The sequence below is a fragment of the Emiliania huxleyi genome (genome assembly GCF_000372725.1).
Source record: "Emiliania huxleyi CCMP1516 unplaced genomic scaffold EMIHUscaffold_83, whole genome shotgun sequence".
Lineage (NCBI taxonomy): Eukaryota > Haptophyta > Isochrysidales > Noelaerhabdaceae > Emiliania > Emiliania huxleyi.
In genome coordinates this window covers 460,628-525,355 of record NW_005195801.1, presented here as the reverse complement: position 1 = coordinate 525,355, position 64,728 = coordinate 460,628, and the positions used below count along the sequence as shown (strand labels likewise).

Genomic DNA, 64,728 nt, shown 5'->3' with positions numbered 1-64,728 from the left:
CGAGCGCGCCGAAGCGAGGTGTGCTCGTGTTGCAAGTGTCGCCGCCGCCGCAAGGCGGACGGCGCCCACCGCCCAGCCAACAGTGGCTAGGGCGGGGGAAGGGTGGATTCGAGCCGCCCGCACGCTCGTGTGGTAGGGAGGCTCGTGTAGAGCACGCCGTGCGCAAGCACAGGTGCGCGTTTGAAGCATTCGAGTCGCAGCAGCGGAGGCTGCTGCTTACTGGTTCGTGGCACGCCACGCGTCTGGCGCGGTGAGTGCTGAGAGACGCCCCGAGCACGATCGCCGGGGCGGCTGCATGACTAGAACGACCCGCGCCGTGGCACAGGTCGAGTAGAGAGGGCCGCACACGCGTCCTTGCGGGCGGCCCGTTGTGAAGGGTCGAGCGCGCCGAAGCGAGGTGTGCTCGTGTTGCAAGTGTCGCCGCCGCCGCAAGGCGGACGGCGCCCGCAGCCCAGCCAACAGTGGCTAGGGCGGGGGAAGGGTGGATTCGAGCCGCCCGCACGCTCGTGTGGCCGGGAGGCTCGTGTAGAGCACGCCGTGCGCAAGCACAGGTGCGCGTTTGAAGCATTCGAGTCGCAGCAGCGAAGGCTGCTGCTTACTGGTTTGTGGCACGCCACGCGTCTGGCGCCGTGAGTGCTGAGATACGCCCCGAGCACGATCGCCGGGGCGGCTGCATGACTAGAACGACCCGTGCCGTGGCACAGGTCGAGTAGAGAGGGCCGCACACGCGTCCTTGCGGGCGGCCCGTTGTGAAGGGTCGAGCGCGCCGAAGCGAGGTGTGCTCGTGTTGCAAGTGTCGCCGCCGCCGCAAGGCGGACGGCGCCCACCGCCCAGCCAACAGTGGCTAGGGCGGGGAAAAGGTGGATTCGAGCCGCCCGCACGCTCGTGTGGCCGGGAGGCTCGTGTAGAGCACGCCGTGCGCAAGCACAGGTGCGCGTTTGAAGCATTCGAGTCGCAGCAGCGGAGGCTGCTGCTTACTGGTTTGTGTGGCACGCCACGCGTCTCGCGCGGTGAGTGCTGAGATACGCCCCGAGCACGATCGCCGGGGCGGCTGCATGACTAGAACGACCCGCGCCGTGGCACAGGTCGAGTAGAGAGGGCCGCACACGCGTCCTTGCGGGCGGCCCGTTGTGAAGGGTCGAGCGCGCCGAAGCGAGGTGTGCTCGTGTTGCAAGTGTCGCCGCCGCCGCAAGGCGGACGGCGCCCACCGCCCAGCCAACAGTGGCTAGGGCGGGGAAAGGTGGATTCGAGCCGCCCGCACGCTCGTGCGGTCGGGAGGCTCGTGTAGAGCACGCCGTGCGCAAGCACAGGTGCGCGTTTGAAGCATTCGAGTCGCAGCAGCGGAGGCTGCTGCTTACTGGTTTGTGGCACGCCACGCGTCTCGCGCGGTGAGTGCTGAGATACGCCCCGAGCACGATCGCCGGGGCGGCTGCATGACTAGAACGACCCGTGCCGTGGCACAGGTCGAGTAGAGAGGGCCGCACACGCGTCGTTGCGGGCGGCCCGTTGTGAAGGGTCGAGCGCGCCGAAGCGAGGTGTGCTCGTGTTGCAAGTGTCGCCGCCGCCGCAAGGCGGACGGCGCCCACCGCCCAGCCAACAGTCGGTAGGGCGGGGGAAGGTGAATTCGAGCCGCCCGCACGCTCGTGCGGTAGGGAGGCTCGTGTAGAGCACGCCGTGCGCAAGCACAGGTGCGCGTTTGAAGCATTCGAGTCGCAGCAGCGAAGGCTGCTGTTTACTGGTTTGTGTGGCACGCCACGCGTCTCGCGCGGTGAGTGCTGAGATACGCCCCGAGCACGATCGCCGGGGCGGCTGCATGACTAGAACGACCCGTGCCGTGGCACAGGTCGAGTAGAGAGGGCCGCACACGCGTCGTTGCGGGCGGCCCGTTGTGAAGGGTCGAGCGCGCCGAAGCGAGGTGTGCTCGTGTTGCAAGTGCCGCCGCCGCCGCAAGGCGGACGGCGCCCACCGCCCAGCCAACAGTCGGTAGGGCGGGGAAAGGTGAATTCGAGCCGCCCGCACGCTCGTGCGGTAGGGAGGCTCGTGTAGAGCACGCCGTGCGCAAGCACAGGTGCGCGTTTGAAGCATTCGAGTCGCAGTAGCGAAGGCTGCTGTTTACTGGTTTGTGTGGCACGCCACGCGTCTCGCGCGGTGAGTGCTGAGATACGCCCCGAGCACGATCGCCGGGGCGGCTGCATGACTAGAACGACCCGTGCCGTGGCACAGGTCGAGTAGAGAGGGCCGCACACGCGTCGTTGCGGGCGGCCCGTTGTGAAGGGTCGAGCGCGCCGAAGCGAGGTGTGCTCGTGTTGCAAGTGCCGCCGCCGCCGCAAGGCGGACGGCGCCCACCGCCCAGCCAACAGTCGGTAGGGCGGGGAAAGGTGAATTCGAGCCGCCCGCACGCTCGTGTGGTCGGGAGGCTCGTGTAGAGCACGCCGTGCGCAAGCACAGGTGCGCGTTTGAAGCATTCGAGTCGCAGCAGCGAAGGCTGCTGTTTACTGGTTTGTGGCACGCCACGCGTCTCGCGCGGTGAGTGCTGAGATACGCCCCCAGCACGATCGCCGGGGCGGCTGCATGACTAGAACGACCCGCGCCGTGGCACAGGTCGAGTAGAGAGGGCCGCACACGCGTCGTTGCGGGCGGCCCGTTGTGAAGGGTCGAGCGCGCCGAAGCGAGGTGTGCTCGTGTTGCAAGTGCCGCCGCCGCCGCAAGGCGGACGGCGCCCACCGCCCAGCCAACAGTGGCTAGGGCGGGGAAAGGTGGATTCGAGCCGCCCGCACGCTCGTGCGGTAGGGAGGCTCGTGTAGAGCACGCCGTGCGCAAGCACAGGTGCGCGTTTGAAGCATTCGAGTCGCAGCAGCGGAGGCTGCTGCTTACTGGTTTGTGGCACGCCACGCATCTCGCGCGGTGAGTGCTGAGATACGCCCCGAGCACGATCGCCGGGGCGGCTGCATGACTAGAACGACCCGTGCCGTGGCACAGGCCGAGTAGAGAGGGCCGCACACGCGTCCTTGCGGGCGGCCCGTTGTGAAGGGTCGAGCGCGCCGAAGCGAGGTGTGCTCGTGTTGCAAGTGTCGCCGCCGCCGCAAGGCGGACGGCGCCCACCGCCCAGCCAACAGTCGGTAGGGCGGGGGAAGGTGAATTCGAGCCGCCCGCACGCTCGTGCGGTAGGGAGGCTCGTGTAGAGCACGCCGTGCGCAAGCACAGGTGCGCGTTTGAAGCATTCGAGTCGCAGCAGCGAAGGCTGCTGCTTACTGGTTTGTGTGGCACGCCACGCGTCTCGCGCGGTGAGTGCTGAGATACGCCCCGAGCACGATCGCCGGGGCGGCTGCATGACTAGAACGACCCGTGCCGTGGCACAGGTAGAGTAGAGAGGGCCGCACACGCGTCCTTGCGGGCGGCCCGTTGTGAAGGATCGAGCGCGCCGAAGCGAGGTGTGCTCGTGTTGCAAGTGTCGCCGCCACCGCTGCGCGCGGGCTGGGCTATCGCCTGCAGGATGAGGCTAAAAGAGGCGTAGTTCCCCGCGTAGAGCACATAGCAAAAGGACTCCCAATCCAAGCAAAGCCAGTTGCTCCATCCGGATGACGCATCAGAACTGAGAAATTTCCGTTGACAGAGAGCTGCTCGTGTGACGACGTGTGGTGTCCATCCCAAATGCGCCGCTGGCGCACCGTGGGGCGGGGGGGAGGTCAAAGCGAGTCGCCCAGGCTCCCTGCTGGGCGGCTCGCGTCGTGTTTGTAACGGTTCGAAGAAGCTCTTTGTTCACGGTTCCACCGTGAACAGGAGATTGGTCGAGGCTATGCACAAGCGATGCGCGTAGACTCCGTGTGGCTCTGGGCTGCAGCCTTTTAGAGAGCCGAGTCGCTTTAATAGCACGGCCGGGCACGGTCGTACCTCGCGTGCCCTCTGTGCGAATTAAAACTCCTGGGCTCTCAATGCCTAGCCCGCCGTTCTGTCAGCCGCGGCCCGCATGTCCAGACAGTGCGGGCCTCGACGCCACACTAGGTCCATTGGGTTGAACCCTGGCTTGTCTCGAAGGTGAGGTATAGAGGGTCACATGGGGAATGCGAACTCGTCATGATGCGCGGCGACGGCGGCGTCGATATCTATCGACGCCGCCGCCCCACTTGTCTTCCTTCTCGGAAAGTTCGCGACCGAGTCTTGTTAGACTCGCTCGCGCGGCGCGCATTGACATATATATTGACTGAGCGCATCCCCATGTCGAGCGCAGCTCGAAGTGCCGGCTGGCCTCTTCTTGAGTGCCCTGACGATTTGTGGTCATCCCGACTACGGAATAACACGTGTTCTGTCGCCCCGTTCCGGAGGAATGCCGACAGGAGTGATTTGTTACTTGTGCAATCCGTGCAGGCACACACCCTCACAGACTGCACTACGCCGCGAGGGTTCTTGCTGACCTCACGCCGTTAAGATAGCTGCGTGCGCTGGCACTCAGACAAGACACAACCAGGACACCCCTCTCCCGGGGGGCCGCTGGCGTCCGGGTCCCCAAACAGCCCGAGGGCCGTGTTGGTGCTTCCACTAGTGCAGTTCGAGTGCAGTGCGCCTCACAGGCTGACACCGCACACCGTCTCGAACTGTCCTCGACGCCGCCAGTGGCGGGCCGACGGCAGGGTAGGGGCCGCAGGCCGTGCTTCGAGGCGCAGGCTCTACTGCTCATTCATGGCTCCGCACTCCGCTCCGCGCGGCGTGTTGAGTATGGCTCACACCAGCAGCCAGACGGCTGCTGGTGGATGCTCGCGCTCCCCTCGCGCCGTCCTTGGCACGAGAGGGCGGGTTGATTTGCGAGTGCACCACGCAATGCCAGCTGGCCCTGCGGGTGCACTTCGCCCATGGCCGTGTGCTCATCTGGCGGCACTGCTTGCTGCATGGCCATGTAAAGACGCCATTTTTGCACGGTGCTTTGCGCAAAGCATTACGTATGGGGCCACCTGCGGCTGGGGCGGTCCTCGCATTCCAGCTGGCGTGGACGACTGCTGTCCTCCTGTTGGCTGCTGGCTCCTCGTTCGAAGCTGAGCAGGCTGGTCCTCGCTGCAAAGCCTGCGGTTTGCATGTATTGGACTGGCGGCGCGGTGCTGCACGCACTGCGGCGCGGATCCGTTTGGCCCATTGCGCCCGTCCGTAGGACGGGCGCGGTCGGTCGTGGCCTGGCGGCGGCACTCGCCTCCGGCCTGGCCAGCGTCAAAGCGAGTCGCCCAGGCTCCCTGCTGGGCGGCTCGCGTCGTGTTTGTAACGGTTCGAAGAAGCTCTTTGTTGACGGTTGCACCGTGAACAGGAGATTGGTCGAGGCTATGCACAAGCGATGCGCGTAGACTCCGTGTGGCTCTGGGCTGCAGCCTGTTAGAGAGCCGAGTCGCTTTAATAGCACGGCCGGGCACGGTCGTACCTCGCGTGCCCTCTGTGCGAACTACTTATGTTTTCGTAAACGTAGTCGTGGCCCCCCGCTACGTCGCACGAGTGCATCAACTGGGTAGCGGGGGGCTATAACAGTCAACTCAAACGAGATGGACAGTGTCGACAGATTACTCCAGACGGCATACAGGCCGACGTCGCGACGTCTGCACCGTGCACGCGGCCGGCCGGGCGCGAGCGCGCGAGAGGCTTGACACGATCCGACCCTGCGACCCTGACGCTGCTGCTCCTCTACAGACATGCACTGCTGCCACAATGTGCGACCTGTGCTGGCCCACTTCGCGGCCTTCCCGGTCAGTGGTGAGGCGCAGTGTCAGAGCTGTCCATGGCGCGATGCCGCACTGCGGCACTGGTCCCACATTGGTGACACGAGACCACCACGTTTGCTGGTCCAAGAGGAGAGGCACTGGCGCTCTCCTGAGAAGGTGCATGCTCCCTCTTGACTGCCCATGTGCGCGAGGCTGTGTATAGCGGCGAGAGTGCCAGCAGCCAATCCGAGGCAGTTGTGACGGGCATTGCGTCACCCGTCAGAAGTGTGCACGCGCCGGAAGGACACCTTCCTACTGGCCGTACGATCAGGTCACCGCTGTGCACTGAATACTGAAGAGAGACTAAGGCCGCGAGCTATGCAGGTGATCAATTTGTGCAGCAGGGCACGGTCAGTAGCGCTGTCGCAAGGCGTGATAGAGCATGGCCGCAAGTATAGGGATCCCCTATTGTAACATCACAGGTGGGTTAAGCGGGAGATTTGCGCGAGCTGCGGGACCGCCGGGACGCGGCGGGCGGGTGATTGCAACTTGACGCCACTTCGTTCGGACCTTTGGGGATCCTCCCTTTCGTACGCCGAATTCCCATGAAAACAAGTAAAAATCGCCCGAAAAAAACAAAAACGGCGCTTGCGGCGGGCCGGGTACCCCATCTCCCCCCCCGCATGGGTACGCCCGTAGGGCCCTAGGGGGGGGCCCGTACATCGGCCCACAGAGCCCCAGCGTTGTGTGTGTGTGTGCGTGTACGTCTCTGTTCTCGCTCGAGCGCACGTACATCGAATGCGAATTTTACAACCCATCTCTACCTTGTTGATGTAGTTTATCAGTGTTTAGCTGCAAACTGGACTCTACGGCGCTCTAGTTACTTGACCTGTTATCTAGTTACTTGACCTACTCTACCCGTTCGGACTGACTGTTCACGTGCCCACAAGCTCCTACGATCTTCGTCGACTCGTTTCCTCCAAAAGTCGACAAAGACCTTCTCCCGCTGCGGGCGCGCCTCCCGGAAGCGCCAGGCGAGCAGCAAGGGGAAGCGCACGTAGTCCTCGTACTCCGCCTCGGATGCGTACACCATGTCGGCGCCTACGGCTAGGGCAATGGCGGCTCAGAGCAGCCTTTCGCGAGCTCTCGGGTTGCCTCCAGACGAGGGTGCCGTGGCCGAGCAGCGGGCGGAGCGTCTCGGGGCAGTTGCAGACGGGCACCACGCCCAAGCCTACCGCCTGTGGGGTATGTCGTGGTTTGTGAGTCGTGGACGTGTCTCGACCCGGACGGGGCGCGACGCGCGGCATCGGCCGCCTCCCAGTGGCGGAAGCAGTCTGGGCGGTCGCCTTCGGGTGAGATGACAAAGCGGGCGCGCGCAAGCCGCTCGCAGTAGTAGCTGTAGTTCTCGATGCGCCGGGCGCCGTTCTTGCCGGTGAAGGCACGCATCGCGTTTCTGTACTCTGAGAGGTTCAGCAGCACTTCTCTCACCTTGGAGGTGTTGCGCAGCGGCGAGAGGAAGAGGGTATCCTTCTTGGGCACGTTGCCAAAGTCGCGCAGGCACTTGCGGTACTGCTCCGCCTTCGTGTAGTCGATCCCGTACGGCAGGCCGCGATATTTGTCTTGGTACGTCTTTGGGACGGCAAACATGTTTTGCGAATACCACCGCACAATCCTGTCGCTGCGGAGGGTCGCCTCGACGTCGCCCGAGGTGACGAACCCGAGCCGGTTCTGGTGGCTATCGGGTAGCTTCGTACGGCCGGGCGCGAGCAGTTCGAGCGCCGGCTTGAGCCATTGCCCCGTGAGGAGAATCACCTTCGTCCTCAGCAGCGGGAGCAGCTCGGTCACGAACAGCCGGAACAGATTCACCTACGGTGCGCCACGCCAGGGATCCATCACGTCCGCTCGGGGCCTCTCCTGTCGCGCGTGGCGCGCCTGCACGTGCAGCACCGACCCGACCGGTAGCATCCGCACGGCGCTTTTGGCCTCCGCGAGCTGGTCGGTCGTTAGGTGCGACGTGTTTCTGCTGCGGAGGCAGAGCTCGTGGTGCAGCTCCTGGGATGTGATGGACGCCTGAGCGACGGATGGGCGAAGGTGGATGGGACTGCGGGCGGCTGCAGCACCGCAACGCGTGTGGCCGGGAGGGGGCGTCGCGCCTCCTCGTCAAACACAACAAGCGGCCTCGCCTTGACGCCGCGCAGCTTGTTGCAGGCAACCTGCCGCGTGCGCGGAGATGTCCCAGAGGGAGCCACTTCAAGCGGGTGCACGTGCGTCCCGTGGACACCCACCGGCAGAAGCGCTTTCCGTGTGCCCGTGTGCGTGGCAGGCTGCAGGGCAGCTGGCACACCTCCCAGCCGAGGTAGTGAGTGGCGATGTAGTACGGCATCATCGGCGTCACAATCTTGGTGCACACCGAGTGGCCGATCCGCCGCGAGCTGTTGCGATTTGTATCGCCATCCCTGCTGCAGTCGCCGTAGTTACCCCCATCACTGCTTCCTCCGCTGCCGCTGCTGCAGCTTGCGTCGGCTCGCAACGGACGTACTGGAGGTAAGCGAGCGAGAGCGGCGGCCCTGCGGAGGTAGGCCTGGCGGATCTCAGTCGAGCTGATCCATCGTGAGCTTAGCGAAAAGATCCACACCAAGCACAGCACCGGCATTGGCTCTGCTCCAAAGCAAGATCGGGAGGGAGGAGCCAGCGGGCGAAAGATTCGCCCAGTATTCGCCCGCTGGCAAGGTAAAATATCCGAAAGGATTACCGACGCGCTAACTTTCTGTTTTAGGCGAACGACGGGCACATCGGCCCAACCCAGGCTTTACTTGTTGTGAGATCCCTGCCAAAAAATAAACCCCGAGTCGGTCCTTACTGCTGCTCGGCCCCTGTCTCTTTCCGCATCATCCGCCGTAGCGTAAGGTACGGTAAGGTAAACTTCTCCACACACACGAGGTGGTGGGGCAAGGGGGGGCGACCCTCGCGTCTCCACGTCTAACGTACCTACGGCCCGGTAGCGTGTACGCCGTAGGTCGTAGGTGGCGCGTGCGTCACTGCGTCAAGGCGCCGGCCGCCGCCGCGGGTGCCCGGCCCAGCGGCCCTCGAGCCCGACAAATCCGTCGTACTCGGCGGGCGGTGGCGGACACCACGCCGAGGACGCCAAATGCGGCGCGGGCCGCTGCACACCGCTGACGGCCTCGTAATCTCTGTCGTGTGTGTAGCTGATGCACTCGGCGTCGGGGGGCGAGCCCTCGCGAGCAAAGGAGCGTGCCCGGAACTCGGGCGAGGCGCGGAACTCCTTGTTGTAGTTCCACTGCGCGGGCACGCCGGGGCTGGGGCTGAGCAGGGCTGCGAGGGCGCAGCATCTTGGAGGCATTCTACGATGAAGGGGGGGCGGCGGTGGCAAGAGGCGGGCTGGGCGTAGTTTCGGCGGTCGCGGCGAGGGCAGCGGCGGGCGGTGACCATGATGAGGTTGAGGCGGTGACCCTTGGTGATGTCGTCCGCGCCGTGCCGCCGCCTCCCCAAGTGCATCACCTACAGTACGAAAGTGGAGGGCTGCTACACACAATGCCGCGGCGTGGCACGCCCTCTCGAGCGCTAGATCTAGTTGGAGGGCAGCGGTCTCTGGTCCGCATCTGGGCGGCATCACCGCGCGGCCGAGCCGGTGGGCGTACTTGTACGAGCGCAGCCGGTGGTCTGCCGACCCCTACGCGTCGCTCTCAGGCGCTCAGACAGGCCGCGCGAGGGGGGCGCCGCGCGACTCGCCGTCCGGACCATGTCGCCGCAGAAGGTGAGCCCGCTCGCCTCGAACGAGTCAGAGCCGAGGCAGACGTTGAGCGTGACGTCCGAGTCGTCCTAATTTGCGGACGCGTCTCGAAGGGCTGCGGTGGGGTCGGTGTGTGGAGCTGGACCCGGAGCACGCCGTGTGCATGTCCAGGCCGCGATCCTCAGTGGGCTTGTACGACACGACAAAGCTGTGGTGGTCGTCAAGAGAGCGGCCCTCGGCGGGGAACACGGCGCGTGCCAGCGGCGCGATGGCAGCCTGCAACCTGCTCAGCGACGCGCGCAGCCCAATCTCGTTGAGAATGAGGCCGTAGTTGTTCATCGAGTTTGGCCGACGGGCAGGCAGTCCTGACAACTGGAAGTGCTCGACCTCCTCGACCAGCATGCGGCAGGCCTGCGGGCTGAGCAGCGGGAACGAGTAGATTTCTCGCGCCTCTGTCGCAACGCTGCGCAGGGCGACGGACGAGGGGTCGGTGTCCGTCAGGTCGGCGAGCTCCACGTCTTGCAGCAACGCGAGAGCGGCAGGGTCGAGCCACGAGCTAACCACCTCTGAAGGCTCAAACAGGCGCGGGTGCAGACGCTGCGGCTCGTAGCGCGCAGCGACGTCGGAGGAGAGGCCCCTAGCACCGGCGCGAAGGCGCAGCACGAGGTGGCAGCGCGAGCAAGCAGCAGTCGCACGGCTCGAGTGGACGAGTGCGGCCATCGTGAGAGTGTGTGTGTAGTTTCCGGGTACCTAGGTACCCGGGTACCGTTTGTTTTGCTCTCGTGAGGCTGTGAAAGCACGCCCAACCTGGCGTACTTGCCCCCGAAGGCAAGTGCGTCTGTTCACAGCTCACGAGAGTACGTTGATTTTTTTGTGTATGAGCTTCCTCTTGTCATCACTTGTCATGTGAGAGAGTGCGTTGTGTTCTTGTTTTGTATCTTTCTCTTTTGAGCTGGCGAGCGCGCTGGTCTAGTTGTGAGAGACTATTCACGTCATGACGGTTAAAACGGCTGTCTGTTAACGGTCGCGACGTGGTCAATATGTCGTGACAGCGGCTGCGAAACGACAGCAGCAACGACAGCAGCAACGACAGCTGGCGACAGCTGGGACAGCTGGTGACAGCTGGTGACAGCACAGCCAGTTAGCTGCCAGGGAGGAGTGAAAGGCACCCAGGAACAGTGACAGCCATAGTGACAGTGACAGTGAAGCCAGTGAACGCCAGCGACAGGCGGTGACAATGTCAGCGCGGGACCCTGCGAGTGACAGCGCAGTGAAGCCAGTGAACGCCAGCGACAGGCGGTGACAATGTCAGCGCGGGACCCTGCGAGTGACAGCGACAGCGACAGCGACAGCGACAGCGACAGCGACAGCGACAGCGAGGCAGCGCCACAGTGAGGCAGCCATAGCCCTAGTGACAGGCACCAGCAAAGGGGCCCAACCGCCCACCCACCCATCTGTGCATTACACCCCATGGACTAAAATAAGACACCGGTGCGCGTGGATGTAGCTCTCAGCGCTTGACGCACAGCAGCGTTTGTACCGTCTCACACATTTTCTAACAAAACAATCTCTCTCTCACATTTTGCAAAACTCCTGCTCCTCTATCTCAGAATTTCTCTGTGTAGGGCGAGCCTGCTTTCTTGTAGCAGAGCCGAGCTCTCTACATGAGAGTTCCTGATCAACGCCTTGTGTTGTGGCTCGGCAATGGCCAAGAGGTTCAATACCCGAGGTGTGTTGCTCAATGCTCTGCGCGTTTGCTTGCGACGTGGATTTCAAGGTCCCAATCCTCGCGGTTGATGATTGACGCCGTTCGCGAGCGGCAGATGAACCAGCGCTGGAGCCCATCACGGCACATGCTGGAGGAAGGAGGGCAAGGGTTGTGCAGATTCTGTGACTCACGCCCGCTGCTGCTGACGGTGCGTGGCTACTGTTGAGAGGGTTTCTCATGTGGCGTCGGGCGTGCGAGTGAGCGGTCGCGCGCGCGTGCGTGTATATCTTGAGTGTCCTGCCTCTCTCGTGAGTGGCACCGCATCCCATTGTGACACTGTCCTACGGGGTGCTCATGAGAGCAGCAATGACAGCAGCAATGACAGCAGCAACGACAGCGACAGCAGCAATGACAGCAGGAATGACAGCCGCGCAATTACAGCAGCAGTCACAGTTGGACCAGTCGGGGGATGGTTACGACAGCAGCAACGACACCAGCAATGACAAAGCAACGACAGCAGCAACGACAGCTGGTGACAAGCCCGTCAAGCGTGGCAGTATTTTAAAGAAAAGAAAGCGCGGCGGACAGCCCGAATCTCTGGCGGCGCCGCCAAGCGTGTTACCCCCTGTGCTCGTGCCAAAGAGGCTGACGGCATTGTATGTCGCAATCCGACGACTCCGCTCGACCCACTGCGGTCTTTGTGGGCCTGGGCGCGATGGGCGCCGCCATGGCCGAACGAATCGGTACGAGCGGCGGGGCGATCTTCTCCGACCTGGTCCTGTACAACCGCACGCCGGCCAAGGCGGAATATGTTGCGGCTCGCGTTTCCGAGCAGGCATCTGGCGACAAGACCTTGCGCACGACGGTCGCCGCCACGGTGGATGAGGTTGCCGCTGCGGCGCTCCGAAACCCGAGTGGCGTCGTCATAGTCGCGATGCTCTTTGGCGATGACTCCACCGAGGGCTTCTTCACCGCGTGCCTCAAGCTTCTTCACCGCGACCAGACGGCGGCAGCCCCACCCTTCCTCCTCGCCAACTGCGCCACCATCTCTGCCCCGGTCGCGCGCAAGCTGGCGCGTCTGGTCCACGAGGCCGGCGGCGCCTTTGTCAACGCGCCCGTCACAGGCCGGCCGCCGCACGCCGCTGCCGGCCAGTTATGCAGCTGGGTGGCAGCAGCCGGCGAGGCTCCGGGGGTTGCTGCGGGCGCGGACGCCGCTCTATTCTCTTCGCACCCGGCGCGCGTGTTCGCGGAGCGCGTCGCGCCGCTCTGGAGCAAGCACGCGCGCGTGCTGTCGGAGAGCGACGCGGGCGCGTCTGCGCTGTACAAGCTGTGCACCAACCTCATGGTGTACGGCTTCGGGCAGGTGCTCGGCGAGGCGCTCCTCCTCCTCGACGCGGCGGGGCTGCCACGCGACTCTTTGCGCGACTGGACCTCTCACGTGCTGCCGGCGCCCAACCTGGTGGACCTGTACTGCGACAAGATGGTGAGCAGGAGCTTCGGCGGCGACGGTCGGCCGGTGGGGGCGGCGCTCGAGGTGGCGCAGAAAGACCTGCGGCTGATGCGAGGGCTGGTCGACGAGGCGGGCGGCTCTTCCTCCAACTCCTCGCCCGATCCGCCTCGCCCGGGGGCTCCGCTTCCGGTGCTGGACGGCGTGCTGGGGGAGGCGAGCTGGGGTGGCAGCTCGCTCCACGCTGCTAGGGTGCTGGAGAGGCTGACCTACCCCGACCCCTTTGCACGACTAGGTGAGCGGGCTGCTCGATGCGCGTGCCGCCCGCGGGGAGGAGGCGCCGATGGACTGGAGCGCCTTCCTGCTGGAGCTCGAGGCGCGGGCGACGAGCTGATCGCCCCCGGCGTTGCGCTCGCCAATTCTCGCAGCAACCTTTTTTCGACCGCGGCCGGGTTTGTGTTTCTGTCGGGTGTACAGGTTCTTCGTGTAAAATTCGGTGTAGCTGTAGGTGTACTTATGTCTTGTCACTTGTGTTGTTCCAGTGCGCGCCAGAAAGAAAGAAAACAGAGCGTTAGAGATAAAGGCGGAGGACGGCCGCCACCACACAGGGATTTTGCACGACACTGGGCCGGCAGCCTTGGAACAAAACAAAGATGGATGGACCTTCGCGCGGCCGTCTGGTGTGTGGTGACTGGTGTCCGGCGCGCGGCGGGAGCAAGCAGGGCATGAGGAGCAGGCTCTCTAGAGCGGTCACCACGTCAGCCGGTCTTAGGACTTAGCCTCGCCGCGCGTCTCCCGCAGAGATCCTGCAAGTAAGTACATGAATGTGGGAAGAAGGAGGTGGACACCAACGCGGTATGGGGTGGACGCGAGACAGGCAGGGGGATTCTCCTTCTTTGTCTCGAGCGGGGGCGGAGGCTCCCCTCCCCTCCTGGGGCCCAAACCCATGCCAAGCGCGCGCTGGCGGCTAGGATGACGGCCGACAACAACACGGCCGAGGACACTGCCGACGCTGTCCTGGACGCCGCCATGCGCGGCGACGCTGAAGCGCTCGCAGCCCTGCTCGCCGGCGGCGCCGACCCAAACGCACGCGACGGTCGCCACGCCATGCCGGCGCTGCACTGGGCGTGTGCCTCCGACGAGGCGAAGTGTGTCGATGCTCTGCTGTGCGATGGGCGGACAGACGTCAGTGCGAAGAGCGCACATGGCATGAGCGCGCTCCACGTGGCCGCGTCGTCGAATGCACTGACGTCCCTCTTGCGTTTGCTCGCAGCCGGCCTCAGCGTGGACCAGCGCAACGAGTGGGAAGAGACACCACTGCACGTGGCCGTGGCGGGTGACAGCAGCTCCTGCGTGGCCGCACTCCTCTCCGCCGGTGCCTCCGCTTTCGCAGTCGACCGTTGGGGCCGCTCCGCCTCGGCTGTCGCCGAGCAGCAAGGGTCGAATCCCGCCCGCTTCGGTCTCCCGGACGCCGAGTCGCTGCCCAAAAGAGCCACGAGGTCTGTCGAAGGCGCGGCCGCTGCAGTGGAGCCGGACCACGCCGCGTTCGCTAGTATGCGAGTGGCTCTGGCAAACGACCTCGCCGAGGCAATCGCCGACAGGCGGGGTAGAGGGGCGGGAGGAATCCCGCCACCGCCGCCGCCGCCGCCACCGCCGCCACCGCCGCCACCGCCGCCACCGCCGCCACCGCCGCCACCGCCGCCACCGCCGCCACCGCCGCCACCGCCGCCACCGCGCCATGGAGGAATCGGCGATAGCGAGCAGCTCGCCGCTGCCGCTGCGCGGATCGCGGCACGGCGGGCAGCCGCACCAGCAGCCAGTGAGGCGCCGCCGTCGAGCGGCGCTGGTGCGGCCGCCAGTCCGCCCTCGGCGCCAGCAACGGCGGGGCGCAGACCCGCTCTCAGCAAGCTCGTCGAGTGGCCTGGCGACGAGGCCGAGGTGGCGCGGCTCCTCGCCTGCGGCAGCGTGGAGCCGGCGGGCAGGGACGCGTTTGGGCTCTCTGCGCACCACAAGTTCTGTACGCTGCCGCCTTACACCCCTCTCGACCCCTCTCGCCCCCTCTCGCCTCTCTTGCGCTCGCTCGCTCCTCTGGCTCCTCTCTCGCCTGTCGTCTGCTCCTCTTGCGCTCCTCTCTAGGCGGTGGCAGGCAGCGTCGCAGCGACTTCACTCGCCGCCCTTAGGGTCCCTGGGGGCCCAGCCCCCCCCCCCCCCCCCGCTCGCAGGCGCGTGGGACAAGCCGGCGCTCCTCGAGCTCCTCCTGCCGCACCTCAGCGCGGCGGACCTCACCGCGACCACTCCCGACCGCTCCACCGCCTTGCACCTCGTCGCAGACATGGGAGGGGCGCGGCTGGACCTAGATGCTTGCCCACAGTCCCCTCTCCGGCGAGGTGGCACCCCGGAGCACACGTTTCTCTCGTCTTTGGCGCGAGCCGCCCGCCGGCCGCCAGGTGCGTGCGCTGCGCCTGCTCATCGAGCGCTGCGGCGAGTCGCGCCTGAGGCTCGAGGCGACGGCGCGCGATTCGGCGGGCCGCACCGCGCTGGAGATCGCGATCGAGCGGGGCCACGGTGCGGCGGCAGCGTTGCTTCAGAAGCTGCAGGACCGAGAGGAGGCGTGGGGCTTGACACCTCGAGCTCACGGATGTGCGCAAGCGGTGCGGTAGCGCCTGAGCTCCCGGACGGCTGCGCCGGCCGCGCGGGCCGTGGGCGCAGCGTGGGGCCGGGAGCGGCCGGCTCCGTGCTCATGTATCCAGCGTCTCTAGACGATTACAAAGGATCGGACGTCACGCACATTTTGACAGGGACGTCGGAAATCGGACACATCCACTGGGACGAGTCAATTCATTCACTAGAATGACTAGAAAGGGCACCCATGGGGGGTGATTGCCGTGGTCGGGGCTGCCGCAGATGAGGCAAGGAGGGCGCGGGGCACCGCCGGCCCTCTCAGCAGCGTTCGCCTCGAGCCCGCCAGCGCCGGCATCGGCGGGGCCAGCATCGCCGGCGCTGACGCAGGCGCTCCCGCTGCTGAGCAGGTCGGCGACGTATGTGATGAAGGCGTCGTAGCTGTGCCAGGGCGGGAACCCGCCGGACTGCCACTCGTTGATCTTGTCGGCGAGGGCATCGCGCTTGCCGCTGATCTGGTCGGGAAGCTTGCCGATGATGGCGCGGTAGACGTCAAAGTGCGATCGGCACTGGTTGGTGAGGAGCGCGAACTCGGCCTTGAGCGTTTCCGCGGCGAGCTGCGCGGGGACGAACCCCATCCCGGCAACAAAGAACGTCTTCTTCTTGAAGGCGGCCTCGGCGTTCTGCATCTCGACGCCGGGCTTGAGGACGGCGAGCCGAGCGATGCTCTGAAGCTGGTAGAGGCCGCTGCCTTGACGTCCGCCGTCGTTGCGCTTTCTAAAGAGCTTGACAGCGTCAGAGTCGGGCTTGAGGCAGCACTGAACAGCCCCGGCGACGTAGGCGTCGAGGTAGGCGAGCTCGTCGTCGCCTGCAGTGATGGTGCTCGCCAGCTGGGCGGCGCTGAGGGCGAACAGCCTGACGAAGCGCGGGTCCTTCCGGATGCACAGGTTCTTGAAGCGCGCGATGAAAGGGGCGACGTCGGCGGGGTCGAGCGTGGTGGCGACGGCGTTAGCCTCGGCGGCGCTGACGTCCTTGACTTTGGCCTTGGCGCCACCGGCACTCTGCCGCACGGCCTGGGCGAGGAGAGAGGCGAGGCCCTCGACCTGAGGGTCGCGCTCACCGACTCCGGCTTGCCCTCGGGCGGCGGAGGCGGCCTGGTCAGCGCCAATGGCGGCAGCCGAAGCGCCAGGCGCAGGGAACCCGGGTTGAAAGGCGGCGTGCTGCTGCTGCTGCTGCATCACCTGCTGCTGCTGCTGCATCTGCTGCTGCACCTGGTGCTGCTGCGTAAAGGGCGACCACGCTTCGCCGCCGCAGGGGTAGAGCTGCTGCGCGCCAGTGTGGAGGTAGGAGCCGCAAGAGGGCTGCACCTGCCCCAAACCGCAGCCGTGGAAGGCGGGCGCGCAGCAGCCATGCGGGCTCTGCACCCAAGCGGGGTCCATGAGAGCAGGCGCGGCAGGCCAGCCGAAACCGGAGGCCTGCGAAGGCATGGCCATCGACGCGCAGCTGGCCCACTGGTCGGCAAGGGACTGGCCGTGCATGCAGCCAGACGAGGGCGGCAGGTACATTTGCGGCTGCACTCCAGGGTGCTGCATCTGCACGAAAGGCAAAGGCTGTGCGCTTGCGCACTGCCTCTGGTGCGACGCCAGCTCTGCGGCGGCAAGCGTCTGCCCGCTGGGGCTGAGTGCACCTGCCTCGGCGACACCGGTGGGCGGCGTCGCGGCGGGTGCCTCGGCCGGCGGCCTCTGGGCCGGGTTGGGCGGAGGGTGTTGGGCTCGGTTCTCCGGCGTCTGCGCTGCCGGACGGCAGGATGCGGACCGTAGGCCGCTACCATGCGCAAGCGGTGCGGTAGCGCCTGAGCTCCCGGACGGCTGCGCCGGCCGCGCGGGCCGTGGGCGCAGCGTGGGGCCGGGAGCGGCCGGCTCCGTGCTCATGTATCCAGCGTCTCTAGACGATTACAAAGGATCGGACGTCACGCACATTTTGACAGGGACGTCGGAAATCGGACACATCCACTGGGACGAGTCAATTCATTCACTAGAATGACTAGAAAGGGCACACACAAAGGGAGAGGATCTGCGCCGGGTACGTGTCGGTGTGTGCGGCGCGCGGGAGAGTATGTGAGCGAGGACGTACGCCTTTACACGAGAGAGTCGACAGTGGAGATGGACAGAGATCAGTCACGGTGTAATTTGTGTATGTGCACTCGAGTGCTAGCAAGCACATCCTCAGAGGCGGGTCCTCTCCGTAGCGGCCAGCAGGTATAGGGCACCCGGCTGGCAAACGTGTCGGAGGGATCGGCCGCCTGTGTTCTTGCCGTGGCACGTTGGGAGCGACCTGCTGGCGGTGTCGAGATCCCGCAGGGCTAGGCCGGTCCGAGAGACGACGAGAAGGCGAGCATTGCCGAGGCGGCGAGAGCGACGACCACCGAGGCGGAGATAACAATCGGGCCCACCTACCGTCCCGTCCGACGGCGTCAGAGGCGCGAGCAGCGGTGCGGCGTCCTCGAGCGGTGAGACCGGGTCGTCGGCGCGCTCGGCGGCGCGCGAGCGAATGCGGGCCATGCGCCAGAGGAAGGTGCGATACGCGTACCTGGCGGGAAGTGGGCAGCTCTTGGCGGGCGTTGAAGCTCTCCTCGGGAGAGCTCGGGTGCCGCGCGGTCGCGCGTCTATCACTCACTATCCATCGCACCACATGAGGAAGAGAGACACTCCGGAGAGCGCGACGCCGATGCAGAGAAGCATCGGGTTGTCGCGATCAGCGGCCGAGGTGAGGACCTGAGGCGGCGCGGTGCGCGCTCTCAAGGAGAAGCTTCGGCAGCCGAGGTGCGGCGCGAGGGTGCGAACCATGCCAACTGAAGCGAGCGTCAGGCACGCGTGCAACCTGCCGAACGGAGGAAGCACAACAGCTGATTGCAAAGATGACGCACGAAAGCAACGCGAGCGAGAGGGGGGGGGAGGGGGGCACGCGCCAGTGGAGGAAGGTGCGCTCGTTGGCAAAGTACAGCTTCGGCTCCAGGGGTGCGGAAGTAGCGAAAGGCTCCGATGACATCTGAGCGAGAGCGCGCTCAGCTCCTTCGCCGACGGCACAGATCCGCACTCACCGCCGAAGTCCAGGCAAGAAAAAAAAATGCCGTGGGCTGGCGCGCACTGGGCTAACACAGGTACACAACGGGAGCCGCCAAGCGACTCCCGCGAGGGCGGCGAGGCACTTAGCTCCGTGCACTCGACTCGACCGCCCCCGCCACAGGCCTCGAGCCACAGGCAAGCTCATTCACAATCTGCTCTGCGATGGCCGTCTGTCTGTCTGAATGAAGAACGTATGAGATACGCTGCTTCTGCAGCCCTAGCCAATTCTTGGTGGTGCAAGTCACCTCGTCGAGGTACTGGCGACTGCTGGGCCTGCGTCAGCTTGTTCTGCAGCACGTTCGCCGCCTTCCAGAGCACCAGAGGATCCCTCGCCGAGACCCCCTTCCTTCCCGGAACCCGCCGAACGACTCGAACAGCAGCAGCTGAACCGTTCGATTCCTTGTCCTGGCGTAGCGGTACCGTCCTACCGCGGCGGTCGCCAAAAAAAGAAAACTCTCGCGCAACCCGATACCAATCGTCTGGCCAACTAGCTGGCCAACTGTGTGCGCTTGAGCACTTGAAGGATAAGGTCGATTCCGCATGGTACGGGACCCCTCGATCGTCTCGCCCTCCCTCGCTGGTGTGGTCAGGGGGGGGGGGGGGGGGTCATAACAAACACGGTACAGGATCGAGGTGCACGCCGCTGAGGGACCCCAGAGAGTAGATCGAGCGGTGTCCCCCCTCTCGGGTGCGCTTCTTAGCTCCCCGGTCCTGGGCGTGCGGTTGCCGACTGCACTCCAAGTGCTCCAAGTGCATGCCGCCCGATTGGACCTATCGCAAACGGCTCTGGCTGGCACACAAGCACAAGGGGGAAACCTCTTTACGCGATTTACACACATAAAATGGCTGTCAAGGAATCCCATCTCGTTCAGAGCTAGTCCAGCTAGTCCCCCGGCGGGAGGACGACCCCGGCTAGTCGCCGACCACACCCACAAAGAACCCTGCACAAAGATCGCAAGGGCGGGGGCCTGTTCCTTTTTACCCATCACACAGTAGAGAGGTGTCCGTTTTTATTTATTTTATCTCGTTCAGAGTTTGACCGTTTTATTGATTTATTTAAATTTTAATAAGTTCGCGTGGTACCATGCGTGGGGAGCGAGGTTCGAGTGTGTAGTACGTCTCCAGTTGCTACTCTACCTTTTCGGCTTTTCCAACCGGCTAAAATCCCCCCCCCCTCATGCCCTGCTCCAACAAATTGGCGCACATATCCTCCGCTGCCTGCAACAGGTGTGAGAAAGAGCGCAATTTAAAGCGATGAGCTCGCTCATCCCGGAGTGGTTCGACTCCACACAAACCCGAGAGTGACGGTGACGGGCGCTGTCTCGATGATCTCAGGCCCAGTGAGGTAGTGCGTCAGACCTGGTCCTGGATCCTGCTGAACAAGCTCCTCTTGTAGCTCGATCGGTCACACCGCCATCGCCGCCGACGTCTCACTGTGAGCTGATGGAGAGGGGGGACGACACTGCCTCGGGCAGCGTGCACCTCGATCCTATACCGTGTTTGTTATGACCCCCCCCAATGAACACACCAGTGAGGGAGGGCGAGACGATCGAGGGGTCCCGTACCATGCGGAATCGACCCTATCCAGTGCTCAAGTGCTCAATAAGTTCGCGACGTAAAATTGATTACGAGCATCGACCTGAGCCGCCGGGTGCCCCGCAGCGGCCTCCAGCGGCGCGGCCGGCTGGTCCCGCTGCTGCCGCTGAGGCGCCGCCTCTGGCTGCAGCGGCGGCCTTTTGAGCGGCAAAGAGGGCCTCCTTGTAACTGTCCCAGGCGAGGCTCTCCCAGGTGAGGAGCAGCGAGTCGAACAGACCCTGCGCCTGAAAGCTCGACATGTTACGCGCCGACGACGCCCCGGGTCGGGACGACTTTGGTAATTACGCTGTTTTAATATAATTCGGGCCCCTGGGTTCTCTCGCTCGGGTTGGGCTTCGTTGGGCTTCAGTTTCATCAACATTGGGAAGAAAGAAAGAAAACGAGGCGGAGTAACCAGAATTTCTTTTTATTTCTCTGGTGTACCTGTATTAGTGCCAGTGCGCGCCAGTCCCGTGCCTAGTGTCGTGCGAGTGAGTTGCTGGAAAATTCTTCTTTCTCTTTCCTCGGGCTTACGACAGTCGGCCGGCTGCCGTGCCGGCACGCGCCTACTTGACGGAATGCGTTCAGCCACACTACTTCTCCTCGGCCTGGCCATAGTATCGGGCGCACGCAAGCGGCAGTCGCGCGCGGCTGCTGTAAAACGCCGTGAGTGCGAGCGTGGTGAGTGCCGCGGCGTTCACGACGACGAGCGTACAAACTGCGTGCTGCGCTGCCAGAGCCAGCATTGCTATGCTGAAGTGTACGGAGCCGAGGAGCTCGAGCCGGGCGAGATTGACACCAAACGCCAGCAGAAGTTCAACCGGTGTCTCACGACGGAGGAGCGGCAGCAAAGAAGCAAGCGGTCAGTGGAAAGGCAGCAGAGGCGCGCAGGCGGTGATGCCGGGTCGGCGGCGGCGGACAGTGACGCCGAGAGTGACGCCGTCCCGGACGCAGAAGACGAGGCCAAAGTGGAGATATAGCTGTGTTTGGGGCTTGGGGCGTAGACGGCACCCCGGGGCCGCCGCGAGCTCTGGACACTCAGGTGCCCAGGCGTGCCGGCGTGGGCCAGCAGCGCCGAGGAAGGGGTCTCAGTTCGTCTGATTTCAGTTTGTTAGCACGTGCGCAAGGTTCGCTTCCCGGGTTGTCAGTACACAGATGGCACCGCGCAGAAGGGGGCCGCTGCCAGTCTTTTTTAACATGCGTCTTGTTCACCCAGCTGCAAAAGAAAGAAAACAGTTACCCGGGAGGGATGGGAATTGGCGCCCATTCTTTTTTTGAGAGAGGGAGAGCGGCACACCCTCCGCGGCACAGCCTCCGCGGCAGCATCCACGTCAGAGCTGTGCCTCTCTCTCTCCTCTCTATGGCAGCATCCACGTCAGACTCGAGACTAGACAGGGTCGAGGGGCGGCTGCTGCGGCAACAGGAGCAGATCAAGGCGCAGCAGGAGCAGATCAGAGATCAGCAGTCACGCATCGTCGCCCTCGAGGCTGCTGTTGCCGAGCTCCGTGCGTTCAGTGATCGAAGCAGGAGCTCACCCCCTCGCGTGCCAGGCAGTGAGCTGGACCCGTCCGAGCTCTCCGAGCTCGGCACTCGGTTCACGCCGGCGGGCGCGTTGGCCGGGCGCTCCCTCGCCCGCCCGTCCACGGCGCCTCGCGTGACTGCTCTCTCAGACTCGTCGCGGTGTGTCGCTGCCGCCACTCCCTCCCCGCCCCGGCCTGCTGACTCCCCTCCGCGACGCAGGCTGCTCGCCGAGCGCTACGAGCTACAGCTGCGCGTGTCAGAGGCGGGCGCACCAGCCGGCGCCTCGGCTGCAGCTGCTGCCGGCTCCGCCACCGGCACTGGCGAGGGCGACGCGTCGGAGGGCGCGGAGCACACCAACGCCTACTCGCCGCCGCCGCTCTCGCCGACCTCCCACGCCGGTGCGCTGCCGCGCGGCAGTTTTCGCGCCTCGCCCCACCCACCCTCACCCTCGCCCTCCTCCCCTCCACTGCGGCAGGCCTCTCTGCTGGAGGCGTCTCCTCTGCGCCGCCTGCGTCGGCCCGCTACCCAGCCCAGAGGCCGCGCTCGGAGGAGGTGCGGCTGCGCCGCCCGCCGCGCGCGGTCGCCGAGGATGGTCGCGGCGGCGCCGGCGGCAGCAACGGCACGCTAGCCGACGGCGCCAGAGTCTAGCAATGGAGCCTTCTCGGAGCGTTCTCGGAACCTTCCTGCAGGCGGGAGAGCCGCCGGCGGGGAGACTGCCTCCGGCCTCCTCACGCGCCCGATCTCTACCGGCGGCTCCTCTAGATGCAGGATACGGATCCCAGCGCTCTGACGCGCACTCGACACCGCCTCGTACCCAGCTGCATCCTCCTGCTGCACCCGGCTGAGACGCTGCTGCACCCGGCTGAGACGCGCCTCTCTCGCGCTGCAGGCGCCTCGCCGGTGGGCGAGAGAGAGCGCCGCTCAAACAACTCTTCCCCGCGGCCCCTCTACCCGCCCGGCCGGAACCTCGAGCCGCCTCCGCCTGCGAGCGCCGCAGCTGCAGCCTCGCGCATTGATCGCCCTCCGCCGCCGCGCCGCTCGCTGACGGGCGACAACGGCTGCGAGCGGAGCCACTCGGCGCCAGTCAACGCGCCTCGCCTCGCCCGCCGCCAGTCGTCGGACCGGTACGAGCGCAGCGCGGGGCCGCCGAGCGCCGCTTCGCACACGCGCGGCTCCGCTGCCCACGACCCGGCGCCGCCGCCGCTGCCGGAGCTGAGCCAGGTGGGCGCTGCTCGAGGAGCCGAAGGAGGGACGGCACGTCCACGACACGTCCACGGCACGTCCACGGCACGTCCGCAGGTCGCGCTGCTCGAGAACCCGCTCGACAGGCCGCTGCAGGCCATCGTGGTGACCGATTGCGGCACCGGCCTCGTCGCGGGCGCGCACTCAGCCGAGATACATCCGAGATCGAGCCGAGCGATGTCAGTGGCAGCGCTCGACGGGCTGCGCGGCGAGAAGAGAGAGAGAGAGAGGTGGCGTGAGGAGGGAGGGTGTGAGCAGGCGGGCTCGACGGGCACCTCCACCTGTGGTCACGGCGCGAGGCTGCCTCTGGCGGAGGAGGCCTCGGCACCACGCTGCAGTCGGCCAAGCAGTGGTCGAGGCAGTCTTCCCAGCCGGCCGGCGGCGGCGAGGTCAACTCGGTGGCGCTGCTTGGCTCGACGCTGGCGTGTGGGTGCGAGGACGGGTCGGTCGCTCTCTTCCGGCTGCACAAGGACGCGGGCGTATTCTTGCTGTACTCGCTGCTGCGGCTGCAGCACGTGCCGCAGCTGAGCTCGCCCTCGCAGGTGCCTGCGACGAGGCTCGGTAGCCCTCTCAGAGCCGCCTCGGCAGCTCTCTTGCTGTGACCCGACCGGCACGCCCTCGCAGGTGATGTGCGTCGCGCTGACGCCCGTGTGCGCCTCGCGCCACGCGCCGCTGCTCGTGTCCGGGGCGCAGGACGGCTCCGTCTGCGTCTGGAGCTCGGCGTCCGGGACGCTGCTGCAGGCGAGGAGCCAGAGACCCGCCGAGACCCGCCGAGACCCGCCGAGACCCGTCGAGACCCGCCGAGATCCGCCGAGGGTCATGAGACGTCCTCCAAGAGCAACCAGGACGCTGCTGCGGGCGCAAGTGATCAACCCACCTCTCCACCAACTCCTCTTCGCCCGGCCGCAGGCGCTCAACGCGCACGAGCCGACTGGCGAAGACTGGGTGATGGCGCTGCTCGTCGCGAAGCCGCCCGACGAGGTGCAGGCGGACGGGATGCTGCTCACCGCCTCCTTCGACTCCACCGCAAAGGTGTGGATGCGTGCGCCGGGCGGGGGCGGCGGCGGGGGCGGCGGCGGCGGGGCTTCCGCCGCCGGAGCCGGAGGGGCTGGGGGCGGCGGAGGGGCTGGCGGCGGCTGGTCGCATCGCGTCACGCTGACGCATAACGCAGGCTTTGCCCCCCCCCCCGCCCGCCCCCCTCCCGCCCCCCGAGCCGCTGCGTCGCCGCGTCTCTCTCTCCCACGTGGGTCGCGCGTGACATGCGCCTCTTCACAGCTGCGCGCCCGTGAACAGGCGTGATGTGCCTCGCGCTCAGCCGCTCCCGCCGAATCGCATTCACGGGGTCCAACGACGGCCAGGGCTTGCGCGCGTGGGCGCTGCCCTCCGGCGCCTGCCTGGCGCACGTCGGCGGCTTCGGCTGCGCGGTCTCGGCCATGTCGTGGCACATCGCCTCGCACTGCCTCGCGACTGGCACAGAGGACGGCACAGTCTCCCTCTGGGACACGGCGACGCTCGAGGGGGAGGCGCCCGAGCTGCGGCAGGTCCACTCGCTGCCCCTCGACCAGCCGCAGGGCATGCACGTCGAGGTGGTCTGCCTCACCCCCTCCGCGGACGGGACGGCCCTCTTCTGCGGGCTCGACGACGGCAACATCGTGCTCCTCTCTTGACCGACCGGCTCGGGCTGCGGCCGGTGTCAGACGCAGGGCCGCATCCACGGGCGACGGCGAGGCGGCCGGCTTGCTTGCTTGCACGACACACGGCCGCCCACGCCATACGTCGCCACACTTGCGCCCCGTACGTCCGCTTCGCGCTTGCGCCGACCACACGTCTGCACGTACGGCTCTGTCTACAAGAGTCTCGCCCTCGCAGTGCGCGCCTGCCGCCTCTCGCTCGCCGTGTTCTCAGGATCTCAGCTAGGTATATACTGTGCGTTAATAATGCAAGAAATGCCACTCGTCCGCTGCGTGTCCTGCGGGGCCGGGGGGCGTCGCAGCGATATCGTTTTGCTATTTTTCCAGCTTTTTTTCGCTCTCGTAGCAACAACGCGCTCCACCACCACATACAACAAGACCAACCAACTGCTCCTCCTAACAGACTAGACACACGAAGAGGGCGACCAGGCCTCTCATCTCTCAAGACGAATTGTTAATGCTGCACACACTCATCGGCGCGGGGGCGTCGCCAAGCTCTGGACTATTTGCGAGGGAGGAGGGACGCCAAAATGGAGGCCGGGTTCAGGCCGCCGAGGTAGGTGGCGGCGCCCGCCGCCTGCTGCAGCGCCGCCACCTCTCGCTCCACAAAGCACGACGTGTCGGTGAAGCCGGGAGAGCGGTCGGTGAGCATGTAGAGCTCAGCGGCGCCGTAGACGGCGGCGAGCGAGGCGCGCTTGAGGTGCGGGTCCATCAACTTCGGTGCCACTTCGGTGGCGGCGGCGTCGCCGCACGCCGTGAGCAGGAGCTCACTCAGCGCTTGCGCGTCCTGCAACGACTCGAGGAGGTTGGTCGGCAGCGCACGCAGCGCCAGAGCCTGCGGCCACGTCGCAGCGTGCGGCTGCAGGAGCGCGAGGCGCGTCTCGATGGCAATAATGAGGCGATTGTGCGTCTCCAGCGCCCCCAGCTCCTCGCTCCTCGCCTCGATCTCCTTCTTGAGTGCCTCATCGCACTGCGCCGAAAAGTGGCGCACCAGTTCGATAGGCCCGCGTGGCAGGACGCCGTGCGCTGTGGGAGAGAGGCCCAGCGTGACGGCGCCAGCGGAGAGCGCGGCGACGCTCCAGCCGTGCGCCGGAACCTCCTTCAGCGCGGCCTCCAGCAGCCGTTCGCGCAGGCCAGCGTCACTGTCATCGTCTTTTGCGCCGGCCGGTGGCTCATCGGCTGGCGGCGGCGGCGGCGGCGGAGCGGGCTCGGAGGGCGGCGGCTTTGTGCTCAAGCGGCGCGCTGCGGCCAGGCGCGCCACGGCTTGCGGCCTGAAGAGCCGCGGGAGTAAGCGCGCCGAACGAAAAAGCACCATGCTGTCCAGCGGCGCTGTCCAGAGCTGGGCCGGGGCGCCGTCCGCACCTGCGTCAGGAGAAGAGAATTCACGGTGGTCAGGCTGTCCTCCAGTTAAGATCTCGTGCAAAACTCTTTTTCCCACCTTCAAGTACACCCCCAATACTCCCCAAAACCGCCCAGGATGAGCTCCTGAGGTGCCAGTCCGCCCGAGATATGACCGGTTCAAGTTGGGGTTCCACGGTCGGGATGGAGGTGTCGAACTGGATGGGGGTGAGCCGGGGAGGCTGTTGTGGCGCACCGGACCGCCCCCCAGCACCGTGCCCCACCCAACTGCATCCATGGGAGTCACAAACGGTGCTGTACTCGCGGCTGCAAGCACTCACGACACTCAAACCCACCACCTGCCTCCTACCCTGTACGAGGAGCCATTTCACCCGTGCAACATCTGCACAGGTGTACCGCCAACGCTCAAGCGCCCGGCCCCTACTAGAGTAGTCTTGTGGGACCCACAATCGACCAATACATCCACTCGGGGCTGCAGCATGTGTCCGGGGGGGTGCATCCCCGTGAAGCAGCCAGCCTGGGGTGTCGACGGGCCCCCGGGGGCGACGGGGGTGCTCTCCGGCCGCGGCGGCCGAAAACGGGGGTCTCCAATAGGGTCCAATAATGAAGTGATGCACTTGATGCAAGGGTGCCATTGTGCTCTACTACAAAAGTTGTGTAAGATGCCCAAGTCTCAGACACTCAATCCTTAGCGGAGCTGAGTTCTGACGGTGTGAACCTTAGCACCTGTACCTGTACTGTTGTGCAGACCGGGCCGGACGCCGGCACGCGGCAGTGCCCAACGGGCCGAGACGACAAACTCGGCCCGACACGGCCGAGACGGCTACCTACCTCCTCCCTGCCCCCCACCCCCACCCCGCCACCCACCCCCAACCCATGTCTGAGCCGACGCATGCCCCTCACACGCGCTCCATTTGCGCCGGCGCGGGCGGCGCCGCAGCGGCGCACAGGCCCAGCGAGCTCAGCTTCTCTCGCTGCGCCGGGGCAAGCCTCGCGCCGCCCGCACTGGTGATGGCCGTCTGCAGCTGGTCCAGGCCGAGAAGCGCCAGGCTAGCGAGCGACTTGACCTTCGCGCGCACCAGCGTCGGCAGCAGCGCTCCAAGCCGTCATGGGGTCGGCTTTGATGCTGCCAATCAGTCGGGTCGATAGGTGGCGCCCCGGCGAGATGCGCTGCGGGTGCTCGGCGTCGCCTGCTTGAGTGGCCTGAACGCACTCGCGGGAGCCAGAGAGCAAAGGTGTGCACGAAGTGAGGCTTCTGAGCGAGTCCAGGCAAGCCACAGGACCGGCCATGTCCGTGGGTAGTCGAGCGGTGGCCGGAGGTAGCCTCCAGTAGTGGCTCTCAGTTCGACACCTCGGTCTCGACCACGACCAGACCGGGGGGCGAGGGCTCCCGACCGAGCACGTAAACGCACAACCCCGGGGTTCACTCGTTTCTGGCCTTTTCAATGTCTCTCTCTCAATGTATGTTTGTAGGTATATTGTACGTACTTATAGCTTACTGGGAGAAAAGAGAGAGGGGGTTGTGTAAATATTGTATGTGGCTCTTACGTACATTCCCGGAGGAGGACTGCTGACAGGGTTTGCGATGAGGAGTGGCCCGAAGGGTTTCTCGGGGTTAGTGCACCACTAACCGCCTCTGCAAGAGCACTAACTACGCCTCAGCGGGCTCATACTAGCACCCACCTCGCGAGCCGACGTTCTGGCTCAACGAGGCTGCTGCGGGCACTCGGGGCCGACTTTCTGGCCCAGCGAGGCCGCTGCGGGGCACACGGCGGCACGGGTCACTCCTCAACACAAACCCCGTCGAAGCAGGAAGTATGGGAAGGCGGCGCGGTATGGTAAAGAACGACGGCACGGCGGACAGGAAAGGAGCGGCGGCATAACGGCAACGGATGGCGGGGCGTCGGTCGGCTGGGCAGAGCGGGCAAGCGAGCAGCGGGGCGGCGGGAGGGTGACGTGGCACGAGGTAGAAAGTCGGGCGCGAGCGGGCGGGGTGGCGGCGAGGCGGCGGGAGGGTGGCGAGGCCAGGGGGGTGGCGGGTTGGATCACGAGGAGGTAGAAAGTCGGGCGCGAGCGGGCGAGGTAGCGGCGAGGCGGCGGGAGGGTGACGGGCGAGGGGGGTGGCGGGTTGGATCACGAGGAGGTAGAAAGTCGGGCGCGAGCGGGCGGGGTAGCGGCGAGGCGGCGGGAGGGCGACGAGGCGAGTTTTCTCGGGGCCGCGCCTGCGGCGCGCCGTGGTTTCTTAGATTTTTGCGGAAATCGCTCGGCGTGGTTTCTAATGCGACGTTTTCTTCCCGCAACCCACTTGAGCACTTGAGCACTGGATAGGTAGGGTCGATTCTCCGCATATGGTACGGGACCCCTCGATCGTCTCGCCCTCCCTCACTGGTGTGTTCATTGGGGGGGGGGTCATAACAAACACGAGGTGCACGCTGCCAAAGCAGTGTCGTCCCCCCTCTCCCCGACGGCGATGGCGGTGTGACCGATCGAGCGATCGTCGGCGGGCGGTGTTCAGGTGGGACGTTCTACGGTTAAAAGAGCGTCGGCGCGGACACGAGAGACTTATAAGGGTAGATATTATCGCGGGGCTTTTTTTCTGTTTCAATCTGGGCCTTTGAGCTTTGTCCTTTGTGCAGGGGGGGCGACAGGGGGCACGTGGCCCCGAGTGGCGTAGTGCCGTACGGTCACTCGGGATGTGTGGCAGCCCAGCTGGCTGAGTGTCTTGTGAGCTTGTGTGTGTCTGTGCGTCGCTCGCGCGTGCCGTCCTCTTCTGTCCAGCGTCCACCCATACCGCGCTGGTGTCCAGTCCGAGCCTGACTGTTCTTCACCTTCCTATACCCTACCTACCTTTGTCCGGTTCCTGGTCCCAGTTTTTTTGACACGGCGGACACGCAATCCGGCGCCAAGAACACGTGTGCCTTCCCTGGGATTGTGCCTTGGGATTGTGCCTTGACACGGCGGACACGCAATCCCGGCGCCAAGGACTGTGCCTTCCCTGGGCACAGCCGTTCGGTTCGTGAAGGGTCGGTGCGTGTCGTGGAACACCCGTACTCTCCCGCACCATCTCCATCGCTCGGTGATCATAGACTCGGTCGAAAAGACCCCAGATTTTGGCACCTACCCGTGCCTCTCTGGACAGGGTGGCCCGCCACAACGACCCCTCTGGAATGCGACTCGCCGCTTTCCTCCCGCTGTGATTTTGTGTGAGCTCTGTGTCTTGACCTGCTAACAAGAACCCATAGGCCGAGCTAACGGGTAAGATACCCACATACGGGTGGGGGAACTCGGCTCGCCGGTACGGACGGACGTTTTCGGGTCTCAAGCGTCGCGAACGAAGCATGTACGACGCTTTCGGCGCCAAGGGCCCGGAGAATGCGCTGATACCGGAGCGGCCGCCACAGGCGGCCGAGTCCCCAAAGGCGGATGACCGAGCTCTTGCAAAGCGAGACTTTGACATACTCGAGCGGCAGCTCGGCTTTCTTGGTGATCGCTCACGCTTGCGTGAGGAGTCGGATGAAGAGTTCAAGTTTGCAGCCGGCTCACTCGAAGGGAAGATGGACGTGCAGCTCTTTGTGGAGACCGCCTCACACAACTGGATGCTCAACCGGCGCGCGGCGCGGGCCTGCTTTGTCGCAGGAGACCTCGACCGCACCAACCGGATCAACCGCCAGGAGTACTTGCTGCTGCGTGAGGCGTTCTGGCACGACACTTTAGAGGGCCGATTGAGCGTCGAGAAGGGAGCTGAGGAGCACGAGGCCATCCAGTCGCTGCGTCTGCGGGCGGTGCTGCACTTTTACGACGCCAACGGCGACGGCAAGCTCTCCCGCGCCGAGATCCTCGCGTGGCTGACCGACCTGTGCGCAAGCCCGAGGCACGTCGAGCGGATCGCGAGGGCGCTCACGGAGCACGCCAGTGGGGAGGTCGAGATCTCGGAGTCCACACAGCTCGAGCGCATGACCAGGGCTCTCACACAGGGCGATGAGGAGAATGACGATGGATCCGACCCGTCCGGGCTTCTCGGCCGCATGGTCTCGGTGGAGAGCCTTGCGCGCAGCCTCTGCGACGGCGACAACTCGGTGCTAGAGCGGCGGCTGCGAGAGCACGACCTCTCGACCCGAGACATGGCCCGAAGCTTCCGCCTCAGCCAGCTCAACACGAACACCAGCTACCGCCGCGTCGTCTACGATGGGCGCGCCGAGACGGCAAAGCAGTGGGTGGCTAGGTCGGGGCGCAACAGCTACGCCAACAGCCTCAAGGACGGCGTGACGACTGCGGGTATTCCGGGCAACGCGGTCAACGAGCTGCTCAAGCTCCACCCCGACTTGCGAGCCGTCGGCGGCTGGCGCGGCCCGCTGGCACTGCAGCGCTCGTGCAAGGAGTTCCACCTCGCCACGAGAATCATCGAGGTGGCCACCAGCTGGGCGGCGGACGTCTGCACGCAGGCCGACCGGCCGTGCGACGCGTGGCTGATGGGCCGAGGCGGCACCGAAGCGCTCATCGCGCTGCTTGGCGAGACCAAGGAGAAGGCGCAGGCGCAGGCGATCGCCTCCCTCGCCGCCAAGGTGAAGCGTGTGTTCGCTGCGCAGCCTGGGCTTGTGCACGCGCCTGCGCCGTGCAAGGTGTTTGGGGACGTGCACGGGCAGCTTCGCGATCTGATGCTGCTCTTTGGCTGGTACGGCATGCCGACGCACAAGGGCGGCGATGTGCAGGCGATCTCGTACGTGTTCAACGGCGACTGGGTCGACCGAGGGCCGCACCAGCTCGAGTGCGTCCTGGTCCTCTTTGCGCTCAAGGCGCGCGCCACCGCGCGCTCTCGCCCTCGCCCCAACCCTCGCCCTGCCGCCGCTCTCCCTTGTTCACGCGAGCGGCCGGCTTCGATGCTTCAGGCCATGTACCCGTCGCGAATCTTCCTCGTGCGCGGCAACCACGAGTTTCGTGACATGAACGAGGCGATGGGTCCAGACGGCTTCCTGCACCATTGCAAGGAGCGGCTGCCCACCTGCTGGACTGCGGCCTACGATGCCATCCACGAGGCTTTCGAGTGGCTGCCGCTCGGTGCCGTTGTCGAGAGGCGCATACTCGTCGTGCATGGCGGCATCGGTGACGGGTCTTGGGGCCTGCGCGAGCTGCGATCGGTGCAGCGGCCGCTGAGCGATGACCACTACGACGCGGTCACACTGCAGGCTCTGTGGAGCGACCCGAGCGACTCCGACTCGGTGATGCGCAGTGGCGTGCACTCGTCTGAGCGTGGTGAGGATATTCCCGAGTTTGGCGCTGACGTGACCGAGGCCTTTTGCGAGGCGAACGAGCTCAGCGTGGTGGTGCGCTCACACCAGTTTGTGCGGCAGGGCTACAAGGTGATGCACGGCGGCCGTCTTGTCACCCTCTTCTCCGCGCGCAATTACTTTACCACGCACGACGACGTGAGCAACGACGGGGCGCTCCTCCTCGTGGCACCAGATGGCAACGGTCACCTGCGGCTACACCCAAAGAGGCTCGCACATCTAGTGGTAACGTCGGCCTCCACCTTCGCCGCCGGCGGCTGGCGATCTAGATTTGTCAGGTGCATCGCCAACTGTCTCGACGTGCCAGCATCGCACCGCCATAGCACCTATTCGCATCTTTCGTGACGCATGGGCCGCTGCCACCGAGAAGTGAGTACAAAGTATCCGGATAGTGGCACACACGCTCACATGCGTATGCATTCCTTGTGGCGCGTAACAGCGCGCTTGTGCTGGAAAGACACCCCATACGTTTTCAAGTCGAGACGCAAATTGAAATTCACGCACCGCCTGTCTTTGCACTTCGACGTTTGGGGTTTGGCAGCCGAGAGAGGTGTGTCTCTTTGCTCTTTCCCCGCCTGCCTCGTTGAGCGGGCGCAGCGCTTTGCCGATACGTGTCGCCCGGCAGCGATATGGGTAGCACTGACCGATTAAAGCGCACCAGGTGATATGGAGCGGCGCCGATTGGTATCACCGCCAGCCAGGCGCTATACACAGGGGCGCTGCATAGCACCCTCCAGCGATACGTATCGGCCGAGGCGATATGTAGCGCGGACGACCGCGCTTAAGGTACAAGAGCCTTGCGATCACTACGGGAAAAAAGAAAAATGCGTTGGCGCCGCGGCCGTCCACTCCACAACCGACCGATGCCCCTGAAGAAGGTGGTCGAGCATGTGCTGGGGGGTGCAGAGGCGGAAGCGCAAGGTAAGCTGAAGGCCGGCACGCATGTCATGGCCAATGTTGGGGGAAAAGACTTCCATCCAGGCACTATCCTCGAAAAGAATGCAGACGGCAGCTACTCGATCCAGTTTGACGTGGGCGTCGGAGTCCGAGCGAAGGAAGCTGCAGACATCCCGAGCAACATCAACGTTGAGAACATTCGGTTCGTCACTCGTGCCGCCGTCGGTGGCGCGCCTTTGGGCCACAGCAGCACGGCGCCGTCGCGGCAGAATGATTTTGGCGCGGCGGTTGCCCTGGCTCGGAGTGGAGAGAGGCCGCCCGGAGTCCTCCCACTGCCCATGCGGCTCTGTCCGACCGGACAGCCGGGCAAGCTCCAGGCGGGGAAACGTGAGGTGTTGCTCGGGCAGCTGTACGACGTGATCGACCCGAGGGCGGAGGACGCAGTGACCCTTTCCACGTGGAGCTCCCTGTACCTGCCGCCTGAGGACGGTGGCAAGGAGGTGCAGCAGCAATTTAAAGAGGTTGCAGGCAAGGACGGCGCAGTAAGCACAGTCCAGCGCCACGAGTTCGTAACGTACGCGCTCGCCGAGTTCAAGCCGTTTCCTGACGATGTCTTCCATCACGTTATCCGTCAACTAAAGCTTCTCGCGTCCAATCAGATGAAGGCACTCAAGTCGAAGAATGCGGAGGACATCGAGAGAATCGACATCACGACTCAGGCTCTTCTAGAGATGAAGAGCTTGGAAACCAGAGGCCTCACCGACGCGGATGTGATCGCCATGATGGAGCAGGCTCACGCGCTCACGATGGAGGCGCTTCAGGTCAAGGGGGAGGCACTCAACAAGAAAGCAGGTCGAGCAGTGGCGGCGTCAGCGGCCCCACCGACGCCAGCGGCGCCAGGGGCCTCTGAGGCTGCAGCGGCAGAGGCGAAGGTCACTCTCGCCAAGCTTGCCAAGAAGGAGTACGTGCTCATCAACAATCCGCCAGGAGAGTCACGGTTCGCCCACAGAGATGCTGCGGACGCCCGGGCCAAGAAGCTAAGCAGCGCGTGGGTCATGTTCGTCGCCGAGGGTGACAAGATCGAAGAGATCGAGCCGAGAGGGAAAGGCACGAGCGACCAGCCGGGGTCCTATGGTGGCTTATCCGTCCCCACTAAAACGCACGACGCGTGTCGCAAGTACGTCGAGAAGACGCTGCTTCCCGCGAGGCGAGGACCCCAAGGGAGGCGCCCCAGATTCTAAAGTATTATCGCCACTGAGTTGCGCCACGCTGTCGCTCACAGGCAGAAGAGGTACAGCGAGGCGAAGGCAAGGGTGGAAAGCGCGTCGCCGTCGCCGGCACCAGCAGCTGCCGCAAAGAAATCGGCGCCGGCGCCGGCACCGACGTCAGCTCACAGCGCGGCGAAGGCAAAGGCGGGAGTAGACAGTAACAGCGCGGCGCCATCGCCGGCACCAACTGCAGCAAAGAAACCGGCCCAGGCAGCGGCCCCAGCGGCAACAAAGTCGTGATAGCGTCGCCGTTGGCGTGGACCGTGGTCCTCGAATGCCCTGCCCCTCCTCTCGCTTCTCGCATCACCATTTATTAGCAGTTTCAGAGCCCTTTTTGCTCTCTTATACGGTCAGGCTCTCTCTCTCGCTCGCTTTCTCTCTCGCTCTCGCTCTCGCTCGCTCGCTCGCTCTCTCTCTCGCGCGCGCTCTCTCTCTCCCTCCCTCCCTCTCTCTCTCTCTCTCTCTCTCTCTCTCTCTCTCTCTCTCTCTCTCTCTCTCTCTCTCTTTCAGAGTGTTTCGTTGTGTATTGATTCTGTGAAGATGTGAACTTCTTGTTTCTTATGTGAACTCGCACCTCAACCTCTCACAGACCAGCGCAAAGCCCCACATCAGGTATTTTCTCTTGTGAACGGCGTTCACGACTGCCCGCGGCGTTTCACGACTCGCCTCACCCTCACGTGGTTATATGGCTCTTCGAAAGCCGGAAAAGCTGGGAGTCTCTAACGCTGCGGAACCCCTGGAGGCCACGGCGGCACGGCGTTACACGCCGCCCAAGTTCTCTGACCGCCTGCCCTACGCGCTCGCCGCGAGCGCGACTGTTCTTACGTCGTTCCTTTGGTTTGAGCTGCCCTTCAAGGTTGATGACATGGGCGAAGCCATGTTTGTCGCGTGGGCTGTCATGGCCGCCTTTATGTTTGTGGTCCTCCTTCCTGGGATGTTCATCGATGAGGATACGGTCATCGATCACGGCGACAAGTGATGGACGCAGTTGGCGCTCTAGTCGGCGGCATCGTGTCCCTGTCACAGCTTGACGTGTACCTGGCTGTCTGCGGAGATTCTGTTTTAGCACACACAGTGAGTCATTCGGAGTCATTCGATGGCCAGAGTGCGATTGTGTGTGTGCGGGAGCTGGTTTGTCGGGAGGGAGGGGCAGGCTGCTCACCCACGTGCACCGGGCCAGTGCTTGCACTTTGAATGCCGTGGGGCTATGGGGCCGATGGGTGGGGCAGAGACGGAGACGGACATGCACATGGGACCAACTCTTCCTTCCTTCTTGTTTGGTGTGGTGTGGTGGTGGTGTGTGTGTGTGTGTGTGTGTGTGTGTGTGTGTGTGTGTGTGTGTGTTTTTGTTGTCTCTTCACTCTTGCTTGAGTCTTTGTGTTTGTGTCTAGAGGTTTGTGTGTGAGTGTGTGTGTGAAAGAAAGAGATAAGTAAGAGTGTTGATAGCAGATATAACGTGCCGACCCCCACAATATCAGAGGAGCAGCAGCGGATGTGGATGTTGCCGCCGGGAGCCGCACGCAACACCAACCACCACCAAGATGCAAGAATTGAAAACCGAGCCCGAAACACCCCTCGGAGTCGCTCCTCGTCGCAAACCCTGTCAGCAGTCCACCTTCGGGTATGTACCTTTTACGTAAGAGCTACAGACAAAAAACACTTCTCTCCAGATCACATGTCTTCATGCGAGCGACTGTGGAGCCGAGGCGCCCGCCGCACCCGCCCGCCGCATCTAGTCTCTTCGGCTCTTCGGCATGGCGCTGCTGTCGCTGGTGGCCGGGGCGGCGGCCATGCCGCCGCCGCCATTCCCGCACCCACCGCCAAGCCCTCCTCGCCCTCCTCCACGGCCCCCGCCGACCCCCCCTGCCCCGCCCATGTCTCCGCCGCCATTCCATTGCGACATCAGCTGCGCCGCGTGCCCAAAGGGCATACGGGAGTGGAAGTGGAAGGGCTGCAAAGTGCTCAATGAGGAGACGTGCGAGCACTTTTACGCAGCCGATGAAACAGGCATGCACAGGATCAGGAAGTGCGTGTGGCTCGGCCCCCAGTACTCCGAAACGGGGGTCTCGCGCTGTGTCGCATCGCGCCACGTCTGCTCATTCGCGTCACCTCCCTCGCCACCAGCCCCACCGGATCCACCGCCGTCATTCCCGCCCTCGCCGCCGCATCCGCCCTCGCCTCCGTCTCCACCGCACCCGCCTCCTCCACCCTTGCCTCCAGCCCTGCCACCACCGCCATCCCCGCCTCCCTCGCCACCGTCGCCGCCGCCGCCGCCCTCTCCGCCGCCACCACCGCCGCTGCCAATGCCACCGCCGCCGCCGCCGCCGTCTCCGGCGCCACCACCGCCCAGTCCACCGAGCCCGCCGCCGATGCCAGACTTGTGCTACGACGATTGCCACCCGAAGGGCTGCGCAGCCGACCCGAGCGGCATCGACTGCCCAAGCGAAGAAGTCAGCGATCGCGAGGGCGACGGCGTCTGTGATGATGGCGGGCCCGGCGCCCAGACGCAGGCGTGCGCGCTGGGCCATGACTGCACTGACTGCGGCATGCGCTTTCATCCTCCGCCGCCGCTGCCGCCACCGCCGCCGCCGATGCCCAATCCACCACCGAGGCCACCCCCACGGCCACCCCGACCTCCGCCTCCTCCTCCGCCGCCTCTGCCGCCACCCAGTCCGCCCCCGCCGCCGCTGTCCCCCTCTGGCGAGGGTCTGGACCCGATTGAGGCCAAAACGAGCATAGCGACGCTCGTCGGGGCCGCGGTCGCGACAGTTGCTCTCGCCGGCATCTGCCTTGCGTGCCGCCGGTGCTCAAGCTGGACGCCAAAGGCATCGCAGACTCGAGGAGGGCCGCGGCCGGAGCAGGCGATGCTCTTGCCCACGAGCGCGCGCACGGCTGGGCTCTCCCGGCCGAGGTAGGTGCAGAAGATCTCGCGGAACTCGCGCGCCTCGCACCGGTTCTGAGCCGAGGGCCATGAGCTCACCCACGCGGACGAGAACGAGTCGACGGCCAGCCACGCCTCCCGCCGCGTGTCGCCGTGCGGCAGCCCGAGGATGCTGCGGCTGAGCTGGTTGCGCTTGACCTGCTCCCGCTGCTGCGTCAGCTGCCGCTGTAGCCCAGCGCTGCCGGCCCGCCCGTTGCCAGCCTCGGGAGCCCGGACATCGAGAGGTCCCGCCACGCCCTCGCCGCGGACCTCTCGCTGCATGCCCTCCCACGCCTTCTTGAAGGACTCGCCCGTCGGCGTCAGCTGCCCCAGCTGCGCGCCGAGCGGGTTGACGTTGGTGGTGCAGCCCGAGAGGAAGCGCGAGAGGCGAGGGCTGTTCGGGTACGGCAACTCGAAGGCGCCGTGGCCGAAGAGCGGAGCGAGCATCTGGAAGAAGCCGCGCTCTCTGCCGCCGCCGGGCGTCGACCTGTCGAGGAACCTCTCGGCCGCCTCGACAAAGCAGGCGCAGAACGCAGCCGGCGCCACCTCCTCGAGCGAGCGCAGGCCGAGGCCGCGCATCCGCGCAGGCAGGCGAGCCCGCCGCGCGGTGATGACGTCGCCGAGCACGCCCTCGTAGCCGCACGCCTCAGCGGCACGGGTGAGCGCAGCGTCGACGACGCGAGCGTGGGACACCGTCTTGTCGGGAGGGAGGTGCCGAAGGATCTAGAGATCCTTCACACACAGACCTTGTTATTGACGTACGATAGCGCTGAGCGTTAACACACATTGATATTAAAATACATGAAGAATATCCGTGTGTGAATCACTCTCAGAATGGGGCAAGGGCCACCACTTGGTGACCCAGGTAGCCTCTGGCTCACCACTGCACTCGCTCGGCTTCTCTGCGCGGTCTCGGGCACCGCCCACGACAGCACACCGACGGCAAGCTTTGTCGCCCGTCTGGCGGACCTGCTGCGGCCACAGCCGCCCCGCACATGCAGCTCACACCAAGACACCATCCATGGCTCGACACCGACCGGGGTCTCTCATCCCGGTCGTGGCGGCGTGTGTGTGTGAAGGATGCGCGGCCGAGCCGCTGGCTGGCGCCGCTTGAACGTCCGAGATGGCCGCAGCACAGGCCACGCGTCGCGCCGCCGGCCAAACCCAGCCGGTTGGCGGTCGAGTCGGTCGAGCTGGTTGGGGCCGGCGAAGAGTTTTGGGTCGGGGACCACGCACCTGGCCGAGGCGGGGCGGCCAAAGTCGAAAACGAGGACTGCTGTGAGAGCCCCTGTAAATAAATAAATAAGATGACCCCTGGTGGGATTAGGGCAGCAACCCGACGGGCAGACCCCGCCCCGCTCGGAGGGCGTGCACCACACAGCACACAGACTTATCTAGGCACTGCACGGCTCCTCGCACGGGATTTCTGGGGAGCTGGGACGTGTGTGTGTGCGTGCGTGCGTGCGTGCGTGCGTGCGTGCGTGCGTGCGTGTGTGTGTGTGTGTGTGTGTGTGTGTGCGTGCGTGCGTGCGTGTGTGTGTGTGTGTGTGTGTGTGTGTGTGTGTGTGTGTGTGTGTGTGTGTGTGTGTGTGTGTGTGTGTGTGTGTAAAGAAAGAAAGAAAACACACAACCCAAGGGAGGGATGGGAGAACGGCACGCCGCCACCACACAGGGATTTGAAGGAGAGGAGTGTGAAGAGTGCGTAAGCACGAAGAAGTGTTTTTTCTTTTAGCCAGCTGAAGCCGCCCTCTCCGCGCCCCTCTTTGAAGCCAGGGCACCACAGGCCAAGGGTCCCCCGCATCGCCAGTCACCGTCTGCTGTCCCCATGTCCTCCGACGCCTGCAGCAGCCTCAGCATTCACTCCGCCATCCAACAGCAGGGGATCAACCCGGACGCGGATTTACTCCTCGGGTCGAGCCGAGCGACGTGGGAGGACTTCTGCGAGGTGGTCGTCGCGTGGAACGCACGTTTCGCCGCCATCCCCTTCCTTGCGGAGGCCGACGCCGGCAACAACCTTCTCACGCTCGCCGCCTTCCTCGGCAATGCCGCGCAGGAGTCGGCAGACTTCGTGGCCTGTGCGGAGTACATCAACCCATGCCAGGGCGTCTGCTCGGGCGGCAACGCGGAGGACTACCGCGACGCCCTCTGGGGGAAGTGCTATCAAGTGCCGGTGCCGACAACAGACAACTTCGACAAGACGGGCTCGCTACCCGCCGACGCGTGCGGCACGTCGGGGCAGGTGACGTGCGTGGACTGGGACGGGCGGCCGCACAGTGGCGACAGCTGCTGGTACGGCAAGGGCGCGCTGCAGCTGACCTGGAACTGCAACTACGCCAAGGCCAACACCCTGCTCCGTGAGATTGGGCTCGAGATCGACATCTGCGCCGACCCCGACTCGATCTGCAACGACGGCCAGACCTTCTGGGCCGGCTCGCTCGCCTACTGGATGATGAGCGTCTCGCCCTACTATCTGCAGGATCACCGCATCGACACGGCGATGAACTGCATCAAGAGCGGTTGCAGCGCGCCCTTCCCCGGCACTTGGACGGGCTCCGGCGCGGCGGTGCGCAGGGCCAACTACGAGGGCTACCTCAGCAAGCTCACCGGCGGCACCGCTCCCGACCCTGCTTCTCCAACGCCGTCGCCGTCGCCGACGCCGTCGCCCGGCCCGGTCGGCGTTTGTGGCACTTGGAATGAGGCCTGTCCCGGATGCGACGGTTGCCCGAGCAACGACACGACCCCGTCGCCGGACCCACCCCCCTTGTCGTCCCCAACCCCACCACCGCCGCCTCCGAGCCGGCCGCCACCACCCTCCCCGCCGCCGTCGATCTCGCCTTCGCCGCCTTGCGCCGGCTGTGCGAATGACCTCGAGCAGGCGGGCAGCGCCATCGGCGCCATCGGGAAGCGGTTCATCAAAATCGGCGTTGCGGCTATAGCCGCCTTCGCCACCATCCTGCTTGCCGCGGTGGCATGGTGGCTGTGGCAAAGGGCGAGGCTGAGACGAAGGGGTGGGGACAAGAGCTCTACGCTGGAGTCCGACGACGCTGTCGCTGTCCCCTCTGGGGAGGGTGTCGGGGCGGGAGCGGGCATGACGTTCAGCGGTAAGGTCTAGCCGGTCATCCTTTTTAATTTAATAACATATTACCATATTTTGTGAATGGTGTGAGTGGTGTTTGTGTGTTGTGGGTCGTGTGTGCTGTATATCGTGCAGAGTTTGGCCCAGGAGGGCTTGGAACTGGCTCCCACCGACCTACATGCTGCCTCGTGCGCCGCGCTCAACGAGCAGCGGCGGCGGCACTCGACGCCTTGGCAGTGGCGCGGAGCTGGGGTACTGTGCCCGTGGTGCCACGTCGCTGCTACGTGTAAAGGGGGGCAGGGGCAGGGGGGCTGGCGTCCCAGTGGAAGGCCCTGTTGTCGGCAAGGCCGTCACCACCTCAATTTCTGCGATCTCTGGACATGGAGTCTCGCTCCATTTCTCGGGCACGGCATGAGCGTTCTTTGTCGAGTGAGCTCGGTTGTCGCTCCGCCCCTCAAGGCCGAGTGCTGTGCTGGGTGCCAGCCCAATATCGACCAAGTTCATCGTGCTGTAGGTCCCAGCGAGAACGGGGGGTGAGTAGGTTCGGACGGCAGCATCGTCGGCGAGCTCGGGCAGCGGAAAGAGCGTTTCCGTTAATCTTACGTGGCAAAAGTGCTGCACGGAGCAGCGCTCGTACCCAGTGATCGCCTTTATCATGAAGGGCGTCGCCAGGTAGCGGCCGCCCGTCAACACCTCGAGGCTCTGACCAACCTGTGCAGAGATGCAGCCCTCTGGCGGCTTGCCACGCAGCATCTCGCCCTCTGGGTGCCTTTGGCTTGGGCGCCCGCGGTGGTAGAGACCCGCAGGAGGCAGGATTCCTCCATCCAGCGGTGGGGGACAAAACTCCTTGATCTCACCCGGTTGGAAGAAGCGAGCGCCGGGGATGATTGAGAGCATGTTGTAGTCGGTGTGCTCCTCGCACCACACCGCTTGCTCCTCGCCGCTGGGCGCGGGAATGGGCAGGTGACGAGTCGATTGCGTCACGTGTGGCCCGCCGTAGGCGAGCGTCTCCAATGCAAAGGGCGGCAAGCCCAGCCTCAAGGCGACCCCTGAGTACATCAACCATGGGTGGTGTGACTGGTAAATCCTGGGGCAGCGAAGGGATGGCACGCACCTCTCAGCAACATAACGGCGACCCGCTGTAGTGCCCGGCTGATCGCGAGCTGCTTCTCACGCAGCTCGTCCGACCGCGGCCAGCCGTCGGGCCAGCGGTTCGGCGCCTGGATCTGCGGGAACATGGCTTGCGTGCGGGGGTCCGCATCGCTCGTGGCTGCAAAGTAGGCCTCCATGTGCTTTGCTGTGCCACCACTCCTCTCCGTCGATGGCGGCATCCAGCCGCGCTGGAACCAGACGTCGCTGCCGGAGACCTTCTCCTTGACTTCTCGCGGGAGGTCCGTGAAGGCCAAAAAGACTCGGTAGAAGTCCTCCAGATCTTCGCTCGTCAAGCCTGAGTTCTTGACATACACAACGCCAAACCTGCGGAAGCCTCGGTCCAGCTCGGCGAGGGCAGCCGCTTGGGTCTCCGGATCGGCCGAGTGCAGGTCGTTCAAGTCCAAGATTGGGACCTCGCGTCGCGGCGTGCCTGGACGAAGATCCGTGCCGTACTCGTAGTCGAGGTCCTGGTCTTCCGGCACGCTCTGCATGGGAACCAAACACGCGGGGCGGGGGCAGAGAGAGATGAAGAGGACGTCCGCTAGTCGAAAACGAATTTCCAGTGTACGTACGTACTTATAGCTTACTGGGAGAAAAGAGAGAGGTCTCTCTCTCTCCAGTGTATGTAGCTCTTACGAACATACCCGAGAGAGAGAGGGCCCCCAAGGGCCTAGAAATCGCGCCTCCCTCTCCCTCCCTTGTCTCCCAGTAAGCTAAAAGTACGTACCCGAGAGAGAGAAACACATACATACCCGAGGGTGAATTTTATGAAGGCTTGTAGTGAACAGGCCGAGTTCGCGGTTTGAGCGCCCAGCGCAGACCGACCGACCGCAGGGGGGGGTCCGCTCGGCGGCCGCGGAAGACCGCAGACCGGAGGGGGGGTCCGGTCGGTCGGAGCGCAGATGCGCAGTCCGCAGACCGAGGGGGGGGGGGTGGGGGTGGGGGGGGGGGGGTCGGTCGCGGGTCGGGTTGGCTCGAGGGTCACACCGCACACCCTCGCCGCAGCTGTGAATAAATTAGTTCTCTACTCGAGCGACACCAAGCGCCCTCTCCCCGCCTATTAATCAATCCTCGTCGTCCGACGAGTTGAGCTCGAGACGCTCAGGATTGGATCGCAACACGAGCCGTCGTCCATGAGCACGCTCTGGTCGTCGTCGTCCGATTAGCTTCGCCGGCGACACGCTGTACGAGCCGCTTGAGCGCGGCCAGCACCTCCTTCTGCCGGCCGCGCGCCCACGGGCCCAGCATGCAGTAGAACTCCTGGAGGGAGGGAAGGGACGATGCGCGCGTTACTGTGGAGAATTGGAGCGCTGCCAGAGCTTGTACCTCGAGGTACAAAGCGACGGCAAGCAGGATCAGGCCTGCGACTGCGTGGATACTCCACATATGTGTGTCTCGAGTGTGTGTGGAGTCGGGCTCGCTCGCGGGGGCCTCGGCGAAGAAGTCTCCTTGGCGCTTGGCTGCGTAACTAGTTTTCATAGTTAGTGAAAACCGGGCGGCGATTTTGAACCGCCCGTGGCGGTTCGCGAGAGAAGGAGGGAGAGCGTTTGAGGGGGCTCACGGCAAGGACACCGACCGACCGAGGGGGGGGGGGGGGGTTGGTCGTCACATCTCCCGTCGCCGAGAGAGCGACCGACCGGAGGGGGGGTCCGGTCCACCTCGGGGGCAGACCACCTGCGACGGTGTATCCGACCGGCGGGGGGGTCCCCACGAAGTAGGGGAAAAGGGGGTACAAAATGACGCTCCTATTTTGGTCGCGCGAATTTAACTGTTGCGCTGTTCGGCACTGGGATGATTCCGCATGGTACGGGACCCCTCGATCGTCTCGCCCTCCCTCTTCTGGTGTGTTCATATGGGGCGGGGGGGATAACAAAATTCCACGCTGCTGAAGAATTTAACTAACCCAATGGGTGCGCTTCTTAGCTCCCCGGCCCTGGATGTGAGGTTACTGACTGCACTCCAAGTGCTCCAAGTGCCCCCAAGCAACTCTCTCACACAGCAGACAGGCTCGACACAGGCGCGGACTGCGACTGGCACGTGCTGGCACTAACACAGGCGGCACACTGAAAGGATGCACTCAGAATGCAACGTCCAACGAAAAGAAAGTGCGTTATTTCTTCCTCGGCGTCGCGGGGTCGCGACTAAGCTCGTCTAAGGAGAAGAGAACATCCGAGCCTCTGAACCGTGGACGGTGGTGAGCGCCCCTGCACCTCGAGTTATTTTCTCATATTGTGTTATTTGGAGGTATTTCCCGCGTCCTCTTACCGTTTTCGGAAATGGGAAAACTTTTATTATTTTATAAAACTGTGCGCGTTGCCGTTTAGCAGTTTTTCAAGAAAAATGTTTTCCCTGTATACAAAATAATAGGGCAAAGAAGGTCCCTTACCAGACGGACCAGACCCGTACTTACCGCAGACCGAGAGACAGAGACAGGTACGCACAGATCACGACCCCTGAGAGTAGGGGTCCTGTGCACAGTTTGTTTGGAGAGCACGGGACCGCCGGCGCCGAGCGCTGCTGGATGAAGGGGTGACCACCTCACACTTGGAACTGGCGAAGCTGCGCCTCTGCGTCATGGAGGAAGCGCGGCATCTCGTCGTCGTCGCCGGTGGCGTCGGGGGCAGCCACCCGCGAGCGGTTCCCCCCTGCCGTGCGAGGGGTGGCCACGGTGCTGACCCTCTGCGTCTTCGATTCGCGGAAGGCAGTGTAGGGCGTGCCGAAGCACCACCACTCCAGGGTAGCCAGCTTCGTCACAACTTCCAGGTGAGCCAGCTTCGCCCTGTCTGCGACGGTGGTGCAGACGGTGGTGGCGGGAACCGCCGCTGCTGTCGGGGCAGCCGCCGTCCAGGCTGCCGCTGCAGGGGCTACCGACGTCGCAGGCGCCGCTGCAGAGGTCGCTGACGGGGTCGCAGGCGCCGCTGCAAAGGTCCCAGGCGAGACGGACATCCGCACCTGCCGCTGACTCACAGGCGAAGCGACGCGGGCGCGGGCGACCCTCCCTCGCTCACAAGCCTGGAGGCTCGTTGCCGCCCGCTCGCGACGCAACGTTGTGTCGGCGCGAGTCGCGCTCTGCTCGATGAGCAAGAGCAGCGAGGCCCGCTGGTTGCCCGCGAGCATCTATTTCGGCACACGGTTGCAACTGACCGGGGGACCAGCCGCCGCCCCGAGCAGATTACCGGGAAACTTTGAAGATTATTTTTCTTTCCAAGAAATAAAGAAGAGCACCGCGTGCATGCAGGGACTGAATATATTAGGTATATTGTTGGAAAAAAATTTATGTGTACACTGGCGAGGTACTCCCACGCCTCTCGAGGTTTTAGTCTGGCCGAGTCAACCCGAGAGTGCTGGGGCGAGCCTCGGCGAGACTGGTCACCTGTTTTCACAGCAGGCTGGAAGTACCTCGCCAGTGTGTACACACGTATGGAGCCCGCTTCGCCGAGAAGCCACTGCCGGGAGTGCGGCTGCGTCGGGCCGGTGATGCGGCTGGACGGCCTGCCTGGCGAGCCGGTCCTCGTCGCTGGCCTGCCACGCTGCGGCTGCTTCCGCTCGCTGGCCGCGCGCGCCAACCCTGCTCTCACCGAGCTGCTCGCGCCAGCCTCGCACGCCAGCGCACGCGACGCCGGAGAGACGGACCCGCTGGTGCATGCGCTGCTAGTCGAAGGCGGCGCGCGGGTGGTAGATAGAGGGCGGCCGGGGCCAGAGCGGATCCACGACCTCACCTCGCACGACCCAGACGGCGACGGCAGTGGCGACGGCAGTGGCGACGGCAGCGGCCGGCCCGCATCGAGCAACGGCGCTCCAGAGCGCGGTGAGACGAGCAGAGCGGGTCGCGGCGGCGGCGCGCGGCCGGTCCTCTCGGTGGAGGGGCTCGCCGCCTCGCTCGGCAGCACTGGGAAGCGCGAGCTCATGGTGTACCACACCGAGTGCTGCGATGAGGCGCAGAGAGAAGAGAGAGAGCGCGCGCGCTCTCGGCGCGGCACACGCGGGAGAGGTGCGTGCGCCGTGTGCCCCAACACCGCGTGCGCGTCGCGGCGTCGCAGGCGCTGCTCGGCTCGCTGCAGCTCTCGGCCGAGCTCACGCTGGGCGACCTGGTGAGAGCGGTCCGAGAAGAGCTCGACTTTAGCGCCTCCGCAATCTGCCGCGGCACCGAGCACTCTGGCATGCAGGCGCCGCCCCCACCTGACCCTCGCTCGCCAGCCGCCGTTTGCCCCTTTGCCTAGCCCCCAACGCTCCCCGCGCCCGCCGGCCGGCAGGTGCCGCTCCACTGCGGCCAGTACGGCCTCAAGGCGCTGCCCTTCTTCCCGCGCCCCGAGATGCACCTGATCGCAATCTCGGCCGAGGACGAGTGAGCGCGGCGCGTCGTGCCTGCAGCGGCGTTACAGAAGTAGTGTGGCATGGACCATGGGAGTTGTCTCCATGGTAGTTGTTTTGAGGTGTGGGCGCAGTTGAGAAGCTTTGGCGTTTTCTTTTTATTTATAAAAAAAAAGAGCCGCAGGCGCTGGGCCCCGGGCCGCACAGCTGCCGGGCGCGCCGCCCTCTCACCTGGCCACCTGATGAGCCTGCTCCGCCTCGATTTGCTGCCCGCACCCCTCCTAGCCGCTCTCTCGATATTTGCTCTCACCCTCGTGTACGTCATCTTTGGGGCCGCTCCGTCCCCGCCCGAGGCCAGCGCTGCAGCATCAGCGGCCGACAGCAGCGCTGCCGCCGCCGCCGGCCGACCCGCCAGTGGCAGGCAGCCGGTGGTCGTGTTTTACGGCACGCTCAAGGGCGGCAGCCGCCGGCTCGCCGAGCGGCTGGCCGCCGCGCTGCGCGAGGCGGGCGTCGCCGCCGAGACGGTGAGCCTCATCGGGTACGACACGGACGGCCTCACGTCGCTGGAGTGCGCCGCGTTTGTCATCGCCACGTACGAGGGCGGCGTGCCGCCCCCGGGGTGCGAAGCGGCGGTGGACTCGCTCGCCAGCGCCGCCGCAGACTTTCGCGGCACTGATCTCGACCTGCGCTCGCTGCGATTCAGCGTGTTTGGGTGCGGCAACTCCGAGTACCCGCGCCGCGACTTCAACGCGGCGGCGCGGCGGCTGGACGGGTCGATCCGGCGGCTCGGGGGGGTGCGGGTCGCCCGCTCCTGCTGGGGCGACGACATCGACAACCGGCTCTCGGAGCAGTTTGGCGAGTGGAGCGCGCGCGCGGTCCCGAGCTTGGCGGCGGCGGCGAGGCCGCGAAGCGGCGCAGACGCTGCGGCAAAGCGGGGGGCGGCGCGGGATGGGAGCGCGGGGGCGGAGCAGGCGGCGGGCGGGCAGGATGGCCGCGCCGTCGGCCTGGAGGACGAGAACGGGGACGAGGAGGACGAGGGGGAGGGGGAGGAGGACGGGGAGGAGGAGGATGCAGATCAGGGCGGGCTGTCGGACAGCGGTCCACCACAGTGCAAGCGGAGGGCGCGTCCCTGCGAGGCTCTGCGAAGGGATGGATGAATGGCTGGCTGATAGGCGGCCTGGTGGACGTCGAGGACCTGGGCGCGCGGATGAGCAAGCGCGCGGCGGCGGCCGGCGGCGAGGGGGCTCTAGATGTGCGACGTATGCCTCGCACAGCGCCGTTGTGGAAGAGCGAGCGCGAGACGACACGCACGCGTAGCGGTTGGCAAGAGTCCGCGAGTCGGCAAGAGTGCGGTCCGCGATGCCGTGCTCGCAGCCTCAAGCCTTGCGTGCTCGCGCTCCAGGCGAGGGTCGCAAGAAGATGGTGAGTGAGTCTTTGCGCAAGTCGCTCACGAAGCAGGGGTACAAGATCGTCGGCTCGCACTCGGGGGTCAAGCTGTGCCGGTGGACAAAGGCGATGCTGCGCGGGCGGGGCGGCTGCTACAAGCACACCTTCTACGGCGCCTCCTCCCCGCCCGCCTGCTGGCCGCAAGAAGGAGGAGGGGATTGCGAGCGGAGTGCGGCAGCTGTGAGTAGTATCTGATAGGCATCGCCTCGTACTCGTGCATGGAGGCGACACCGTCCCTCGCGTGCGCAAACAAGTGCGTCTTTTGCTGGCGGCACCACGACAACCCGGTCGGCACCTCCTTCCGCTGGGAGGTCGACGACCCGCACGAGCTCGTCGAGGGCTTCGAGCGTGAGCACCTCAAGATGGTCAAGTCGCTGCGCGGCGTGCCAGGCACTACCCCCCCCCCCCCCCAGAGAGAGAGCGGCTCGAGACGACGCGGGATTGAGATGGGACGAGACGGGACGAGGCTGGCCGAGGCTGGCCGAGGCTGGGCCGGGGTGGACCGAGGTGGAGCGCGGGTAGGCATCCTGCCCGAGCGGCTCGAGGACGCCCTCCGGCGCGTCCGCCACTGCGCCCTCTCGCTGGTCGGCGAGCCGATCATCTACCCGCGCATCAACGCGTTTCTCGCGGAGCTGCACCGGCGCCGCATCTCCACCTTCATGGTGACCAACGCGCAGTTCCCCAAGGAGATGGAGCAGCTCGTTCCGTGCACGCAGCTCTACATCTCCATCGACGCGCCCACGCGCGAGCAGCTCAAGGCGGTGGACCGGCCGCTCTTCTCCGACTTTTGGGAGCGGTTCAACGAGTGCGTCGGCCTGCTCGCGCGCAAGCGGCACGCGCACGCTCTTCCGGCCACGCTCCCGACGGGTGACAGCGACTGACGATGAGGCGCGAGTGCATAGGCAGCGCACGGTCTTCCGGCTGACGCTCGTCAACGGCTGGAACGACTCCGAGCTCGATGCGTACGCGGAGCTGGTGCGGCGCGGCGCGCCGGACCTGATCGAGGTCAAGGGCGTCACCTACTGCGGCGACTCGAAGGCCTCGCCCCTCGCGCACGAGTCGACCGCGCCTCTTCTCCACGTCTCCTGCTCACACCGGCCCCGTGGGTCCACAGGCGTCGCCCCTAACCATCAAGGAGTGCCCCTTCCACCACGAGGTGCGCGCCTACTGCGAGCGGCTCGCCGCCGCCGCCGGCCCCGGCTACACCATCGCGTCCGAGCACGCCCACTCCAACTGCGTCCTGATCGCCGCCGACGCGTTTTGCCGCGACGGCGTTTGGCACACGTGGATCGACTACGAGCGCTTCTTCGACCTGTACCAAGACTGGCAGGCCAACGGCACCGAGTTCACCGCCGCCGAGTACGCGGCCCCGACGCCGTCGTGGGCCGTCTACGACCCGCTCGCCACCGACGGCGGGTTCGACCCCGCCGAGAGGCGGGTCGCGGGCAGGGGGGCCGCGAAGCGGGCGGCGAGCGGCGCCGCCGCGAGTTGACGGCGGAGCTGCTGCTCTTAGAGCTGTCAAACGTTAACTTTGGGCCTAACAGTTGCACTATTGTTGGCTGAAATCCTTAACGTTGTTCAAGTGTTCATCCCAGCCCATGCTGTTACTGTTTGTTACTGTTGTTACGCCCCCCACAGCAAATCGGTTTTTGCCCTTAACTAGTGCTGTTTTCGTTGGGCCGATTTTCGCTTGACTTGGTCGGTTTTGAGCACTATTTTCAGCCAACGCCCACAGCAAATCGGTGAAAACCTGCTCTGCGAGAGCGAGTTTTGTGGCTTATCTGGCTTCCGTCGGTCGTCCCGTGACTGATCGCGCCGCCGCGTTGCACATTGGACACATGCTCTCGCGCGTGGCGCTGACGGGGACTATTGTGCGCCTCGGCGAGGCGCATAATAGTCCCTAGTCTGGCAACGGCCAGTTCTGTCATCCTGGTGCTCAAGGAAACGGAAGCGGCGAAAGCCGACGCCTGCCTTGGTAGGTTTTGGGCCCTGGGCCAGATTCGGGCTTGGAGGTGGCCGCGTCGAGTTTTGGATCTCGACGCGCCCTTAACCTAAACGCGCGTCGAGATTAGTGCGATTTTTGGCGATTTTTGATGGCCTATTTTTCGCTTGGCAGTGGTGGGAAATCGCACTATTTAAGGGCAAAAACCGATTTGCTGTGGGGGGCGTTACTGTTGTTCAGCGGCCAGCAAGCAGAAAACGGCAAAAAACCCGGGTAAAACCCGAGAATACCCCCGGGATTTTCCAGGTATTTTCGGGTATTACCCGCACTGGACGCTGGAGATCGTCGTGGGTCACTGCCAGGCCTTCCTTATTGTTGTTCAGCCGGCCTACAACGATTGTCACCGTCAGCGGGTCCTGAGTTTTTGCTGGGCGGAGGTTCGCTGATGACGCCTCCACCGCTTGCGAGCGAGCACCCCGCGCCGACTTGCTTCGCATGCGGTGACCTCCCACGCGCTCCCTGGCCGCCCGCGCGACTCCTAGAGGACAGAGACCGTGGACGGACCCTCCCCGCGGCCGCTCGCGAGCGCTCGGTGGTCAATCTCACCTCAACCACCCTCAGCGCGCGCGCGAGCGCGCCGCCACTCGGCCGCACGCACGCACACTTGTGCCTGTGCGGTGTGGACGCGCTCTGGACGCGCTCCTCTGACACACAGGCGTCCCACTAGGTGTCCGCTGGTCCTCGACACCGCTGACGTCGCCACTATCGCCATCTGCGAAGGCTTGGTGGCGTCGTCGCCACGCTGCCCAGCGACGACAGCGCGGAGCTCATGGCATCGTCCTCTGCGCCTCTCGGACTCGAGTTGCTCGTTCCCGCCGGCGTCGCACAGCTCGGCATCGTCCGCGCCCGCAGCGAGTACGGCCTGACCGACGCCGACCTCCAAGGGCTGCCCCGCTCAGCGCATCCCGGCGCTGGCGTCGTGTTCTCCGTCAAGGATCTCGCTCGCGTCGCCATCCTCAAGGGGTACCGCGATCGCGGGCAGCGGGTCGTGCGTATCACCAGGCCCGACGTCTCGCGGGCCGAGACGCTCTTCCTTCCCGTCGGCATCATGACCACGGTCGGCGAGGTAAAAGCCGTGATGCCGGGACGCGCAGACCTCCTCGGGCGCCGGCCCGAGCTCTGGCTCCGGCCTGAGGAGCGGCGCGCTGGCGGGCCGAGCAGTGCGCCGCTGCACGGACCGGCACAGCGCTTGTGCGAGTTCAGGGCCGACGGTTCCGCGCAGACTCTCGTCGAGGCAGGCGTGCCCAACGAGGCGCTCCTCGAGCTGAGGCGCGCGACTGACCGCGAGGAGGCGGAGGTGGCGAGGCGCGCGGAGAAGGTCGCGGCGACGTCGCTGTGGGCGATCGAGATCGCGGCCGAGGAGGCGAAGATGGCCCGCGAGGAGGAGAAGAAGCGGGCGCGGGCGCGGGAACAGAGGCGGGCGGAGAAAAAGGCTAGGCGGCAGCGACGGGAGCTGGAGAGGCTGCAGCAGGCGCGTGAGACTGAGAGGCAACAGCGGGAGCTCGCTCGAGCGAGCGAGCCCGAGCCCGGGCCGCAACGTGGGCAGAAACGCCGAGCACGTTCGCAGGGTTGGTGAGCCCGTTGCGCGGTGTGTGATTGGTGTGGTTTGAGGTTTCGTGCGTGAGCGAGCAACCCGAGAGACGAGAGTCAGGAGCGCGCTTCGCCGCAAACGCTCGCGCACACGATGCCATTTTGTGTACGCATGCAGAAAAAAGGAGCTCACATCGCCACAGCCAGCCAACGCTCGATATGCTCCCACACTACCAGTGCCGAGTCCACGTAACATGAGTTTCTGCTCCACACATTCGCCTGTCTGCGTTGGCGAAGCAGCCGCGGCGGCGAGCGCGAGGCGCCCGCAGCGGTCGCACCACTGCCGGCCGTGCCTCGATCGCCCTCCTCGCGCCTAACATAGATTGCGGCGACAGGAGAGTACTCGGCGCCGTTGTGCTGGATGCGGCCGTGTGGAGCGGCCATGGGCGTGCCACAACCATTCGCGTGCATGCCATCATAGCGGAGCCAGATGAGCTCGCGCGGGTCAAGGACGTAGGCGATGAAGTGACACTGGTCCAGATAGTAGAGGACGGCGATGAGTCGAAACGAAGCTGCCGCGGCCGATCCAGTGCCAAAGCAGTGCTGCTGAGGGAGGCTGTGCTGCAAGGTGGCTGGCGCGCGCTCGGGGAGCTCGAGGGCAATGAGCCGAGGGAAGGTGCCACTATCGCTGTGTGCGGGGACGCCACTATCACTGTTGCTCGCGGCTCCTCCAGCCGCTGCCAGGCCCGCCCCGACGTGTGTCGTAGGCCAGCTCGTGTGCGGTACTAGCTCAAGGGTGCCCGCACATTGCGCGCAGCGCATATTTGAGCGCGTGGATCGCACAGTGCTGCAGGATCTGTCCAGCGCTGCCAATACGTTGCCACCTGCCGCATACAGCTCCTGCGTGGTCAACAAGATGAGCGGCCGCCACTCGTCGTTAGAGGGCTGGACCAAGTGCGGGCGGGCGAGCTCATGGCAGTTGGAGCACGTTGGCGTGAAGGTGACCCGCAGAAAGAGGTGGTGCGTGTCGGTGTTGCTCAGCAGAGTCGAAAGCACGCTCAATGCCGATCCAAATCGCCCCATCCCCTCATCGATAGCCGCGTGCAGCTGCGCCTCATCAAGCGCCCCAAGTCTCGCCTGGAGATGACCTCTCCGCACTGCATCACGGAACGCGTTGAGGGTGGCGATCGCCGACGAGATGGTGGCGGCGTCAAGCAGCCCCGAGGAGTTGTACAGGTACTGCCGTGCCTGAAACCACTGGTGCAGCGGCGCGTCGAGCTCCGGGGTGATGAGGAGCTCGCCCTCCTCGGAAGACGAGTGAGCGTAGAGGTCGAAAAAGTTAGAGGCATGAGCAGACGCGGCTGGAGGGAGTGCAGCATCGAGATCTCGCGCATCAGGGCGCCATTCGCGTGGTTCTGCACATAGGTCGGCGAGAGAGTGTCCGGGTCCTCTCGCTCCCTCTGCGAGGACGTGCCCGCTATCGCAAAGATGATGCGTCCCGTGAAGCGTCCCGCCAGCTCGGTCATCATCGTGTGGTCGCCAGGCAGCGGCGAGTCGATGCAGCTTTGCACGAGATGGTGGCGCTCGACGCCGGTGGCCGCGTGGGCGAGCAAATTGTACTCGTACGGGAATTGGCGCTCCATGTAGGACATCAACTGCAACGGGTTGCAGCCGGTCGCAGCAAAGAGCGGCCGCACCTGGGACCAAACCCGATCAAGCTCGGCACGCATCTGCGGCCCAAGCACGGCGCGAAGGGCGAGCTCGCGAGGCAGCCCCTGCCGCCAAACCCGGAATGACCAATCGGACATCAGCTCCATCTTGGAGCGGGAGACGGCGGCGAGGGGACTCAGCGAGTCGACAGGAAATGTGGACAAGAGCGCCTCCTCGCCCTCGCCGTTCTGCGGCAGCTCTTCAACTGCCTGCAAGAGGGCAGCACAGAGTGAGCGCAGGCAAAAAAGCAAGGGGGAGATGCAGCGAGGAGGCACCTCGAGAAGTTCCTGGTAGAAGCCTGAGGGCTCGGTGCCGTCGTGGGAGTCCTGCTCCTCGCCCGCCTCTTCCATCACCTCGTCGGCTTCCAAGTAGTTCTCGAGCTGCTGGCCGGTGAGCTGGTCAATCTCACGGTCGACCGACCCCTCGTTGAGCGAGACATCGGCATTTGGCGCTAGATTCCAGGCCTCGGCTGCCGGCGAGTTCCTCCATACGCAACCCGACTCATCGAAGACGAGCACCATCGTTGGGTGGCCGCACTTGTCGCACGGGGTCAGCCCATCTGCCGCCGAGAGCCGCTCTGCCCATTCGGGCTGCTTCATGGCGACCCAGCCACCGAGGCCTCCCCGGCCGCGGTCGCCGATCCCTTCCTACAGTGCCACGGTTGCCGTGAAAACATTTGCGAGATGACGGGTGCACAGATGCTCGCGAGGCACCGAGTTGAGAAGGTGGCCCACGTTGCTTTGGTCGCCAAACCTCATCGACGCCACCGGCAGGCCAGAGGTGAGACAAATGGTCTCTTGGTGATCAAACAGCGCCTTTGGCCCAGCGACCGCGACGACCGCGCCGTACTTCTCGTTCCGAATCCACCTGGCCCTTGACAGGAGCACCCAGAGCGATGCATTCTCTTGGGTCTCGTGCACTGCCATTTTCCGAAAGTAGTTATGCCGCTGCTTATATTCGTTGCAGAAGTTGAGCGTTGACTTCCTGTCAGACTGCAGCACGTGAAGTTGACTCTGTGGACTCACGACCAGCACCGTACGCACCGGCTCTTCCTGCAACAGGAAGCAACAGGGGCTGTCATGTTGCTGGCGCGGTCTCGGCAGCACGTCGAGCGTGCAGAGGCGATGGCAGGTCTGTGCGCGGCTGAGCCGCGCGTGTGCGCACCGTGGGCGTGTCGTTGGACGCACTCGCCCCGGAGCGTCGGCGAGAACTGCTCATGCGGGCCCACAAACAGCGCCGGCGACCGAACGCAAACACAGCCACTCGATTCGCGCGTCCGTCCGCGAAACGCCTGTGCACAAGTGCCCGCGAAGCCGTTTTTCTTCCGTGTTTGAGCTAGCTTTCCGGCCGGCATTCCCTCTAGCAATCAAAGTTTAAGGCAGAGTTGGCTCCTTCTGACCAAGGAGCAGACTTTTTATGAGACAGAATACGCCGTTAGTCCAACCAGCAGATGTGAAAAATGGTAGCGAGAGTGCACACCCGTGTGAGCGTGCCCCACACCCGTGAGGCGTGAGCGTGACCCATTGCCGCCGTGAAACAAGCACATGGCTAGCAATTGCAGGCGGCTCTCGCGCAGCGCAACGCCCCGCGTGCAGCGGAGGCGGCGACCGACGCCTGTCTGAGCCGTACGCGGGCGAACGCGCCCCGACACGCAGACTGACGCTGACGGCCGCAGCAGCCCTCGCCCCCGCCACGTGGCACCCCTCGCCCCCGCCACACCCGCGCGAGCTCGCCCGCTGTGGCGGCGCGGCGGTCGCGGTAAAAGGCGCGACCGCACTGCCTCTCGGCCGCTCTAGCCGAGCCGAGAGCGCCCTCGCCCTCGCCCTCGCCCTCGTCGCCGCCGCTGCTCCGGGTCGCTGCGGCCGTGGAGAGCGTGTCACGCGGCTCGACGGCCGTCGCGCCCCAAAGGCGCAGTACGGCGCGCGCCGTCGAGCAGTCGCGGCTTCTCAGCTGTGGCCACGCGCGCGCCTGCGCACCGCGGCGCCGCGCCGCGAGCAGCGGGAGCGTCAGGACGGAAGTGCGCCTGGCGATGGAGTATGAACAAGACGAGCGGGAGGGCACCGAGACACATGTTCGCCGCACCGGTGGATGGTCCAATAATGGTCGTCGTGCCTGCGCCTGCGGCTATTGCAGCGGCAGCGGCGATCGCAGCAGCAGGGCAGCTAGCTAGGATCACCGGCGCCTCACCCGCCCGTGGAAGCTTTGTGGCCTTGTCCGGCCACGTTGTACGGATCAATGTCGCCGGCGCCGAGGGATTACAAGCCGCGCCCGCCTGAGCGAGCGGCGTCAGCCAGCCGCGCAGCGCTCGGCGAATCTGAGTGAATGTCGGCGGCGCGCTCGCGACAGCGCAGCGCCGCACCGTGTGCCCTGCAGAAGGCGAGCGTCGTCGCCCGGAAGGACGGCATCGCGCGGAGCTGGCTCTATGGACGCACGATCAGCGCCGTCCGCGGCTCTTCCTGCGACAGGAAGCAGCAGGGGCTGTCATGCCGCCGGAGCGGTCTCGGCACCACGTCGAACGCGCGGCGGCGGGGGAGGTCTGTGGGTCGCCAGGGCGCGTGTGCGGGCCGAGGGTGCGCCGGTGGGCGTGTGGGGTGGGGAGGGTTGCTCAGGGGCGCTCACACGCACGCACGGCGACGCACGGCGCGATTGCTTCGCATGCGGTGACCACAGAAGGTGGTTCTCGCTAGAAAGCGGAAGACGCGTAAGAAGCGCACCCGGCGAGAATCTGCGAGAGACTGCGAAGAGAGATAGGAAGAGGCGGACGCCCAAGGGTGGGCGGCATCACACCCCTCTCCTTAAAATCCCTGTGTGGTGGCGGCGTGCCGTCCTCCCATCCCTCCCTTGGGTTGTCCGTTTTCTTTCGTTTATTTTTGGGGAGAGGGCAGAGGGCAGAGGCCGGACGATTGGCATCGGGTTACGGGCTAGAGAGCCCTAGCCCTGGGGGTGCGCGTTCGCAGGGCCATAACACGGGTCTCCCAGGCAGCAGCACTTGGGTGCACTTCGGCTGCAGGACTTTTTGGGGGCGCGCCGCCACGCGCGTCCCCACTTTTGTATCACAGCTGCGAGGGCCAACCAAGGAATTCGGAGCGGTCAGATAGTTAGCGAGCGGTCAAATAGGTCCTGGGCCGCAGGCCGGCGCGCAGCGCCACGCCGCCAGGCGTCCGCCGGAGGCCCGCCGGAGGCTAGTGCTGCGGCCACATTCCGGCAAGATTCCGCCGGCTCCTGATGCATGTGTGGGTCGGCGCCGCCGCAGGAGCGTCGCTGGCCTCGTCGGTGCTCGCGTCCCTCTGGCTCTCGAACGTGTTTGCCGTCGCCGGCGCGCACGTCGGCGCGCGCGCTGCGATGCGGAGGCGCTCTCGCGCGCGGCGCATCGTGGCGGGCTAGCCTACGCCGGCCTGGTTATGGGCATGATGGTGTCGCAAAATGTTGACAATTTTCTTGCATTTTTGCTCCCGGCTTCTTGCATTTTTGCTCCCGGCTGAGGGAGCAAGCAAGCCCACTCAACCCCAAGTACTCACCATTCTTACAGTGGTGTAGCTTGTGCAGAGGCTGCAGCCTCTGCTGGGGCGGAATGCGCGGGGTTTTCGGCGCGATGCCCTCAGCGAGTACACGCTACTGCTGTGCCGCACGTTCTCCTGCGCGCGCGTGACGTGTGGGACGCGTGCGCTGCGCTCAAACGTCGCGATTTGGCAATAGGCGCTCGAGCCGGCGCACAGCGGACGGGTGCGCCGCGCAGGGGGGTCGGGGGGGTGCGAGAGGGGGCGTGGGTCGGGCGCGCACCGGCCGGCCCTGGGAACGGCCGTCACGTCGAGGTGGGGGGTTGTAGGCGGCTCGAGCGCCGAGGCGTGCCGCTGCTGTGCCGTCGACAGCCCCTCTTCCGAGCCGGCGCGTGGCGGCGAGCCGCGGCCAGTGTCGCTTGTGCGGGGGCGGCGCAGCGTTTATCCACCCGCGCCCGCCCGCCCGCCCGCCCGCCCTCAGGCCTTGCCCCTCCGCAGGCGCGGGAGTGCTCGCCGGCCGCGGCAAGCACCTCCTACCTCTCCTCGCGCGTCAGGCAAGGTGGGGGCAAGCGTGGCGGCGCGGGACGCGCGGCGGCGGCGGCGAGCAGCCGAGCGCTCCGTGCGCGGTGAGGCGGCCGGGCGAGGGCGCGGCGGGTGACGGGGCAAGGGAGCAGCCGGGCGTGGAGCGGCAGAGCGCGCGTCTCTGGCTGACAGACGGAGCAGCGACACCGCGCCAGCGGTCGCTGCTCCGCCCCTCCGTCGCGCGCGCCGCGCGCGCGCTGCGCCGCTGCCACTGTTATCACTGGAGAGCGTGAGCCGTGGCGTGTGTGCGGGAGCCGCACGGTGCGGCGAGAGAGAGGTCTCAGGTCTCCAGAGGTGAGAGCAACCAAGTGAGCAACCCAGCAAGCGCGCGAGAGTGGGACTAGGTCCAGCCCTGGGTGGCGCAGATCTGACGTTTTGTATCTGTAAGTATAAAGATGAGAGTGAGGTTGAACCGGACCCAATCAAAGTCGGCGGGTTTCCAGGGGGGGGGGTATGACGAAAAACGGCGGGCGCATTTGGGCACATGACTGGGAGAACTCTGTGGTGGACCCGCTGGGCGAAAGGAGCTCGCAGACCGTTGCAGCCTCACGATGGCATCGAGCGGAGCGAGTGCGAGCGCGGCGGCCAAGCAGCGGCACCAGGATGACAATCGTCAGATGACAGATCCGTGTTTTTTTGGTCTTGCGGTACATCTCTCCGCTCGCCACCTCACGCTCCGCCGTCCGGCCATGGATGGTCCGATGGAGCTCGCCGAGCTCCATCGGACCATCCAACTCCGGTCACCGAGTCTGAACGCGCTCAGCCTCAGGAGGTACCAAACCGCGCGAATTCTGCACGCCTCGCTGCACCGCTGGCTTGACTGAATCAGGCAGCAGCAGGCTGCTGCTGCTGCCACAGCAGCAGTCTGCTGCGGCCCTAATACGCAAGTTGATGACTAGCAGCACTGCCGGGGGCATACGAGCCGCCAGAGCCGGTGTGCGGCTGTGCACTGCCACCTGCCCGCGGCTACGCACAATGTGCGCTCGCATTGGATGAGCCCTGCTGATGGACCTGCATCGCCTAGCTGCACGAGAGCAATGCCGCAGGCAGTGGCCGTGGCATACACTGCGAGCACACTTGGTGCAGCTGCGAGGTGCAGCAAGAGCACGTCGTTCCTGCCTCTGATGCCACTCTCGCGGCTTGCAGCGCGTCACTCGCGCATGCTCTCCAGGAGCTATGGCGGGCGCGTGTGTGGGGCTGTAGCCTGTGTTTGGCCGGTTCTGACCCGTTTACTATCAGTATCATGTCCGGGCCACAAAAAATCGCACACGGGTAGCGGCTCAGGGGCCCAGTAAGTCGCGGAATCGCCAAATGTCACAACCTGCGCCACCCAGGGCTGGACCTAGTCGTGGAGAGACCCGAGAGACGGTGCGGCGAGAGACCGCGTGTTTTCTTGTTGTAAAATACTCAAACACATGCCCTCCAACCGGGTGGCGCGCGGCGGGCCGGCAGCGCCGAGCGCTGCACCTGCAGCGTGGCGGCGCTGGCGCGCACGCCGCAGGCGCGCGCGGCGGTAGGGGGGATCTGTGGCACGCGGCCGGGTCGGTCGACGCAAGCCGGTGGCAGGTCGAGGCGGACGGAGGGCGCCTCTTCTTTGTGCGGGTCGCGGAAAAGGCCGCATTGTCGCGCTCTCCGCCGAGGCCCGCCTCGGCGACGGCGCTCGCCGCGCAGCAGCAGCAGGCCAGCACGCAGCAGCAGCAGCGCAGCAGCAGCAGCAGCAGCAGCAGCATGGCAGCACTCGCTCTGAGCCTCTTGACACATGATTACACTACACAGTCCTCCCTTCGGTTGTCGTTTCGACCCTGTTTTTTTCTTCTATCGCAGCGCACTCGCATCTGTGAGCCTAGCGCAGCGCGAACTCGCCACCCACGCGCACCGGGCCTTGCACTTTAAATGCCGTGGGGCTCCTGTCGTTAGACGTGGAGACGCGTGGCGAGGGTTGCCCCCCCTTGCCCCACCACCTCGTGTGTGTGGAGAAGTTTACCTTACCTTACCTTTTGGCCTGTATAAGGTTTTCCGGAAAACAAAAAGGAAAACAGAGGGTCCCCAGCACTTTGCGTTGGCCCCTTTTCCCCCTCCCTAGCTAGCGGCGGAACGCCCCCTCTCCGTGTACACGCGGATCTAACGCCCAGACACCAGGGACAGCCGGCCACGTCCCCGGGCCCCCCCCACGTCCTCCTGCCACGAACCCACGATATGACTATACTATCTTGGGGAGCACTTTGGAGTGCGGTTGGTAACCTCACATCCCCATGGCCGGGGAGCTAAGAAGCGCACAATATGAGCACTTGGAGCACTAATCTTGAAGTGCGATTGGCAGCCTCATCTAGAGCCTATATCGAGGTATGTATGTATGAATCCAGGGCCGCGGGGAGCTAACGTCCTAAGAGAAGCGCACCCTGGCACCTAGCGGGCCGGATGCGCTCGGGATCGGGTTGCGGGCTACGTAGCCCTAGCCCTGGGGGGTGCGCGCGGTCGCAGGGCTATAAGACTACAACGAAGGAGCACTTGGAGCACTTGGAGCACTTGCTTGGAGCACTTGCTTGGAGCACGTGCTTGCTTGTGCTTGTTAGGCTGTTCCTAACTACTTTCCCTCTTGCAAAAAATTGCTTTAATCCAAAATTATACTCGGCACAGTGCTATCCCCTACCCCCCCCCCCCCCCGTCCTCTCCGGACTAGACATGTGCGCTACATTGCCTAGGGGTGGGGTGGTGGGGCCTGTTGGGGCATAATGGCTTGTTGTGATAAATATGAGTTGCGGGTGTGGGTCGCCGGCTCTCGCCAGCCTTCCGCAGGCATCCTAAGTTCAGCGGCCCAGCCTCCTCTGTGCCAGGGATCGCGCGGGGCGCAGCACGCCCTGTGTCGTCTGCGCGAGATCCTAGTCCCTGGTTCACCGAGGCGCCCCCTACAGGGAGTCAGCTCAGCCGCGTTCCTTGTAGTGTGATGCCTTTAAGCCCTTAGGTAGTCGATGTGCCAGCTTGCGAGGCCTGGACAAACTTAATCTCCCGCGCGCGAGCCGTCGCCTCTTCTGTGGTGAGGTGGTCGAGTCCCTGGGATATCCCATACCCTACCTGCCTCACGGAAACCAAAGCGAGTCCGAGTGCATTTTTGTGGCTAAATCGGCGAAATCGGCAAAATGTGCCCGGTATTTTGCGGGTATACCTGCAAAAATCCGGGTATACCCGGGTAGGGTAATACCCGCACTTTTGCATGGCTTCCCCTCCTGGGACCACACCCACAGCCGCTACACACTAATCAACACTCCGCATACCACTTTCGCATACCACTATACCAAAACCACTTCAAAGTTAATCAAAAACAAAATATCACCATTCACCACATAAACACCGGTCTCATTTACATACCCCGGTAAAGTTCGAGCACTGCGGAGAGGGGGCACTGGTGGCCCGACGGAGGGGCCGGAGGCGACGGCGGCGAAAGCGGAGGTGTCGAGGGTGGAGGAGGCGGAGGCGGTGGCGGCGGTGGCGGTGGCATACAACTACCGTAACCTCAAAAGTCGCAAATCCTCGCAAAAAGTCCAAAGACCTCATTCCTCAAAGTGAGAAATTGAAAATGGTCCAAAACATAGTTCAATGACGCGAGCCGGCCCTAGCACGTCGAGTGTCCGTAGAGGCCTGTCCAGAAGAGGTGCTAGACACGTTGTGCTCTCTCAATCACCCCAATGGCCCGCCGCCGCCGTCGCCGCCCAGCCCGGCCCGCCGCAGCTTCCGGTGGCCGGGAGGCAAGAATTCGCGCAACAAGTCCTCCTCAGTCATGTGCCTCTCCTCGGGCGCCATCGCCCGCCCGCCTCCACCGCCTCCGCCGCCTCCACCACCGAAGCCATCGCCGCCGCCGCCTCCGCCGCCTCCGCCTCCGCCGCCTCCGCCGTCGCCGTCGCCGCCGTCGCCGTCGTCGCCGTCGTCGCCTCCGCCTCCTCCGCCTCCTCCGCCGCCTCCCCCCATGAACCGCTCCTGCAGAGAGCCGACGCGCTCGTCGTCCCACTCGAGGTCGGCCGCCTGTTCACAGCTCTCTCCCTGTCGGCGTTTCTTTTTCTTGTTCTCGTCGTCCCCCGTCGAGGTCGGACGCCGCGCAGCCGAAGACGCCCTCGGGCGCCCCCTCGGTCGCACCAAAGCAGTAGCCGTTCGCCTTGTCGATCGAGCGCAGCGCACGCGCCATCGTCTCCGAGTCATCCACCGCCACCGCGCCGAAGCCCACCAAGCCAAAGTCCTCGACCAGCTCGCAGATCGCGGCAGACAGCTTCAAGTGGCGCGCCGCGAAGCCCTCCAGCCCACGCCGCCTCGGCGCCGCCGCTTCGCCGCTGTCGGCCGGCCCCGCTGTCGCCGCTGGCGGCGGATAAGCGGCAGCCTGCAGGTGGGGCAGAAGCCTATAGACACTTCCTAGACACTTCCTAGACTCTTCCGAGACACTTCCAAGACACTTCCGAGACACTTCCTAGCCGGCTCGAGCACGTCGGTGTAGAAGTCGAGGTTGAAGGGGAGCGGGCCTACGTGCTGAATACGCCAACTTCAGGGCGGGAATACGGTATTACGCAGCGTATTGAGAGCACCGCGTGAAGACAACGGATAGGAGTACAGTAAATACAGCGGAATGCGGATGAATACGGCTGAGAATAGTGTCCTCTCGAGCGCTGGTTGGGATACAAGAATACGTATCCGTTTCTAGGGGAGCGGGCCGTACGCCTCGACCAAGTCCAGCTTGGAGAGCAGGTTCACCTGCGGCATCTCGAGCTGCACCATGGTTGACAGCGTGACCAGCAGCACCGACAAGAACTTCTCTGCGTCGGAGCAGTGGTGCGCCTACAAGAACTTCTCTGCGTCGGAGCAGTGGTGCGCCTGCGGTCTGTCGCTGCGAGAATCGGCGAGAGACTGCGAGGAGAGATAGGAAGAGGCAGACGCCCAAGGGTGGGCGACGGCTAGCACCACACTCCTCTCCTTAACATCCCTGTGTGGTGGAGGCGTGCCGTCCTCCCATCCCCCTCCCTCGGGTTGTCTGTTTTCTGTCTTTCTTTCTGCCTACGGTCTGGAGCACCGACGTCAGGGCGGGAATGCAGTGTTGTGCCGTGTCTTCAGAGTACCGGGTGAGTACGAGCGGCCTGCGTACAGTGAGTACAGCCGAATACGGCTGCATGCAGCGGAGCACGTGTCCTCTCGGGCGCTGGTCGGGAGACATGATCACGTATTCCGCTTCTACGATGGTGCGCGTCGACGAGGTGCACGCAGCACAGGCGGTGGCCGCGCCGCTGAAGCCCCTGCAGCACGTTGCGGACGACTGGGTAGTGCGTGTACAGCTCCACCTGCCCCGGCAGGTCGAGCAGCACGTACGACGCTGAGCCGGCGCGGCTCAGCGCGCCCTCGAGCCAGTCGAGGTTCGCCTCGAGGTACTCGAGGCAGTACACCAGCGCGCCGTTCGGGCCGAGGCCGCACGCCGACGCGGCGCCCTCCACGCTCACAAGCTCGCGGATGTCGGCGGCCGGCTCGTACGGCAGCAGGTCGTTCGCGGGGTCCAGGTTGACCACGCTGACGCTGCGGCCCGTCGCCTCGAGGTACTGGCGCATGCCCTCGCAGTAGGTCGACTTGCCGGAGCCGGGCGGGCCGATGACGACCTGCCCGAAGACCATCTGGTCTGGCAGGCAGAGAAGCGGCCGAGCCGGAGCAACGGCAAACGGCGCGCGAACTCGTCGCCGCGAGCACCTTTTGCCCGACAAAAGAATTAACTTCTCGCGGCTTCCGCAACATACCTACAACAGCCAGATATTCCGCAAAGTGAGAAAAGAAGAAAAATCACTCGCGCGCGAAGCGTGGCGCGAAGCGCTTCGCAATCTTGGTGCTCCCATGTGCGATCGGCGCACCACCGCGGAGATCGCGCGGCTGGCCGACCGTCGGCCAGACCCGCCTCGCCGTCCGCAGCGCGGCGGCGAGATTTCCAGCGACTCGGACGACGCGCCCGCCGCCCGCGGCGATCTGATCTGCGACTCGATGTACCTGCTCCCATTCTCGAACCGGCTTCCGACGAACGTCGCAACACAGCCGGTGCCGCTCCCGACGCCTGCGACGCGGGGCGCCGCCGACACCGACGGCGGCGACGCCGACGGCGCCGGCGAGAGCGACGGGTGCGGCCTGCTCGAGCAGGCGCTGCAGCTGCTGCGGGAGGTGCACGCGCACGTCTGCACGCGGCACACGGGGCGGATCGACTGGCACGCGATTGCAGCCTCGCTCAACGAACACCGCGCGTGCGCCGCTTGCGCCGCCGGCGCCGCAGCGGGCGGCCAGGCGCCGCAGCGAAAGCTGCCGCCGCCTCTATGCGCTGCGGCGGTCCGGCGGCTGTGGCGGGCGGTGGCGTATTCGCGCACCGAGGAGGAAGTCGGCGATGCACCGGAGACGTCAGACTCGCACCGCGTCGCCCGCTCTGCGCTGCTGGCGCGGATCGGCGGCGCGGTGGCGTCGCACGCCGCAGGCGAGAGCGACGACGCGTCCGACTCGAGGAGTCCCTTAATAAATTAATGAACTCGGATTAATTAATTGGTGACAGGCGAGAGCGACGACGCGTCCGACATCGAGGGCTACCTCCTGTCGGAGCGGCAGCGCCAGTCGCTCACGCAGCAGTCCGTTGTCGACGACCTCGCCGCGCGCCGCAAGGGCACCCCTCGCCTCGTTGGGAGCGCCTTCCCGCCGCCGCCCGGGCTGCTGCCGCCGCCGCCGCCCGCGGACGGGTAAACGCCCGCCAACCCTCGTTCACACCTCGAGGTGTGAACAGGCGCTGTTCACACCGTCGAGCTGTGAACAGGTCCGGCCCACTCGACCTCGGCCTAGGGCCGCCGCGGAAGAAGCCTGCCGACCCGGAAACGAAACACGGGCGGCACGTGTTTCTTCTTAGGCTTGGGGCCGCCGCGGAAGAAGCTCGCCCCCCTGAAAAAAGAAACACGGGCGGCACGTGTTTGTTTTAGGCCTGGAGCCGCCGCGGAAGAAGCCCGCCCACCTGAAAAAAGAAATATACGTTTTGTGTTTCTTTGTAGGCCTGGAGCCGCCGCGGAAGAAGCCCTCGGCGCGCGACGACAAGGACGACACGCACACGCTCAAAGAGGCGATGCGGCTGACCGTCTCGTTAACTAATTGATTGATTAATTAGAGGACCCATCGATGAATTAATTAACTAGGCGATGCGGCTGACCGTCTCGTTAATTAATTGATTGATTAATTAGAGGACCCATGAATTAATTAACTAGGCGATGCGGCTGACCGTCTCGTCGCGCCCATGGTCAGAGGACGACAAGCTGCGAGCGGCTGCTGTGAGCAGCGCCTCTTCACACCTCTGGCCGTGATCAGGTCGGAGGAGGACGACCGCAAGCTCGCGGCGCTGGTGGCGAGGCACGGCACCAAGGGCCAGGAGCCGCTCGAGAAGGCGATGAAGCGCAGCTGGGGGGCGATCCGCAGCCGCATTCAGGCGCTGCAGACAAAAGGCGCCATTCCGAGACCCGGCGACGCGGCGGCGGCGGCGGCTGCGTCGACGGCGGCTGGCGGAGCCGGCGGGAGGCCTTCGGTGGCGAAGGGCGGCGGCGGCGGCAAGGCGCGCAAGGCGGCGGAGCGACCCTCGCTGCCGGGAGATGCGCAGCTGAGGCGGACAGAGGGCGGGCTGGTGGCGCTCGAGGCGACCGCGGTCGACGCGAAGCTGTGGGCCGGCGCGGCGGCGGCGGGCTGGACGGTGGTCGAGATGTACGCTGGCGGCAGCAAGAGCGGGAATTGGAAGTACATCTCGCCGGCAGGCGTGCGTTAGCCCCATCTCGCGCCGCTCTTCTAGTGTCGGGGAGTGGTCCGGGGTGAGGGGACGGGTTGAAGATCCCTCACGCACACGATCTTGCAGGGCGGGGACACATACACACGCACATGCACATGCACATGCACATGCATACATGCACATGCACATGCACATGCATACATGCACATGCACATGCACATGCACACGCACATGCACATGCACATGCACATGCACATGCACATGCACACACAACATGTTACAACATGCTTGTGCATGTATGCATGTGCATGTGCATGTATGCATGTGCATGTCCCTGACTCCCATCTCGTCTCCGAGGCTGGCCGTCTTATTTCTTTCTTTCTGTAGGCGTGCCTTGCAAGAGCCGCTCCGTGGCGATCGAGCTCGGCGGCGACGCGGCGCAGGAGACCGCCGAGACACCGCCGAGATACCACCGAGATACAGCCGAGATACAGCCGAGATACAGCGGAGATACAGCCGAGGTACCGCTGAGAGACCGCCTCGATCCGAGAGCAGGCGGCGGCCGCGGCGGGCAGGGAGAAGAAGGCGGCGGAGAAGAGGGCGCAGGGGCAGCCGGAGAAGGGGCCGTCGCTGACAAAGTCGCGGGCGAAGGAGCTGGTGGGGCGGCTGGTCGAGGTGTACTGGGACGGGGAGGACGCGTGGTACAAGGCCGAGGTGCTCCGCTTCGACGAGGCGAGCCGGGCGCACACGCTGCGCTACACGGCCGACGGCTACGAGTGCGAAGAGAAGCTGTCCGACTCGTCCTGGCGCGGGCCGCTGCCTCGCCCGACCGCGCGCACTGCGGCGAAGCGGTCCCGGGAGGGCTAGAGCAAGAGCAAGCCGGGTGGAGGGGAGCTCTGGGGGATTGGCCCGGCGGGGTCCTCGAGCTTGGCGTCGAGGAGGTCGGGGCGGTTCGCCTCCATGCGCGCTGCCCGCGAAAAGAATTTTGCCAAAAAAAGAATTTCGCCTTTTTCTTCGCGAAGGGACGAAAAAGAATTTCCTGGGAAAAAGAATTTTACAACTACGACAGAGAATCTTCGCGTACCACCCGGCCGCTGGGTGCGCTTCTTAGCTCCCCGGTCCTTGCAGTTGCCAACTGCACTCCAAGTGCTCCCCCCCCGCCCGCCCCCCCCGCAAGCCATGGGCCACACGCGTTTGGGTGGCGGCCAAGAAGTCGGCGGTTTGGTACAGCATTTATCGATCACCGATGTAGAAGAGCATTTCAGACACGTTCCTTGGCTTCGAAGCTGGCCCGGGCTGTCGCCTGTTTACGCCAACAGCAAAGGGCGAAACCAATCGCGGCGGCTGCGATCGCGATGGCAGCCACGGCGACGGCAATTAAGACAACGACGAGGGGGAACTTCGACTTCTTGGGCTCGCTATCTTCCTCCTCACTTGGGATGAGAGCAATGACTCCACCTTGCACCGTCGGCGAGGGAGAGTTAGAGAGTACGTTAGCGTCAAAGATGGCAGGCAGTCGAGACGATGAGCCCTGGGCTTCCAACAATCGCTCAGCCTTGTGGGTGATTGATGCTGCCTCGTTGCCG

At 65.0% G+C, this 64,728-nt stretch overlaps 17 protein-coding genes across 17 annotated transcripts; 11 read left to right on the top strand and 6 right to left on the bottom strand.

Moving 5' to 3' along the window:
- Positions 1–9,615: 9,615 nt before the first annotated feature.
- Positions 9,616–9,834, bottom strand: EMIHUDRAFT_49766 (hypothetical protein; the record flags this gene model as incomplete). The annotated part of the gene is made up of 1 exon (XM_005758984.1): positions 9,616–9,834. A coding segment is annotated over one exon (219 nt), but the record flags the coding sequence as incomplete, so codon positions are not given.
- Positions 9,835–11,792: 1,958 nt separating this feature from the next.
- Positions 11,793–12,975, top strand: EMIHUDRAFT_219148 (hypothetical protein; the record flags this gene model as incomplete). Its single annotated transcript, XM_005758983.1, has 2 exons — positions 11,793–12,833; positions 12,916–12,975. 2 exons carry the CDS (start codon positions 11,793–11,795, stop codon positions 12,973–12,975), a joined length of 1,101 nt encoding a protein of 366 aa, XP_005759040.1.
- A 578-nt stretch (positions 12,976–13,553) lies between these two features.
- Positions 13,554–15,241, top strand: EMIHUDRAFT_219147 (hypothetical protein; the record flags this gene model as incomplete). The annotated part of the gene is made up of 4 exons (XM_005758982.1): positions 13,554–14,187; positions 14,458–14,598; positions 14,728–14,762; positions 15,029–15,241. 4 exons carry the CDS (start codon positions 13,554–13,556, stop codon positions 15,239–15,241), a joined length of 1,023 nt encoding a protein of 340 aa, XP_005759039.1.
- A 1,985-nt stretch (positions 15,242–17,226) lies between these two features.
- Positions 17,227–18,286, bottom strand: EMIHUDRAFT_465869 (hypothetical protein). The gene is made up of 5 exons (XM_005758981.1): positions 18,169–18,286; positions 18,044–18,080; positions 17,889–17,974; positions 17,717–17,789; positions 17,227–17,652 (listed from the first exon to the last, which is right to left on the bottom strand). The coding sequence occupies exons 1-5, from the start codon at positions 18,246–18,248 to the stop codon at positions 17,563–17,565; spliced, it is 366 nt and encodes a 121-aa protein (XP_005759038.1). The 5' UTR covers positions 18,249–18,286; the 3' UTR covers positions 17,227–17,562.
- Positions 18,287–20,478: 2,192 nt separating this feature from the next.
- Positions 20,479–22,069, top strand: EMIHUDRAFT_219145 (hypothetical protein; the record flags this gene model as incomplete). Its single annotated transcript, XM_005758980.1, has 4 exons — positions 20,479–20,868; positions 21,324–21,493; positions 21,641–21,819; positions 21,897–22,069. The coding sequence occupies 4 exons, from the start codon at positions 20,479–20,481 to the stop codon at positions 22,067–22,069; spliced, it is 912 nt and encodes a 303-aa protein (XP_005759037.1).
- Positions 22,070–23,803: 1,734 nt separating this feature from the next.
- Positions 23,804–24,617, top strand: EMIHUDRAFT_438702 (hypothetical protein). Its single transcript, XM_005758979.1, has 2 exons — positions 23,804–23,834; positions 23,957–24,617. Exon 2 carries the CDS (start codon positions 23,962–23,964, stop codon positions 24,328–24,330), a length of 369 nt encoding a protein of 122 aa, XP_005759036.1. The 5' UTR covers positions 23,804–23,834; positions 23,957–23,961; the 3' UTR covers positions 24,331–24,617.
- A 239-nt stretch (positions 24,618–24,856) lies between these two features.
- On the bottom strand, positions 24,857–25,530 carry EMIHUDRAFT_219143 (hypothetical protein; the record flags this gene model as incomplete). The annotated part of the gene is made up of 2 exons (XM_005758978.1): positions 24,857–25,465; positions 25,498–25,530. The coding sequence occupies 2 exons, from the start codon at positions 25,528–25,530 to the stop codon at positions 24,857–24,859; spliced, it is 642 nt and encodes a 213-aa protein (XP_005759035.1).
- Positions 25,531–30,254: 4,724 nt separating this feature from the next.
- EMIHUDRAFT_44023 (hypothetical protein) lies at positions 30,255–31,118 on the top strand (the record flags this gene model as incomplete). Its single annotated transcript, XM_005758977.1, has 2 exons — positions 30,255–30,488; positions 30,579–31,118. Coding segments are annotated over 2 exons (774 nt in total), but the record flags the coding sequence as incomplete, so codon positions are not given.
- A 6,790-nt stretch (positions 31,119–37,908) lies between these two features.
- On the top strand, positions 37,909–39,195 carry EMIHUDRAFT_219139 (hypothetical protein; the record flags this gene model as incomplete). Its single annotated transcript, XM_005758976.1, has 2 exons — positions 37,909–38,754; positions 38,959–39,195. 2 exons carry the CDS (start codon positions 37,909–37,911, stop codon positions 39,193–39,195), a joined length of 1,083 nt encoding a protein of 360 aa, XP_005759033.1.
- A 163-nt stretch (positions 39,196–39,358) lies between these two features.
- EMIHUDRAFT_219138 (hypothetical protein) lies at positions 39,359–40,802 on the bottom strand (the record flags this gene model as incomplete). Its single annotated transcript, XM_005758975.1, has 3 exons — positions 39,359–39,439; positions 39,514–40,208; positions 40,274–40,802. The coding sequence occupies 3 exons, from the start codon at positions 40,800–40,802 to the stop codon at positions 39,359–39,361; spliced, it is 1,305 nt and encodes a 434-aa protein (XP_005759032.1).
- Positions 40,803–42,755: 1,953 nt separating this feature from the next.
- Positions 42,756–43,428, bottom strand: EMIHUDRAFT_219136 (hypothetical protein; the record flags this gene model as incomplete). Its single annotated transcript, XM_005758974.1, has 3 exons — positions 42,756–42,764; positions 42,856–43,094; positions 43,320–43,428. The coding sequence occupies 3 exons, from the start codon at positions 43,426–43,428 to the stop codon at positions 42,756–42,758; spliced, it is 357 nt and encodes a 118-aa protein (XP_005759031.1).
- A 303-nt stretch (positions 43,429–43,731) lies between these two features.
- Positions 43,732–44,660, top strand: EMIHUDRAFT_219135 (hypothetical protein; the record flags this gene model as incomplete). The annotated part of the gene is made up of 3 exons (XM_005758973.1): positions 43,732–43,986; positions 44,352–44,402; positions 44,565–44,660. 3 exons carry the CDS (start codon positions 43,732–43,734, stop codon positions 44,658–44,660), a joined length of 402 nt encoding a protein of 133 aa, XP_005759030.1.
- Positions 44,661–44,814: 154 nt separating this feature from the next.
- Positions 44,815–47,560, top strand: EMIHUDRAFT_428437 (hypothetical protein; the record flags this gene model as incomplete). The annotated part of the gene is made up of 7 exons (XM_005758972.1): positions 44,815–45,720; positions 45,795–45,862; positions 46,030–46,180; positions 46,267–46,451; positions 46,545–46,877; positions 46,957–47,148; positions 47,207–47,560. The coding sequence occupies exons 1-7, from the start codon at positions 44,865–44,867 to the stop codon at positions 47,558–47,560; spliced, it is 2,139 nt and encodes a 712-aa protein (XP_005759029.1). The 5' UTR covers positions 44,815–44,864.
- Positions 47,561–48,483: 923 nt separating this feature from the next.
- Positions 48,484–53,543, top strand: EMIHUDRAFT_438697 (hypothetical protein). Its single transcript, XM_005758971.1, has 3 exons — positions 48,484–48,510; positions 48,738–50,366; positions 53,392–53,543. The coding sequence occupies exon 2, from the start codon at positions 48,840–48,842 to the stop codon at positions 49,644–49,646; it is 807 nt and encodes a 268-aa protein (XP_005759028.1). The 5' UTR covers positions 48,484–48,510; positions 48,738–48,839; the 3' UTR covers positions 49,647–50,366; positions 53,392–53,543.
- A 5,407-nt stretch (positions 53,544–58,950) lies between these two features.
- On the bottom strand, positions 58,951–61,028 carry EMIHUDRAFT_428434 (hypothetical protein; the record flags this gene model as incomplete). Its single annotated transcript, XM_005758970.1, has 5 exons — positions 58,951–59,406; positions 59,477–59,687; positions 59,840–59,914; positions 60,089–60,207; positions 60,618–61,028. 5 exons carry the CDS (start codon positions 61,026–61,028, stop codon positions 59,065–59,067), a joined length of 1,158 nt encoding a protein of 385 aa, XP_005759027.1. The 3' UTR covers positions 58,951–59,064.
- A 212-nt stretch (positions 61,029–61,240) lies between these two features.
- EMIHUDRAFT_453449 (hypothetical protein) lies at positions 61,241–62,354 on the top strand (the record flags this gene model as incomplete). Its single annotated transcript, XM_005758969.1, has 3 exons — positions 61,241–61,864; positions 61,940–62,120; positions 62,195–62,354. Coding segments are annotated over 3 exons (965 nt in total), but the record flags the coding sequence as incomplete, so codon positions are not given.
- A 1,106-nt stretch (positions 62,355–63,460) lies between these two features.
- EMIHUDRAFT_219128 (hypothetical protein) lies at positions 63,461–64,009 on the top strand (the record flags this gene model as incomplete). Its single annotated transcript, XM_005758968.1, has 2 exons — positions 63,461–63,466; positions 63,698–64,009. The coding sequence occupies 2 exons, from the start codon at positions 63,461–63,463 to the stop codon at positions 64,007–64,009; spliced, it is 318 nt and encodes a 105-aa protein (XP_005759025.1).
- Positions 64,010–64,728: the final 719 nt, after the last annotated feature.

Coding starts and splice junctions, on each gene's coding strand:
- EMIHUDRAFT_465869 (XM_005758981.1), bottom strand. CDS start 18,248: ATGTCATCGGAGCCTTTCGCTACTTCCGCACCCCTGGAGCCGAAGCTG. Junction 17,975..18,043: donor CGCTCGCTTCAGTTGGCATG/GTTCGCACCCTC, acceptor GCGCCGCCTCAG/GTCCTCACCTCGGCCGCTGA. Junction 17,790..17,888: donor GTGTCTCTCTTCCTCATGTG/GTGCGATGGATA, acceptor ACTTCCCGCCAG/GTACGCGTATCGCACCTTCC.
- EMIHUDRAFT_438702 (XM_005758979.1), top strand. CDS start 23,962: ATGTGCCTCGCGCTCAGCCGCTCCCGCCGAATCGCATTCACGGGGTCC.
- EMIHUDRAFT_438697 (XM_005758971.1), top strand. CDS start 48,840: ATGGCATCGTCCTCTGCGCCTCTCGGACTCGAGTTGCTCGTTCCCGCC.